The 72089-nt window shown below is 38.1% G+C and overlaps 1 long non-coding RNA gene and 2 other non-coding genes across 3 annotated transcripts; all 3 read right to left on the bottom strand.

The window, feature by feature from the left end:
- Window positions 1-29214: 29214 nt before the first annotated feature.
- Window positions 29215-29321, bottom strand: LOC127133168 (small nucleolar RNA R71). Its single transcript, XR_007807161.1, has one exon. It is a non-coding gene; the product is annotated as a small nucleolar RNA R71 (small nucleolar RNA).
- A 30560-nt stretch (window positions 29322-59881) lies between these two features.
- Window positions 59882-62254, bottom strand: LOC127128821 (uncharacterized). Its single transcript, XR_007806043.1, has 2 exons — window positions 62041-62254; window positions 59882-60341 (listed from the first exon to the last, which is right to left on the bottom strand). It is a non-coding gene; the product is annotated as an uncharacterized LOC127128821 (long non-coding RNA).
- On the bottom strand, window positions 61442-61527 carry LOC127134241 (small nucleolar RNA Z161/Z228). The gene has a single exon (XR_007807994.1). It is a non-coding gene; the product is annotated as a small nucleolar RNA Z161/Z228 (small nucleolar RNA).
- Window positions 62255-72089: the final 9835 nt, after the last annotated feature.

Below are 72089 nucleotides of genomic sequence, written 5' to 3'. Positions count from 1 at the left end.
TCACCCATTTTCCATTGGAAGCCTCAACATTGGGCTTGAAAGAGATAGGTTTGGCAGCAGGACCCCTTCGTTCTATATCATCCAGCCTCACCAAAGTTCTATTTGGATTGAAATACCTTCTTGGGTCAAAGGCCCTTCTAGGCTCAAAAGCCTGTCGATCCTTAGGGGTTCTCTGACAACTTTGGTCTTTTGCTCTCTTGACTTCCTCGAGGTTGTGGGCCGCTTATTTGTCGAACACGACACTACAACTAGGGCACAACATAACCTCTAGTCTTTTTCCTTGGCATCTATGGAGGAAATCCATCAGAGTCTCCTCCTCTTTGGGGAAGGCCACTTTATTATTCTCTTTTTGTCGACACTCATTGTCAACTTCCATGGAGGTTTCCTGGGAGATTTCGACCATGTTAACCTCCATGTCAGCATCTTCAGTGATGTCTAAATTCTGGAATTTCAGTTGAAGGATCTTAGTAGTCTTATCAATTTGTTTGAAACTATCAGCAGTTTCTTTGGTTACTATCATCAAGTTGGAATCCTCAGTAACTCCAGTGTCGAAACCATCAGTAGTTTCACTGGTGAAGCTTTCAGCGGCTTCCTGAGCAAAGTTTTTGGGGAATTCCTGGTCAAGGTGCTCATGGACCCTGACCATGACAGCTTTGTTGACGAAGTCTTTAGTAACTTCGACCATAGTAAGGATGTGACTGAAGTCATCAGTAACTTCGACCATATTGACTTCATATGGCTTTGTGTAATGGGCATTAGCCACTTGCTGGGGACCGGAGTCGGTCTTCATTTGGCTTCTGTGTTTGTCCCCAAACTTGAGTCTTCCTTCCTAGATAGCATTCTGAACATGATCCCTGAAAGAAAACATTGAGACATTTTATGACCCTGAAAATTATGGTACTTGCAAAACCCTATTTTCTTTCTTTGTTCCAAAGCAGGCATTTTAGCACCAGAAGGCACTATCATTTGGCCATCCTTAACTAACAAATCGAAGATCTCGTCACATTTTGTAACGTCGAAGGTGTAAGTTTTCTTAGGAAATTTATCATTCTTTTCTGGTTCGATAGGGTTTTTCCCATTCGATGGGCCAAGACCTTACAAGAGTAAGGTGACCCTTGTTTCAAATCAGCAAGGTCGGTCTCATTTTCGTTGAAATCTAAAGGCTCATTATTGGACACTTCATCATCATTATTGAATTTGACGTAGGCCACTCTTTTACTCTTATTTGCTCTAGCCTTTTCTTCCTTCAAGCGTTCTAACTGTCGAACCCTATCAGCCAGTTGGGTCATATCTCTCAAATATTGGGTGTCTAACTTTTTCCTGATAGAATAGTCAAGGCCCCCAACGGCCATTTCGACCAACTCATGCTCTGGTACCTACGTAAAGCACCTAGCCTTGAGCAAACAAAATCTATTTAGATAATCATCAATTGGCTCAGTAAATTTTCGTTTAATGCTGACCAATTCCTTCAGGCTTATCTTTGTTTGCCCCATGTAAAACTGCTCATAGAACATTATTTCTAATTGATTCCAAGTGTGGATCGAATTTTGTGGCAAGGTTGTAAACCACGTGAAGGTGTTCTTCGTGAGAGAACTTGGAAAGTACTTTATCCTAAGGTTTTCGTTGTTCAAAATGTATCTTGCTTCTATTATATACCTAGCCACATGTTCGACAGTGGATTCAGTGGTATCCCCAGAAAACTTAGTAAATTTGAGAATTTTCGTTCTAGGGGTGTATCTGTCTATATGATATATTCTAACAAAGGTGGTGTATAATTTGGCCTTCAAAGGCCAAAATTCACCTTATTTCGTGCCATAATCCTTTCAATCATAACTGCTAGATTGTTATCTGCTGCCATATTATCGTGTCGAATTTGCTTTATGACATCATCAGCATTTTGGTTTCTATTTACCATTACTATCATTGGCTCTCTCTCCTTGGGGATTTGTGGTTCAGCCCTAGGAGGTTCGATTCCTACTCCTTGATTTGCCATCTCTGGTGGCAGTTGGTTTTGTGGAATTTGGTTAACGGTAGGGTCTTCTTCGAAGGTTACCCCTTGGTTTTCCCTTATCCCGTCCCTTGGAGGGTGTCGATGGGGCTGTGGCACACCCAAGAAGTCAGTCGTTCGCGCCATCTGCGCTATCATCCATTGATTAGATTGTGCCGTATTTTGAATCAAGGGATTCACTACAGTGGTCAATGTTTGGGTAAGCATCTGGACCATATCATGATCGATTTTGTCTATCTGCTACCTCCACACTATTGCGGAATTATTGGTAAGGATAGACATTTGTGTTTGGTATCCCAAACCTAAAGATTGGTTATTTCGACCCACGTTAACCCCAGATCCTGACCCTTGTAATGGGGAGGTTATGTTAACCACTGGTTCTGTGAGTGTCGAAGCAACGTTATGCAAACTTGCCATTACTGAAATTGGCATTCCATAGGGTTGTTCTCGACCACCAAAAGGTATAGAAAAACCAGGGGGTACCAAAGGCCTGTTTGGGACATTCCCAATTTGTGGGGGTGTGTTAGGAGGTCCCCTTGACCCAATGCAAGTCAAAATGGGTTCAGTATGGGCAATCGAATGTGTAGGCATCGAACTTGCCATAGATGGTATTGGTTCAGACACGGGCATTGTGGTCATGTCTGTCCTTGTCGGAAAAGAAGGGGGTGGTACATTATTGTTTGGATTTTGAGGATTTTGGTTACTTGGCGCATTTGAATTCGCCATTCTCCTTGGTTTATCTTCGTTGGTTGTGGCTACTTTACCACTAATTAATAACATACAACGAATTTTCAAAAGGGAAAAATAATTAAAAGACCAGAAAAAATGAAGAAAAAATTACTTTCTCAAGTGTTAGCATTGTCCCACTGGACGTGCCAATTTGTTTACCGTGAAAATTGGTAAACAACCACTGATCTTCCAAATTACTAGATTTGGTTACTTACATAATCGATCAGATTGATTCTAGGACATGTGCTAACCGTTTTAGAAAGTGAATTCTAATGAACATAAACACTTCGACAGTGTTCACACCAGCAATGATTTGTTAAAAGATTTAATGAAAAATTAAAGTGAAAGAGAGTAAAAAGAATGATGTAAATCGAAAATAAATGGAAGTGAAGATAAATTTATGCGTAAAGTGTAATGCTGGAAATAAAGAACAAATTAAATTACTTCAAGTAAAACAATGGTGTACATCAAATGTACATTTCTCAATTTACTTTTTCTCTGCAGAAGAATACTTTGGGTAAAATTGACAGATTTTGTACACACTTGAACACACACACTGATCCTAACACTAAGACCTCTTATTTATACTAGTCGAAGTAACCGCTTCTAACGGCCTTTCCACCAAATCGAGACAAGTGGCGCTTTGCATGTACGTAACCATCCACTATGCTCCACGTGTATTTTCAACAGTTCGAATAAGAACAAAAAGTTCCCTCCTTTATTTGAATTTGAATCTCTCGTTGAACCACACCTGGTGGCGCCTCTGTCGAAAAAACACCTTAAACTACTTAGAAATATGTCTAAGTCCACGCAGCATTTTTACCCTTGTACCAAGGCATCTTCGACTAAAACTTCAAACGCACAATTTGTCGAAACATATTCACAAGAAACTTTATTCTCTTAATTTAAATGGGCGTCGAAATTGAAAACTAACACAATGAAAACAAAAAGTGAGGCTTGATATACAAAAGGGCAAACCAAACAGTATCAAAACTGTTATTAAATAAAACTCACAATCGAAATTCAAAAGAAGCCAAAAGTTAAGAAATACACGCAAAACTCTAAGTAATGTGCTCAAAGCCGATTTGTATGTATCGACAACAAATGAAACATCGTATGCAAATGTCATAACACGACAAAATACAATAAATGTATCGATAAAAATCTGACAATATAACGACATGAAAATATCGAATTCGCAGATTAAAAACCCGATTTACACAATGTGAACGACATAAAATAAACAACAACAACCCAAAAAAATATTTACAATACTCAACGAATCTAGAAAAATAAATAGTCGCAATCAGCTCAAAAAATGGAAATGCATACCGAATCAGCACGAAACTACAATCAAACCGCACCGAAACAAAATAGTACACCATGATAGCTCAGAAATGCAGCGACAATGTATATTGATATACAGGAAAAAAATCGACTGTATAACGACACATAAATTGTGTCAAACCCGCATATTCAATCCAGTATATACAAGGCAACACAATAAGCAAAAAAGAAAAGAAGCATACAACTACAATTTATTTACAATATGCAGAGTTATTACAACATCTGAAATCCAAACAACGCAATCGAAATGAGAATAAAAATCAAACAAAGCAATTAGCATAATACCAACACAACAGAATATTCGGAATTGACAGTTACCAAACGGTGATGAGGACAATTTTCTACTGACTTAGTATGCTTTATGTTACCAAAAGCTCTTTCGGATGCTGCTTTTCATTTGGCTTCTCTATGGCATCAAACTCTTGTACTGGTTCCCGTGGATATAGATCAGTGCAGAAATTGTCAATGAAGATTTAACTAATAAACTCCTTTCAAGAGCTAAAGCAGGCTTGGAGAGATTTGGACAAATGTTTTATTTGTGTTCGGTAGAATCTCACAAAAACTGCGCAATGTGACGGTGCATGCTACAGATCGTCACGTGGTTGCGTATCCATGAGAAGCCCTATATACAATGTCGTTTTGAAGATTTGACAGTGAAGTGTTGGTATATTAGTTGATATTTCGAAAGTGGTTTCGTGACTGTGAGAGTCTGAAGGTTGAAACGATTTAGGGTTGATGAAGAAGGGTAAGGTGATGTTGCTGCAGATCAGAGGTGATGTTGCTGCAGATCAATTTTACTTTTTATGTATTTAGAGGAAATGATGATCAATTTTACTTTTTATGTTACTACTATTGTTTTATATAATCAATTTTCTAAACATTTATTGCCCAATTATCATATCTTGTTTCAGTGAGTCTCTGTTTGTAACACAAAAGACAGGAACCTTGGTAATATGTTTAAAGCTAGTTTGTTGAAGGACTATCTAAGTTAATCAATTATCACAAGTTATTTATGTGAGTCTTTGTTTATATCACAAGTGCTTTATCATGTATGGCTGTTGGTTTTTATCTACTTTAAAATATGTGTCTTTACTGTTTTGTTTTTTTAGGCCACAAAAAAGAAAAGACTCTACTATGTGGACTCCAATGGATAAGAGTTTGAATGTTAAAGGTCAAGACAAAACTCGTAAGAAAATATTGCCAACCCTTTGGAATATTTTCACTAAAATTGACAAATATGAAGATGGCGTTGAAAGAGTTGCATGTAATTTTTGTAGTAATGATTTTTCCATCGGAAAAAATCCAAGGTCGGGCCAAAATTATGAAACTTCACATCTAAGTCATATATTTATTTGTAAAAGTTTTCAGTTGAGCCTTTGTAGTCTATATGAACCGTCTAGCCTAATCCTAATCAACCAAAACACATCTTGTGATTTACTTGGAGAAGTCATTCTTGCACAAGAAGGATGTTGTTGAGTTTGTTCATTCTTGTTTGACTTGTAAAAAGTCAAAGATTAAGCGTCAGAAGCTGTCAGGATTGATGCAACCGTTGAGTATTTTTGAGTAGAGACGGGACAACATTTTTATGGACTTTGTGACAGGTTTTTCAAAGATAACGAAGGGGAGTGGTTCTATTTGGGTAATTGTTGATAGACTGACTAAATCGACCCATTTCATTCTGATAAAGATCAGTTGCCAGTTGCAAAAGCTAGCAGAGGTTTACATTAGTGAGATTGTGAAGTTGCATGGTATTCCTTCAAGCATTGTATCAGATAGAGATATGAGGTTCACATCAAGGTTTTGGAAGATTTTGCAGGAAGCTTTGAGAACTAAGTTGAGATTGAGTTCTTCTTATCATCCGCAGACAGGATGGTAAGACAGAGAGGACTATCCAATCCCTAGAAGATTTATTGAGAGGTTATGTTCTAGAACAAGAGGGTAATTGGGATAACTACTTGTCATTAATCGAGTTTACCTATAACAAAAGTTTTCATTCTACTATTGGAATGCACCGTATGAGACTTTGTATGGGATGAGGTGTATGACTCCTTTGTGTTGGTATGAATCAGGTGAAAGTGTCGTGCTCGGACCAGAGGTCATTCAACAGACTATTGAGAAGATCATGATGATTTAGGAGAAGATGAAAGATTCGTAGAGTCGACAAAAGAGTTATCATGATAAGTGGATGAAGGCACTTGAGTTCTAAGAGGTGGATCATGTGTTTTTTAGAGTTACTCTGATAACTGGTATCGACAGAGCGTTGAAGTCTCGAAAGTTCACGTATCGTTTCGTTGGTCCATATCAGATTTTCCAGAGAGTAGGAAAGGTGACCTATAAAGTTGCATTACCACCGTCTCTTTCGAATCTTCATGACGTCTTTCATGTGTCACAACTTCGGAAGTATATTCCTAATTCGTCTCATGTGATCCAATTGAATGATGTGCAAGTTATAGAGAAATTTACTGTTGAGGCATACCATTGAGAAATGATGATCGAGAAGTGAAACACTTGAGAGGTAAAGAGATCATCTTGGTGAAGGCTGTATGGGGAGGACATGTTGGAGGAAGCATGCCCGTGGGAGCTCGAGAGTCAGATGAGAGAGTCTAATCTAGACCTTTTTCCTTTAGGTAATTTTTTAAGATGAAAATTATGTAAGTGGGGGAGTGTTGTGACACTCTGCATTCAATTAAATTATTTAATTGAGTTTAGTTGCATTTTATTTAATTATTTAAGTGATTTAGAATGTTTTTAATTATTTATTTTGGTGATAAGGTGTTATATGGCTATATGGAATTTGTTGATAATTTTGAGAGATTTATAGATAGTGGTAGGAATTGATTAGAATTATTAATTAATTTTATATGATTAAAATAATATAATAATAATAAAATAAATAAAAAATAGTGGAATTATTAGAATTGGGTGGAATCTAGAATTAATAGAAAGATGAGCTAAAGTGGTGATAATTAAAAAGGAGTTAGGGCTAAGGTGTAGCTATTAAATTAAAAAATTAGGTTTATTATTAAAAAGGGATTATTGGAGTTTATTTATGTCAGTACGTAGAAATTGTGAGAGTTGGAGAAAAATAGGAAAGCCTAGGAAACTCTTGAAGGAGGAGAACATTATAGCAAGGGATTTTGATTGTTTTGCTGCTGTAAGTTCGGGTAAGGGGTAAAACTACTCTAATAATGGATTTCAAATGCATGAAGGGTGGATAAGAATCCTCACCCTTCTCTAGGTTGTTTTCTCCATTGTCATGTGTTATGAGTTCTTCTTTATGATTATGTAAAATCCATGTTAATTTCCATGTTCAACGTACAAATTGTGCTTTGTTGTGTGCTGACTATTATGCATAATTTATTGATTTGAATTCTAGATATTGGTGTTGTCATTGTTGTGTTTTAGGTGTTTTGGACATAACCTTGATCCTTTAAAAAGTGATGATTTTGAGTGTTAATTGATATTTATGTGATGTTTAATGATTTTATAATATGTGGCTATTGATTTATGATCGATTTGGGTGGTTGGAAGTCAAAATATGAGCTTGGAATGAGCACCAATGGTGAAAATCGTTGTTGTCCCCCAAAATTTTCCCTTCACTTTTTCATCTTCCCATCCAACTACTTGATTTGAGGATCATTTACATGCACTCACAGCTCATTTACATGCATCATGCATACACTAGTGGATCACCATGGACTCAGGGACCTTGGCCTGTGAAGCTAGGACTTGGGTAAAGATCAAATTTCAAAAGCATGGTCTGGCCATCCATTAAAGCATAGGAGAGGTCAAAACCCTAAGTGCTTGAGGATGGAGGTATGGATTCAACAATGGGGTATCTAAGCAATCCTCGGGGATATTCAAAACCCTAATTCTTGATGATATGATGATGGACCCCATGTAGCTTCTTTGGGCTTTGCCTTGGCTATCAAAACCCTAATGAGGGCTTATACAATGGAGAACTTGTGTATGGAGCATCTGGCTTAATTCAAAGGGGTTTGTTTGAAGGGTAGGCCTCAAGGAAACCCCCATCAAGGAAGGTATGGTCTTAATGGGCTTTGTGGCTTGGCTTTCCATCTGGTGACATCCAAAACCCTATTTTCTTGATCTTGGATTCGAGAGACTTCTTTGTGTCATGCTTTAGACCATAAAAAACCCTAATTCGTTGGATGCACCTTGCCCTAGCCCTTATTGATCATGCTTAACCATACAACCACGGATGGTTAGCATCATACCCTAATTCTTGCTTCGATACCTTGTTCTATTCATTACGTTATTTGTGCTTGACTAAGGTTTGGTTTAGATATTACATTGCTTGTTTGTCTACTTATTCATGCATCCACAACTCATGTTATCATGTCACTTACTTCAAGGTTCTTTGTTTGCCATCCATAAGCATGGCATATTCAAGTTTCCTTTGGTTGTTTGGTTTACAAGTTTGGCCATCATTCTAGTACATGGCTTGTGTTTGCATTAATCCTTATTGTGAATGCCCCTTTCCATGGTTCATTGGTGATGGTTAGTGTCATTTCTAATCCATGATGAGTTCATACACATGCTTGGTTACTTTGGTACATTAAACTCACACATTCAAACTCATGGCCCATGGTTCATATTTCATTCAAACATGATTTTAGTAAGCAAATTAAAGCATTGTTCATTACATTCAAAAAAACACATTACAAGTGGATTCATGCATACGAATGTACATTCCATCATTTCACAAAAGAAAATAGCAAAAACACAATTTTGACCAAAGGTTGACTTTGGTCAACAGTTGACTTTTTGGTCAACTTTGACCAAAGTCAACACACTTGTTCTAAAGTCTTGAATTACAATTTCCAATCATGTAGTACATAACATTCATCCATGAAGATATGCACTGATAATAAACATGTCATTACATGTGTTCATACAAGGAAGGTCCTAATTTTATGCTTGCTACATCACAATCCTAATGACATACAATACAAGGCCTATTGAATCACTAGGGACCATACTTTGGTAAGGAAGCTCACACACCAAACAAACTAAGTTGCACCTCCCTTTTCAAACAAGGCATGGCGTGAACTCGGGTAGCCCCCACTTGGCCTACAATGTCAACAATATCAAGCAATGTTTCAAGGCCTGCATAACAGAAATCCTGCAACAACAACTGCAACAATTGCAATGGACTTCAAAGCCTACAATCTCCACAACATTAAGCAACATAAAATTGTTGCAACATTAGTGCATGCTAGCAGCAAAAAACCTGTAAACCTACAGCAAAACCCTGCAATGATCAAGGAAGAACCATGTCAAAACATGCCATGAAATGAAAGTCATACCACAAGCATACCAAGAAACATGAGCAAATTAGATCAAGTCAGAAGCAAAGAAATTTATTATGCAAACCATAATCCAATACCTAACAAACATCAATTCAAGGCAAACTCAAACCTGCAGTCATCATCTATATCAGAAGTGCAATGAAACAAGGAAGCATCAACAAGGAGCTAGCGGACAGAACAATACACAAGTTTGTTGCACCATGAGCCAATGTATATGGCCATGGGTCATCCCTTCCTACCATCCCACCTGCAGTTTACAATAGTAATGCATCACCAAGATACTCACTCATCCTGTAACACGAGCAACAACTGCAACATACCCACATCATGGACCAAAACCCTGTTGTAGTGCCAACAACACCATGCAATGTATAAACTACAACCAAACAATAGCAGATGAACAAAAACAGTTCACAACCAACTCAACAATGACTATCCAAAATAAGTCATCAAAGGAAGTACAAACAAATGGTTCAGAGCTCAACCAGTCAGCTTATGCATCATGAAATAGCTTAATGGAAATCCAAGGAATGGCCATTTGAAAAGCTTGCTGCAACTCTGGTACATCACCAAGGAAACAAAACATAGGCTTATCATTAGCTGAACATGGCTATGGCCAATAAAATCATGGCATCATGCAAGGTTGCAGCAAAGCCAAGTCAGTCATCAATGCAAGCACCTACCACAAGCCATAACCTGGTGTCATGCATCTATCAATCAAGCTTTGAACCAAGGTATAAACAGGTCATATACATGCATCATACCAAACCTGCATAAGGTATTCATGCATCCATGTTCATAACATTACAATCATCCAAGCATAGCAGTACCTGTCCATGGAAATGCAGAGTTCATAACTCAATTCACCAGGATAATAAACACCAAGCAATACAAGGGGTAAAGTCATGATGCCATACCATACCTACTTGAAACCTTTGGTTGTATGACAAACCTAATGAAGTCAGGATAGGTCGATGTGAGGTCCATAATCCAACCTCAAAACCTACATCAGAATAACACACTGTTTAAACAAGTCCCCATAATCCAATGCAGTTCAGCATAAGAGCAGAACAAGTATTTGCAATACAATAAAGACATAAACATACAACAGCATATATTGACCTGCAGGAAAACATCAACACCAGTTACAAAAAACCATCACCCATTAATAATCAGCTCCACCTGGTACAACAGCCAAGACCTACTCACATCATTACAAGTAAAACCTGCAGTGAAAAAACCAAGTCAGAACCATTCACCAAGCCATTTATCTACATGCATCCCAACACCAAGCAATGCATAACAGTTAACATTAACCAACAACATAACATTTCCTAAGCTAATTAATTAACAAAGTTGGCATTAAAGGGTGAACCTTCTCAGCAGGTCATCACTCATGTTAAGATCAATTCCACTTAAGTCCCAACCTGCAGTAACCAGTCAAAGAAAAACAAATTTAGGTTCACTCATCCTAACTAAGTAACTAACTAATTGCATTAACTAACTGCCAACTTAGTGACTTAACAGATTGAACTCACTGATTTCATCTTAACCAACTCCTAACTAATTCCATACCTGAATCCAAACCTATTCTAATCCAAACCTAACAACTATAAATCACTATCCCCTTCATCATTTTCAAGCCTTGGCAATCATTGCATTTAATTCCCTGCAAGCATTTCGAGTCTCTCTCTCTCACCCTCACCATGCGCACTATTCAAAGGCAATTGAAGCTCACCATTAGAGCTTTAATTCTGCTTATGCTCAATCTTGACTATGCTCACATTTTGCCACTCTCGGATATAGAAGAAGAAGAAGGAGAAATATTTGGAAGCCACGAGGAGGAAATTCGGAATCACGTACTTGAAAGTTCGTCGCCGACACCCGTCTTCTCCGGTAAGGCCTTTTAAAATCTTCACGCTTCTTTCTTTCTTTCGATACCAGCATGTAGGTTATGGTGAGAGATTTCAAAACCCTCATCTCCGGGGCTTTGAACCGTTGAGATTGGGTTTTAATTAGGAATTTTCATGTTAGGGTTCTTGGTTTGTTTGGTTTCAATTAGGGCTTTAGGTGGATAATTTTTTGAATTAGAGGGGAGAGTTGAATAGAGCGTGAAGCGTGGATCTTAATGGTAGCTCCAATTGACATTTTGGGGGGCACCGCCTCCGGGAGCGACGTCCGACGCGGTGGCTCATGGAGGCATCCGGTGAGTGTTGTGAGAGGGAAGGTTCAGTTCAGTTCAAATGTTTAGATTCATCCCCTGTTGGGCCTGAATGGGCCAAAGCTATTGGAACATCACATTTCCTATTCACACACCCCTGGAAGACTTATGCCATGTGGGCCTTGTGATTGAGCCCACACGCAAATTACCAATACACCTTCACATTTCCTGTTCGCACCCCCAATTCAAACATCTTCAATGGGCCACCAGAATTAGGCTCATGTAGCTGAATTCTGGTTCACACCCCAGTTTGGGGTTGACACCCCCTGCTGGCCTAAATCTCTATTTTTTGTTTTTTTATTATTATTTCTTGTTTTGCTTTTTATTATCTTTTAATTAGGAAACTAGGGTTAAAATACAATTTAGGTTTTAATTGAATTTTAGTTTTAAAATTTTAGAATGATTTAGAATTAGGATTAATTGGTTTTTAGTTAAACTTAGTTAATTCTCAATTTGTGTTAATAAATGATTTTTTGCAATTGGACCATTTTTCCCTTTTAGGGTTTACTTTGGTTTTAACCAGGAATACACACTCTTTTAGGAATAGAATTAACATAGAATTTTAATCCAAGTTTTTGACTAACTTTAACATGCTCCCCTAGGATTTTAATTTAATTTTTAATCAACATTAACATGATCCCCTAGGATAGTTTGATTAACTCTGACCATTAGATTAAGTTCTAACCTAGTTTCCTAAATCATTTCAAGCCCTCCGATTTAAATTGATCAAAAGTAATTTTGATCAATTAAATCCTTTGAACTTGTATAATCCCATAGTCTAAATTAAGTGGCAGAAAGACCCTTGGTCACTTAATAAGACTTTTATTCTAAGTTGTGGAGCTCGAAGCCTCAAGTCAAGATCTTCAATCAAGGCATCCTCAGTCATACCAAGCAACGGATTATACAAGATAAATCAAAGGTCAACACTTGGTAAACACGATTCAAATTATACGAAACGAGCCTTGAGTAATAGGGAATGATGAGACGGAGTCTCTCCTATCCTCATCTAGAGAGACTTTGCGTATGGGGTATAGGCCCCAAATATTCAAAGTGTTCGCCCTTATTCATAGACTTTAGTACAATACGAATCGATTAAACTACCAAGTCTCCTCCATACAAAGACAACATCAATACAAGGGTCAACAATGAAGATTCTTCACCAGCAACTTGTCAGTTAAAAGAAGTATCATGCGCTACGAGCCTTAAGTAATAAGGAATGACGAGACGGAGTTTCTCCTATCCTTGTCTAGAGAGCCTTTGCGTATAAGGCGTAGGCCCCAAATATTCAAAGTGTTCGCCCGTATTCATAGACTTTAGTGTGATTCCTATCAATCGACTGTCAAGTATCTTATCAATTAATCCTTCATTCTAATCATTTCTATTCAATCATTCAATCACATTCTTTTGCCTCTAATCATTCTTTGCTTTCAGCCCTAGTGGGATGAACTACGAAAGCTCTGATTTCCTTATTGCACTATAAGGATACGTAGGCAGGAGAATCCAGATTCTTCGCGAGCTACCCTATTTATCAATCAATCATTCTCCATTCATGCAATCAATACCATCTTTTTGAGATCAATCATACTTCTCCTTGGACTCCTTATCTATCCTTTTGGGACGATTTAACGACAGTCCACCTCATCAATCGAGAGTTGGTTGGGACTATGCCCAAACACTTAATTCAGTCTTTCTTTTTGGCTTTACCCTATAGTGGTGGTCTTACTAGCCCATGTACTAGTAAACGCCTACCTTGCTCTCTGATTCAGAGTCTATCTACTTCTTCGATCCAAAATACTATCCTTTGTTGATCTCGAACTGTTTGTTCCTCATCCAGTGATACATTATTCCTTGTACTATACAGTACTGCAATCATTCCTTGAATTTGTGTTTGTCTTGTGAGTCCCCGTTGCTTAGATAAATATCTTTATCCTTGTTTCATGGTAATTAACCTCTGAAATTGGGTTTGTCTTGTGAGTCCCCGTTAGAACACACTTTCTTTGGAATTCCATACACACCCTTTTTGGGACGCCTAACGTAAAGTCTTCATTTCTACCTAGAGTTTTTTGGGACTACGCCCAAACACTTAATTCCTTCCTTTTTTGGCTAATCACCTTGTAGTGGCGGTCCTACTAGTCCACGTATTGGTTAAAATTGTTTCCCTCTATGGTACAAACCCCATCTCTTTTAGGGATTCCAATACACTTTCACCTTTCGATTTCAAACAATATTTCTTCAGTCACTTATCACCAAATACCCAATTATGTGAATTTGGTCACTTCATCCCGTTCATTTCTACGATATATTCATATTCTACCTTCGTTCACTCCATGTGATATACCAGTTATCTTTGATCCAAGTACACTACCTCTTTGTGCTCCTTCTTGCGTCACCTTGTGAACCAAGAGATGTTTGAGACTGTGCCCAAACACTTATTTCTTTGTCTTTTTGGCTTTACCCTATAGTGGCGGTCTTACTAGCCCATGTACTGGTGATAGCCACCTTACTCTTGGGTTCATCTTTTCACCCTCGTTGGAGTTCAAAATGTTATCCTTTGGTTCAGACCATACCTTGATCACACTCCTTTTCATCTCCCGCCTCTAGTTCTATTAACTACGAAGCGTTGAATTCCTCATTGCACTATGAGGATACGTAGGCATAAGGGTCTTAATCCTCACCGAGCACTTTATCTGTTTCTTTTTACCTTTTCCCATTCTTTTGTGAGTAATCTTAGATATAACACACATTCGAGCGAGAACAATCAAAACGGTTCCCATGGAGTACCATGGATGTTTGGGGTTCTAATACATTCTCCTTGCATAACCGACTTCCTTACACATCATATCTCTTTCCCCCGGGTTTTATCAATGTTTTCCCATCCCTTTAGGTATAAATAAAGTTCGATGGCGTCTGTTGTATGTTTGAATGTGCGATACGTTTTGGTATATTTCCACTAGCTTCAACTGGAGACTTTGTTGGGGATGCTTCGCTACTTGGAGTACTTCCTAGTCGCTAAAAGGAGTCGAGCCTAGTTTAAGTTGTTTTCTCGCTAGTTTTTAGGTGTTTATCTTTATGCCTTACTCACTTTACATTATTCGTTATTTACTTTATTATTATATTCTTGCATCATGGATATTTGTATATGCGGTTGATTAGGTTGGGTTTATAACACATGAGAGAGAAGCTCTATACCCGAGCTTGAGTACATACACAGGATAGTAACGTGAATAGAGTCGTGTTTGACCTCCGTGGAGTTATTCCGTGATTATGGTTGACACAGGACGTCACACCTAGAGTAGATCCTTTTGGGAGCATCATTGTCCGACGAGTCATTTGTCTAAGGCAATGGTATCTAAAATTGGATCATTGACTCTAGGGACCTTTTAGGACCACTCTTAGAGGATAGTACATACCTGTGAGGGTAATATGGGTTTTTCTTGCCGGAAACCAAGATCCTTCATACATGTGATGTTGTGTATACGTCGAACCTTTCAACCCGCGACAAATACATTATACAGTTTTTCCAGAGCATGCCAGAATTCTGATTATATGATACCTTTCCATCATTGTATCGCATATCATTGCATCATTACATTAACCATTTCTTGTTACATTTGCATTTTTCAGGGGCCTACTGTGTCAATTGTTATTGTCAGTGCATTCATGGAAAAGACAAACCGAAGAAAAATCTATCAGTACAAATTAAGAGACTCCAAGGTCGATGAATTGAAGAAGCTCAGTGAATTTCTGGTTGAAGATTACCGAGTAACCTTCGTGAAAGCCTATGGCAACCTGTTGGGAGTCTTGTCTACTAAGGAAGATGCAGGGCTGATGTTCACATTTGCATATTTCTATGGTCCCACACTACATTGCTTCACGTTCCAGTACTTTCTTCTAGCCCCCACGCTAGAGGAGTTTTCTCACCTTCTACAGTTACCGATTAAAGACCAAGCACCCTACATGATTGAAGATAATTTCCCGGATTCTGCAGATATAGCTTAGGCCTTATGCATGAAGAAGGATTTGATCGAGTCCACTCTCCGAATTAAGGGTAACACGTAGGGCCTCCCGTCTAAGTTCCTATTCGAGAACGCCGCTGTGTTTGCTAACAGCGGAAGTTGGGATGCATTTTATGTCAGCTTCGCGCTACTCATTTATGGTTTGGTACTATTCCTGAGTGTTGAAGGTTTCGTTGACAAGACCTCCATCACCATATTCATCTCCCAGAACCCAGTTCCTACCTTACTAGCTGATGTATTCTTCTCTTTCCATTGGAGAAACATGAAGAAAGGGGGAACTATCAATTGTTACACTCCTTTGCTTCAGAAGTGGATCATGTCCCACTTACCGAAGAAAGGGCCATTTGTTGATAATGTGGATGCTCTGAAATGGTCACAAACGTTGATGTCATTAGATGCTAAAGACGTTGTCTGGTATAATCATGATTACTTAAGGGTAGAGATGATCTTCCGATATGGGGAATTTCCAAATGTTCAGCTCGTCAGAACAAAAGGGGGTTTGATCAACTATAACCCCGTTCTCTCATTGTGTTAGTTGGGGTATCAGGATTACTTAAGAACTGTTTTTAGCCGAATGGGTTGAAAATCAGGAGCTATTGAAGAAAGTGTGCAGAGCCTGGGGCAAGATACAGCGAGTTAGGAAGAAAGAACTGGGCAAACAACTTTGTATCGTAACATCACTGTATGCTAATTGGATGAAGTCAAGGGCCAAGATGGTCAAACTGTCGTACCCATGGGAACCTTCCATGTGTATCAATACCATCAAACCACCTGCCGCCGTCATTTCTGAAGTGGATCACCTTAAAGAAACCATCAAGAAGTTGGAGAAGGAGAACGTCGGTCTCCTTTCCATCCTAGGAAAGGTCACCTCAGAAAAAGATGCGCTAAAAGCCAGCCTCAGTCAGAAAAGAGAAAGGTTTAACAAAGTAGATACCGACATTCAGATTGAGCAAAACAAAAGAAAGAAGGTAGGAGATGCCTTGAAGGGAACTTTTGAGACCATTGCAAACAAGAAAAATGAATTAGCTAAAGTCCAATGTCGAGCATGCAAACAGAAGATTGACTACCAAGGCCATATCAAGACTCTACAAGGCCAATTGGAGAAATGTCAGAAAGAGTTTAAGGATGAGCAAACCCGTGCCAGGAAGCTGGAAGTAACTCTCTCATAACTCCAGAGTGACATCGACAAAAGGTTTGAAAAGATACGGTCATTGAATGGGCAGGCACATCAGAATTTGGAAGAAAGGAACTGGCTGAAAGAGGAAGCTAATCACTCCTTATTACGTAATATTCTAAGTTGTCATCTGCAAGTCCTCTTAGACCAAAAAGAGGCATTTGTGCAAGATATTCTAAATGGACCTAATCACTTCTTATTGCGCAATCTCATCAAGTATGCTCAGCATTGGACTGATAGGAATGCCGTCTTGGCCGAATTTGCTAATCAGTCACTCAAGGACCTTCCCGAATTACTGAAGAAAGCTTATGTTGTCATGTTCCCTCATAACACTTAGTGGACCATTTTCCATTTTGTATCAGTATGTAGGGTAGTTATGGGGAGGATCAAGTCTGACCTCCATGCCAGTTCATTAAAATGATCCCGAGTTGTAATAATTTGTATTGTTTGACTTTCAAATTAATAAAATAGATTTTGTTGAAATACTTCTGTTGTCTTATTCCTGCTCACTGTATGACTATATATGCACACTGACACACTGGCACCCTAGAAATATTTTTTCCTTATTCGCTAACATGCATTAATTACATTCATACATTCATTGCACATTGCTAACCAGAAAACAAAACGCTTACCGTCGCCATCTTTCCACAACAAAAACGAAGACTCGTCATCATTATTTCACCCGTGCAAACAAATCAACGATAATGGCTGATTTTGAATTTGACAACGCTATTGTCCATGAATCTCTCGCCCAAGTCCAGGACAGAATGGACCTCTTTCAAGGGAACATGGAGGCCATCTTGGAAATCCTCCAGACTCAGAGGACTTCTACCTCTGCTAACCCTATTGATGTCAATGTCACCCGTGATGCTGGGGTGACCAATCCTACTGTTGTTGTTGGTGCTACCTTCGAAACTCTAGTGGAAACTATAGTACCAACTACTGGGAACCGTCAGTTGGTCCCCGTTGATTTGATTAGGCTTGTTGCTTCCTACCCCTGGGTAATTCCCTAGAACTTTGCTGCTCACTTTTCCAATGGGGTGCTTTCTTCCCTCATCCGACTCTCACTGCCCCTACTGCTGCTGAAAACAATGTTTTCCCCTGGGGCGTGACCACTGTCAAGACTCATCCAGTTGATGTTGCCAACCTCAAGGACAATCAAGGTCAGGTTCCCATTGGAACTCCTGATGCTGAAGGCGAATACCGAGGCTCGTGCCTACACTTTCAGGTTCCTGCTCAAGCTGCTCAACCTATGAGTACAAATCAAGTTGCTCCGTTCAGTTACCTGGGGCAACTTCTGTGCCCATTCTGACTTATGCACCCACCAATCCTGCACTCCAGTATGTGCATACTGGGGCATCCCAGGCCCCTATTGCTCAGGCTAGAGGACAATATCCTCACATGGTGCATATTGCTCAAACAGCGCCTCCTGGTTTCTCCTATCCACCGCAAATGTTGTTTGCTCCACAGAATGTGCCTGTTTAGGCAATAGCTCCAGAAACGTCTCGACCAGCCAGTCAGGTCGCTCTCCCCGCTGTTGATCTGGCCAGGCCAATGGATTATCAACTGTTAGACGATAAAATAAGGGCTATTGAGGGTTTCTCAGCCTTTGGTATCGATGCTCGAGATCTTTACCTAGTTCCGAATGTGGTGTTTCCACAAAAGTTCAAGGTGCCAGACCTCCCGAAGTACAAAGGTCTAAGTTGCCCTCGTAGTCATATCACAATGTATTATAGAAAGATGGCGTCATACATTGACAATGGTTACTTGTTGATCCATTGCTTCCAAGACAATATATCTAGAGCTTCTCTAGACTGGTATATGGGTTTGGAACGCACCAAGATCCGGTCCTTGAGAGACCTATCTGAGGCATTTCTGAATCAGTACAAGTATAATCTTGATATGGATCCGACAAGGCTGCAGTTACAGAATCAAGCGCATAAATCCAATGAGACCTTTAAAGAGTATGCTCAGCGTTGGCGCGAGATGGCATCCGGGGTCAGGCCGGCTTTATCAGATAACGAACTTGTGGATATCTTCATGGGTACGCTATAAGGGTTGTCTTACAAAAAGATGATTGGGAGTTTGTCTACAAACTTTGCAGATATGGTAACTATCAATGAACGTGTATAGAATGGGCTGAAATCAGGGAAGATCCCAGATACCACCGCTCCACAAACGACGAACAAGAGGACACTTAGGGTTTCACAAAAATGAAGGAACGGGAGACAAATGCTGTGACAGAAAGTGTCCTCCCCCAATATCAGTTTCCGATGGCCCTCATATCGTACTATCCATATTTGTATGTCGCCGCTACTCAACATCAACAACCTCCATGTCAGTATCAACCAGCACCTGCTCAGAGAAATCTGAATCAACAATACAACCGTGACAACAAAGGACAAGGTCGAGGTCACAATAATAGGAACAATTTTGGTAATCGCCCCCAGATTGATAAAATTCTGGTACCGTATGCTAAACGGGTGCCCTATTTGATTCATGTAGGGGTTATTGTACCAAAAGAAATCCCTGCAGCATCTCCTCTGTTTCGTCTTAAACACGACCCTAATACCTCGTGCGCTTACCACGCCGAGTATATAGGGAACTCCACAGAGGACTGTTGGGCCCTCAAATACAAGGTCCAAGACTTGATTAATCGGGAGATCTTGTCTTTCTCCGAGGAGAAACCTAATGTGAAAACAAATCCCTTGCCAAATCATGGTGGTTCAGCAGTCAACGTCGTGATCGAAGAGGAAACAACATAATCCGTATTAAGGGCCGACGATGTAAAGACTCCGCTGTCAGTTGTGTTGAAGAGACTTGAATAGTTTGAGTTTCTAGTAGGTATACATGATTCTTACGCAGTATATGAGTATGATCCAGACAATTGCGACGAGTTAAGGAGTTGTGTGCAAGAGCTGATGGATCAGGGATTGATACAATTCTCCAAGACCAGGGCAGTAGAAGAAGGTGTAGTAATCGAACCAATAACTATTGTATATAGGAAAAAGAAGGTTGAAGATCCTCCCAAAAGGATTCAACCAATTCATTTCCCTTTTCCCAGTATGTTTCCGTATCAGAATACCAAGGCAGTGCCTTGGAATTATGAGACAACTACGTATTTGGGTGGAAAAGCAATTTGTATTCCTGACACCGAAATCATCATCATAACTGGAACAAGAGGCATGACCCGCAGTCGCCATGTATTCGCTCCAAAATACACTCCTAGGTTGTCTCCATCACCCACAGTTATCCCACCTAAAGAGAAGGTCATTCCTACTCCTACTCCATAGGCAGGGGCAACTGTACCGGCCACTCCGAACATGACGATTGTTCCAGCACCAACGAATGTTACTGCCAACAAAGCTGTGGAATCCGAAGTGTCTAAGGGTAAAGGGCCGATGGTTGAAAATGAGCAAGTTGAAGATCACAAGAAGAGCATCACTTTGAGGAAAGTTAGGAATTCCTCAAATTGATCAAGAAGAGTGACTTCAAGATCGTCGACCAGTTGAAACAGACTCCTTCCAAAATCTCCATTTTGTCTTTGTTGTTGAGTTCTGAGGCTCACCGTAAAGCATTGCTAAAATTTCTGAATACCGCTCATGTGATGCAAGATATCACGTGCTTGCTAATATCACTGCCAGTAGGTATTTAGGATTTAATGAAGTAGAACTACCTCCTGAGGGAAATGCCCATAATAAAGCACTACACATCTCATTCATGTGCACAGACTCTCTTCTATCTCGAGTCCTCGTTGATACTGGTTCTTCGCTTAATGTATTGCCGAAAGCTACATTAAGCCAATTACAGTTTAAAGGGCTCGAGATGAGGACTAGCACACTGATTGTCCGAGCTTTTGACGGTTTCCGAAGACAGGTTATTGGGGAAGTGAATCTGCCTATCTGTGTTAGACCTCACCAGTTCAGTATCACCTTCCAAGTCATGGATATTAACTCCGCCTACAGTTGTTTGTTGGGTAGACCGTGGATTCATGTTGTTGGGGCAGTCACTTCTACGTTGCACCAAAGACTGAAGTTCTTGATTGATGATAAACTGGTAATCGTGTGTGGTGAAGAAGACCTGTAGGTTAGCGAACTCTCGTCATTCAGATATGTTGAGACAGATGAAAGGATTATTGAGATTCCACTCCACTGTTTAGAATTTGAAGAAGTCAGTGCGGCTACCGCAAATCATGACCAATCATCCACCACCATTCTATCCTCAGTCAGAAGCACCAAACAGACATTGGAGAAAGGTCCACTTCCCGGTTGGGGTAATGTCGTTGACATGGCAGAAAAGTGCGACAAATTTGGTATCGGTTATCGCCCATCAATATGCAAAGCGAGCCCAAAGAAGAAGTAGTTCGACCCGATCAAATTCAGCAGCGCCGACTTTCAAAATGTTCATACTGTGGTAGTCATTGGGGAATCTAGTGGCAGCAAACCGGAGACTCCTAGCCTCATACACAGATGTCCTCCAGGGTTCAAGCTCCCCAAATGGAAGGCTTCCGTGATTCCCATACTGTACTCGGAAAAAACGTAATGCATTTTGTTTTCTCAATCCCTTGTCCCCTCCCGAGACAAGAGGATAACTTGTAAGAGCCTCCATGTTTAAAAGTATTATGTGAATAAATGAAAAGTACTTTTTGCATGCATAACTTGTGTTCCATTTTCTTTCAGTTATTTTTACTTTTTCACTAAAACAACGAAATGACAAAAGATTTTTTTCTTTTTTTTTCACTTCATTAAAAAGCATACTAAAATAAGCTCATCATATGTAGAGCAAATAAAACTATTGATTACAATATGGAAAGAATCAACTATAAATATGGATTTCCAATCAACCAAACTGAAGATGACAGTGAGGAAGATTATGAATTACCAGTTGAACTAGCACGACTCCTTGAGCACGAAGAGAAAGAGATTCAGCCATACAAAGAACTAGTGGATGCCATTAATTTGGGTTCTGAAATCGATAAAAAAGAAGTAAAAGTTGGGGCATCTCTTGCCAAGCATGTACACTCCAAGTTGGTAGAGTTATTGCACGAGTATGTTGATGTCTTCGCTTGGTATTATCAAGATATGCCAAGGTTAGACACCAACATCGTTGAACATCACTTGCCACTCAAGCCTGAATGTCCTCCCGTCAAGCAAAAACTCAGAAGGACCAGACCCAACATGGCACTCAAGATCAAAGAAGAGGTTAAGAAACAGTTTGATGTTGGCTTTTTGGCCATTTTTTATTATCCACAGTGTGTTGCTAATATCGTTCCAGTTCCAAAAAAAGATGGTAAAGTCAGAATGTGCGTAGATTACCAAGACCTCAATAAAGCGAGCCCAAAGGATGACTTTCCTTTGCCTCATATTGATGTTTTGGTTGATAATACAGCTCAGTTTTCCATCTTTTCCTTCATGGAAGGGTTCTCCGGGTATAATCAGATAAAGATTTCTCCAGAAGATAGGAAGAAGACAACTTTCATCACACCTTGGGGAACTTACTACTACAAAGTAATGTCGTTCGGCTTGAAGAATACAGGGGCAACATATCAACGTGCCATAGTAACCCTCTTTCACGATATGATTCATGAAGAGTTTGAGGTTTACGTGGACGACATGTTTTCCAAATCCATAACTGAGGAAGATCACTTGGTGAACCTGAGGAAATTGTTTGTCAGACTCCGAAAGTTTAAGTTGCGTGTGAATCCAGCTAAGTGCACTTTTGGGGTCCGATCTAGTAAGCTCTTGGGTTTCATAGTCAGACAGAACGGTATTGAGGTTGATCCCAATAAAGTTTGATCCATCCAAGAAATGCCATATCCCCGAACAGAAAAAGAAGTCTGAGGTTTCCTTGGTCGACTCAACTATGTCTCCAAATTCATATCACATTTAACAGCTACCTATTAACCGATATTCAAACTGTTGCGAAAGAATCAATCGATTGTGTGGAACACCGATTTCCAAGAGGAATTCGACAAAATAAAAAAGTACTTGCAAGAACCATCAATCATGATACCACAGGTTCCTGGTAGGACCCTCATTATCTACCTCACAGTACTTGATGAATCTATGGGTTGCGTTTTGGGTCAACATGATGACACAGGCAAGAAGGAACATGTTATTTACTATCTCAGCAAGAAATTCACTGAATGTGAGACTAGATACTCACATTTGGAGAAGACTTGTTGTGCTTTGACTTGGGTTGCTCGATGCCTGAGACAATATATGATTTGTCATACCACTTTATTGATATCCAAAATGGATCTGATAAAGTATATCTTTGAAAAACCTGTTATTATTGGTAGAATTGCCCGGTGGCAAATGTTGTTGACCGAGTATGATATTCAGTATGTGACCTAGAAAGCGATAAAGGGGAGTGTTATGTCTGACTACCTTGCTCACCTACCTGTCGAAGGTTATCAACCGTTGAAGTTTGACTTTCCAGAAGAAGACATCATGTTTATCAGAGAATTTATCATGCCAGGCTCCGAGATAAGCCCTAAGGAAGGCCCCGAACCAGGATCGTGATGGACGCTCGTGTTCGACGGTGGTTCCAATACTTGTGGCCATGGCATATGTGCTGTTATTACTTCTCCCACCGGTTTCCACCTTCCATTCACCGCTAGATTGTGTTTTGACTGCACCAACAATATGGCAGAATATGAGGCGTGTATCTACGATTTGGATGCGGCCATCGACTTAAGGATCAAGATTCTTGAGGTGTACGGTGATTCATCTCTGGTAATAAGTCAGGTAAAAGGTGATTGGGAGACTCGGAATAGCAAGTTGATACCATATAAAGAGCACATCAGAAAACTGGTACCCTATTTTGATGAAATCTCCTTCCATCATATTCCCAGGGAAGAGAATCAGTTAGCAGATGTTATAGCTATTTTGGAATCTATGTTCAAAGTCAAATGGAAGAATGAAGCACCAGCTATCCATATTGACCACTTAGATGAACCAGCGCACTGTCTAGCAATCGAGGTCGATCCTGATGATAAGCCATGGTTCTATGACATAAAGACATTTATGGAGAAACAATAATATCCCTAGGGTATGTCTATTACTGATAAGAAGGCTCTGAGAAGACTCTCTTCCAAGTTCTTCCTGAACGGTGATGTGTTATACAAACAAAATTATGATTTCATACCGCTCAGATGCATGGATAGACACGAATCTAGTACAATCATAAAAACCATACATGAGGGTTGCGAGGGTGTACATGTGAAAGGTCCTTCTATGGCCAAGAAGATTCTTCGGGATGGGTATTACTGGATGACAATGGAGGTTGAATGTTAAAACTTTGTCAGAAGATGTCTCAAATGTCAGATATATGGCGACAAGATATTTGTGCCACCAACTCCGTTGAATGTTTTGACTTCTCCATGGACTTTTTCTCTGTGGGGTATTGATATGATTGGGATGACAGATCCCTAAAGCTTCCAATGGTCATCGATTCGTTCTGGTCGCCATTGATTACTTCACGAAATGGGTCGAAGCAGCTTTATATGCCAATGTCACTCGACAGGTGGTTACACGGTTTATCAAGAAAGAGATACTCTTCCGCTATGGGATACCTAGCAAGATCATCATTGACAATGCCAGTAATCTCAACAACAATATGATGAAGGAGTTGTGCGAGGAATTTAAGATCGAGCACCATAACTCTTCAACATACCGACCCAAGACGAACGGCGCCATAGAAGAAACTAATAATAACATCAAAAGAATCACCCAGAAAATGGTCAAGACGTACAAGGACTGGCATGAGATGTTACCTTTTGCCCTGCATGGTTACAGAACCTCGTTCCTCACATCCACTGGGGAAACTCCATACTCGTTGGTATATGGGATAGAGGTTGTCCTACCAATTGAAGTCGAGATCCCTTTGTTGTACCCCGAAATTTGCCCTCCATTTTTTCATATTTCCACCCAACCACTTAACTTGGGGATCAATTTCATACATTAACAACTCATGCATAAGCATCATTCATTCCATTAGGGGATCACCATAGATTCAAATTTCTTGGCCTGTGGAGCTAGGGTTTGCATGTGTAATAACTTAAAAAGTGTGATTTGGATTTTCATCAAGGCATAGGGGATGTGAAACCCTGATTTCTTGATGGTGGAGGTATGGATTCAACAAGGGGCTACCTAAGAAATCCTCGGGGGTCTTCAAAACCCTAGCTCTTGATGGTATGATAATGGGATCCTTTTGAGTTTCAATAGGCTTTGTCTTAGCCATCAAAACCCTAATGAAGACTCATACATTGGAAGACTTGTTGTTGAAGCATATGGTTTGGTAGGCTTCATGGAAACCCTAATCAAGGAGGGAATGGTCTTGATGGACTTTGTGGCTTGACTTTCCTTTTTGGAGACATCCAAAACCCTAACTTCATCCACCTTTCACCCATTGACTGATTGGCACCACCTTGATCTTTGTCCTTTTATCTTGGTTCAAGCCTATAGTCCTATGGCTTCCATGTTTTTCTCCATCCTTGTCATCCCATCTGATCACCTAAAGTACAAGGTCCACTATTGGTTTATTTTCATCTGGTCATTGGTTTTAAATCCAATCTTAGTCTCAATTCTTGGTTGTTTTGTTCATGGATGGGTTTTTCTCTCCAAACCACTAAAGCCTATTGTATCACCATCCAAGAGTTAGTTATGTCCTTTGATTCATAGTTAAGCCTTAACCTTGTTTCATTAAGTGATGGCCTTGTTCATAAACCATTCCATTTACAAGTCATGACCATGTTCATTTCAATTCAAGCACATACAAATACCAAATCCATTGTAAAATAAAAACAACTTGAGAACCATTTAACTTCCAAATAACCATCTATAAACCATTACATTGATCATTACATGAAAAATTAAAAGTCTTGGCAACTTTTGACCAAATGTTGACTTTAGTCAACAGTTGACTTTTTGGTCAACTTTGACCAAAGTCAACCCAAATCCCTAATACCCTAAATTCTCATCCTAAAGCCCTAAATCCCATTTTAATCTCCAAAATTCCACCATGATCAATTGGTTTTCCATTTAGACATGTTGCTTCAAAATTCCAAATTGATGTCATGTTGTCTTGTTCAACCAACTTCCATGTGCACATGCAAAGCTAAGGAAAGAGACAAAACCAAGTTGAAACCAAGCAGAATCATGAGCAAAGTCATAATTGAATTGGTTTTATCACTTGTAGAATGCACATCAGCATTCCAACATAACAACATGTACAAGTTGCCATGCACATCCAGACATGAATCAGCAGCAAACATCATCCTACAGCAAGCCTACAAAACCCTGCAATTCCAACAGTTCAAATCAGAACAGGTTAATCTGCATGATATTTCGAGGCCAAATGCATAACACATCACACAACAAGGCCAAGAAAACTACTTGATTCCAACCTGTAGACATCAACTCCAACATCATAACATAGCAGGAAGATCAATAGAGTCACAAATATTGCATCATCTTGTAACCATCAAAGCTACACCTTATAAACCATCACAACAACCAAGAGGTAGCAGTAACCTTAATCAGCACAACTGCAAATGATACAAACCAAGCACTACCAATCCAAGCATCAGTTGTAGCCCACGAGCTATCTTCCAACAATGGAACAGAACCAACAAAAAGAACATCTAACAAATTACCAAAGCCATAACATGGATTCATTTCAGTTCATACCATTTGTTCCAAGCATTCATCAAAATAGGTCAACTATCAGCTATGATGCCTAACAAAGTTTGAGCAGGAGTTGCAACAAGGGAATAAGACCAAACAAACACCAATTTAAGGCAAATTCAAACCTACTGTAAATTCAGACCAGACTTGCAGGATCCTTGTATCTCACAAGCCAAACCATGACTAGACTGCATAGCTAATCCAAACAATGCCATTGGAAGGTTGACATCATATGCCATCAGTCATAATGACACAACAGCATCTCAAACCAATTGGTTCACCATGCCAATTTTCCATGATGCACCTGAAACCCAGTAGTTAGATGCATTACCTTGGCTCAGTGAACTTCCTGCTATGCAAAATTGCAGTAGGAGGGAGACTATAGCCAATACATGAACTCTCCACATCAAAATGTAGCAAGTCATTGCAACTAATGGAGAATGTACCAACACAGGATGAGAAATAACCTCTTCATACCAACACCAACAACATTGGACACATGATCACACTAAATTACACCGTGTTTTTGACTCGGATTTCACATGTTTATTAGGACTTTATTATCATTTTGTTTGTATTATGCTCTCTTTTCTCTTGTTTTCAGATATTTAGCACTTTCAGACTCTTTTGGAAGAAACGAAGCAAAAAGACCTAAAATTAGGGTTTTTCGGAGAAATTACACACATGGCGTTGCACATGGCGGCCGCTATAGGGGAAGCCATGAGTCATCAACCCTCAACTAGGAGGTAACCGCCACGTTCCCATGATCCACCCCATTTACACACATGGCAGGCGCCATGAAGGGATGGTGGGAGCCACCTTTGCAAATCACGTTCCCACTAAGTCCCACTAAGGAGAAGTTGGAGGGCACCATGGTCTTTACAAACTGCTGAAAATCTCTATAAATAGCTCATTCCATTTCGTTTTCTAATCATCCAACTTAGTTTTACAACACTAAGCATATATTTAGCATTTTTAGTAGCGATAATCCGTCACATCGGGGGGTTATCGCACCTTTGTGAGATTGAGTTGGGTCACTTCGAGTTGCTGTCGTCTTTAGCTTCAAGAGTCAGAGGTTTATTTTTTTACCATAATCGGAGCCTCCGTTTGGAGCAGGTTCTTATTTATCGCTTTTATTTTATTTATTTCCTACATCGCTTTTAATTTATTTATTTCCCGCATCGCTTTTATTTCATTTATTTCCCGCACTCACTTTTATTTTATTTATTTCCCGCATCGCTTTTACTTTATTTATTTCCCGCACTCGCTTTACTTTATTTATTTTTCGCACTCGCTTTATTTTATTTACTTTCCGCACTCGCTTTACTTTATTTATTTTACGCACTTTACTCGCTCTCTACGCCTCACATTCTAAAACAAACGTTTCATCATGATTAACACAGTTGTGTTTGTTTGTGTTACTATGTCTGGCTAAATCTTTTAAAGGTTAGAATGTAAGGATCGTGGTTAATGTAATGTTTCACATATTGAAATCTGTAGAAATACTTTAAAGGCTGTTTTGATTTTTAACTTGAGTTTTCTAAAACAAACTTGGTTAGTTTTAATTATTCGAGGAGTGCGAAAGCACCTTGGCTTAGTAACTAGGAATCTTTATCACTTTAAGGAAAAACTAATTTTGAAACTGTTTTCGAATGCGTTGATAGGTTTAAAATCAGGAAACCCCTTGGGTAAACTTTCCAAATCAAAATCACTTTTCAACTAAGTTTACGAGTCTCATTTCTTAAAAATAGGTTTACAACTTTAGCGTTCTGCACACCTTTTATAAGTGACAATAAAAGGCCTTAATTTAAGGGTAAACTCGGTTTTGAATACGCGAAAGCGACAATTCCTGTTAAATGGATTCTTTTCAAGAGTAGAAAATATTGCCTCATAAGTAGTTCTATTTAGACAATCGAAACATCACTTAGTTGACGTGAATTACATTCAACCTGTCTTTACCTGCATTTATTATTTACCGTTATTTTTCAAACCCAATATCTCTTTTATACCACCTTAGATAAACACCGTAACGATAGTATTCGATAGATTGACGATTGGTCTCTGTGGGATCGATATTCTTTTATATTACTTTGACGTTATTCGTGCACTTGCGAATCAACACGATCAAGTTTTTGGCGCCGTTGCCGGGAACCAACTTTGTCAAATTTCTACCCTGTTGTTACACCGTATAGACTAAGGCATTATTATCCGGTAAATGCGAAGAACCCATAGTACCAGAAATTTAGTAGATCCTTTAGCGGAACCCGAACGTTATACTCGTACACGCCTCTTACTCATCCGAATTAAGAAAGCTATGGTCGAGAATCGCGATAGGAGACCTCTTAAGGAATTCGCCTAACCCTCTGATGAGGAACCTAGTTCGAGTATAGTAAACCCCGTTATACCTGCTAACAATTTTGAACTAGAACCGTCTTTGTTGCAATTAGTGCAACAGAACCAATACACGGGTCTCGCTACTGAGAACCCGAATCAACATTTAAAAGTTTTTATCCAACTAGCCGACACCTTTAAATCTAACGGCGCTTCACCCGATGTGATTCATTTAAGATTATTTCCTTTCTCCCTCAGGGATAGAGCACGTTCATGGTTAGATTCACTTCCAGCTAATTCAATAACTACCTGGGAAGACCTTAGGAGAGTATTCCTTGCTAGATATTTTCCCCTAGTAAAATTGTTGTTCTTCGAAACCAAATAACTAGATTTGCTCAAAACCAAGGAGAATCGCTTTTCGAAGCTTGGGAGAGATATAAAGAGCTATTCAGAGTCTGCCCACACCATGGCCTAGAATAATGGTTGATCGTTCATACCTTCTACAATGGACTCCATTATAACACCAAGATGAGCATCGACGCTGCCGCAGGTGGCGCGTTGATGAACAAACCTTATCCAGAAGCTTGTGACCTAATTTAGGATATGGCCCAAAACCATTATCAATGGGGAACTGAACGAGCATCGATAGAGAAAAAGGAGACCCAAGGTGGAATACATGAGGTAAGCTCTCTAGACATGATGCAGGCGAAAATGGACGCTTTAGCCCTTAGGATCGAACATATGTCTACAAACACTAACACCGTAGCAGTAGTCCACACAGAGTGCAAACTCTGTGGATCTAAAGGACACGAATCGGCGGAGTGTAACCTTTTAAACGAACTAAATATCGACCAAGTGAATTACGCCCAAGGTAACCCATTTTCAAACACTTACAATCCTGGATGGAAGACTCATCCAAATTTCTCCTATAAACACCAGAACCCTATCCAAAATAATGCACCTCAAAGACCGCAAGGTTATCAAGCCCAAAAACCAAATCAACCTATGCAAGTTGTGCCCTAGAAGTCTAACCTTGAGAAGATCATGGAAAGCTTTATATCAGGCCAGACTCAGCCGAATAAAGAATTCCTAAACCAAAACATTCACGTAAATGAACTTATAACGCAATTAGGAACCAAGGTTGATCAGATAATCACTCACAACAAGATGCTTGAAACCCAGATCTCACAAGTAGCACAAAACCAAGCCCCAAAAACTACACCTGGAGGCCAATTTCCTGGACAACCTCAACCAAACCCTCGAGGGCAAGCTAACGCTATCTCGTTACGAAGTGGGACCGCTTACGAAGGGCCTCAGAACCCAGCAATGAGCGAGTCCAAAACTTCTAAAGAGAATATGCCTACCAACATAGAAGAGGAACCGGAGGAATCTGAGAAACATACCAACCAAGAAGGTGAAGCCAAGGATAAAACTTACAAACCACCACCCCCGTACAAACCACCAATCCCGTATCCGCAAATACTTAAACAAACCAAAGTTAACAACCAATATCAAAAATTTATAAAAGTGATAGAAAATCTTCATGTAGAGATTCCTTTTACCGAAGCTATCACCCAAATTCCGTCTTACGCCAAATTTCTCAAAGACATCTTGACTAACAAGCGTAGGCTCGACGATCCAAAACCCTTGGAATGCAATTTTATTTCCGAGGATAAACTTGCTAAGAAGGAGAAAGACTCTGGTAATTTTTCTATACCTTTCATTTTAGGAAGTCATGTGATCGACAAAGCTTTCCTAGATTTAGGCGCTAGTGTAAGTTTAATGCCCTTAGCTGTTTGTAAGAGGTTAAACCTAGGAGAATTACAACCAACTAAGATGTCCCTACAATTAGCCGATAGGTCTGTTAAGTATCCTGTAGGCATTTTAGAACACATCCCAATTAGGATCGGTCAACTTTATATCCCAACAGACTTTGTGGTCATGGATATCAAAGAAGACGAAGATATCCCTATCCTTTTAGGTAGACCATTCTTATCAACAGCCGGAGCTATAATAGATGTCAAAAGAGGGATTTTAACCTTCGAAGTAGGGGACGAAAACATCGAGTTCATTCTTTCAAAATTCATGATGGCACCAATTCTAGGAGACGCATGTGTTGGTGTAAGCCCTAGAGGCCAATACCTTTGGTACTTGTATCGAATTATTTATTAATAATAAAAGGCTTTTTCTTTATTATGTTTGTTTAATAAAGTCCCTGGAATAGATAGTCCGTTTAATGTATCAAGTATGACTTAATCATGAGATCACATTAAACATAAGGACATTATTCTTAAAGTATTTGTAGTCGAGCTTTAATGTGAAGTGGGATAACATTAAAGCATTAAGACTATTATGTTTGTAGACTGATGATCACATCTCATGGATCATGGATAAAGAGTTATCAAGTCTTAAACATAGGTATGAATATTAAGAGTAATATTTATACCGGATTGACCCGCTATGAGAATACTATATAGAAAGTTATGCAAAGTGTCATAAGTTATTCTCATGGTGATAATGGTGTATACCACTCTTCGACCTGAAACCACTATGGACCCTAGATGTAGAGTCAAGTGCTTTATTGCTGATCCAACGTTGTCCGTAACTGGATAACCATAAAGACAGTTGATGGGTACTCCACAAAGCATGCTGAGGGACATGAGTGTCCTAGATGGAATTTGCCCATCCTGCGTAACAAGATAAATGTCTATGGGCCCAATATTGAACTGGACAAGGATGACACGGTCTATACTTTGTGTTCAATATAAACATAAGGGAAAAAGGGTAATTATACACATAATTATTATCACAGAAGGATTTGTCAGATCACATGACATTTTCGTGACTTGGGTAGCAGTGATGTGTTGCTAGATACCGCTCACTGTTTATTATGTTAAATGCGTGATTTAATATAATTGTCAACATCGCGAAAACCTACAGGGTCACACACAAAGGACGGATTGATGAGAGATAGAGTAACTAAGGAACATCGTAAGGTACGGTGTTCTTAAGTAGAATACGAAATATGGTAAGGTACCAAATACTTAAGTGATTTTGGCATATTATGAGATATGGGCCAAAATACACTTAAGTGGGCTTTTTAGCTTGAAGCCCACACATGTGGTTCTATAAATAGAACCCTTGGGTAGAAGCATTGTAACTCTAATTGGAATTTCGTTTCCCTCTCTCTCTCACTCAAAGCCTTCATTCGAGCAGCTAGCACTGAGATTGAAGGAATCCGTTCGTGTGGACTGAGTAGAGACGTTGTCATCGTTCAACGTTCGTGATCGCCACAAGAGGTAACGATTCTATCACTGATCATGCCCATTCGTAAGGATCACTAAATGGAGAATTTTTTAAATTCCACTGCGCCTTGGATGGCAATTCTCCTTCAATGGTATCAGAGCCACTTACGAAACCATGAATCTGATAACTGTTTTTGTTCTGTATTAATATGATTAAAGACAGAATGAATCAAAGATTAAATTGAGATCGATCAAGTTATATATATATGATATATGTAATCCTGATGCAAAATACATTATATATGATATAGTGTTCTCGTTTCGTTCATTCAAACACTCAATGGTTTTTTTCCTTTGAGCGATTAATTGTCGTTTGCTTCTTGATCCGACATTAGTATGGTGAAGCAATGACGTGTTGATCAAGCATACTGAATCAACAATCGAGATTTGTTTGACGGTCTAAAATTGGTGCATCAGGGTTAGTGACGGCACAAGGGTTGTGTTGTCAGAGAGTTATGCGATTGGGGTTATGACTGCACAAGAGTTATGCTTTCTAAACACTTTTTGGAACAGTGTTAATCGGTTAACACATATGGTTAACCGGTTAATGCAATACGAAATAAGATTTTAAGTTTTTCAAACAGTGTTAACCGGTTAACGCATTTTGTTAACCGGTTAACGCAAGACGGAATACAGTTTTCCAACAGATTTTCAAATAGTGTTAACCGGTTAACGTATTTGGTTAACCGGTTAACGCAAGACAAAAAGAAAATTTTGAACAGATTTCAAACAGTGTTAACCGGTTAACGCATATGGTTAACCGGTTAACGCAAGGCAAAATTCACCCGTTCGGCTAACTCTGCGTAGTGTGATCGGTCGTCGAAATTTAATTTGGTTTTAATTAATTAAAAGAATTAAAATTGATAATAATAATAATGTGTTTATTATTGTCTTGTGGTGATCGGTTATGGCCTAAGTTTTCCTTTATTTTGTTTTGGGTTTTTAAAATATGACCTGCGTGTCGTGCCTCTCTTTTAATCTCTCAATGTAACTTCTTTTCTCATCTCACTCCCTCGTATGTAAAACGAGTTTCTTTATCTAATGTAATGACATGAAGAAAGCAAAGAATTCAATGCCAAAGGAGGACAACCTTGAAGATCGTGCTTGGGGAAGCTTAGATCGTTATTAAGTTAGCTTAGGTTCTCTCATTGGCTTGGGAGAACAACTGCGCTAGGGGCCATAACTGTTTCATTATGTATGTATGTATGTTGATGCATGTGAGAGACGGTTTATATGATAAACAAGTCGGTGAGATCAGAAAAATTGCAATTCCTTCAAATTAAATATTAAGTTTATGCTTTCCAAGTTTTAACACTCATCAAGACTAGTATCGGATAATGTAGGTTTCGCCTACGCGAGGTGCATGTTCTATATTAGTAAGGTGCGATGGGATAATGGTAATATCCAACTGTTAAAACAATGGGTCAAACTTAACTAAACAAATTATAATAATATTATATATGTTTGCTTTCCAAGTTTTAGCACTCATCAAGACTAGTATCGGACAATGTAGGTTTCGCCTACGCGAGGTGCATTTTCTATATTGGTAAGGTGCGATGGGATAATTGTAATATCCAACTGCTAAAACGATGGGTTAAACTTAATTATAATAATATTATATATGTTTAGAAGCAAGAGTTGGGAATGATCCATATGATGGATTGGAATAAGGAGTTATTCACCCAACTGAAATTTTTGAGAGTTGTATGAGATACAATTGGAAGGAGTTCCTACCTAAATAACCTAGTTTTGTGTAATCCGCCTATGCGGACTTAGAACGAAGTGAAATATGGATCTCGACCCACTAGAAAATCTTCCAACGGGATTTTCCGAATCAAATGATGAGGGTCATTTGTTTTGAGTAAAATAGTGGGAGCATATTTAATTAAAGGCCTAATTAAATATGTCAATGATACTTATATTTTCATTAATCCTTATGTAGATTACCATGACAACAAACACCTCTAACAACATTTTGCGATCAATCCTTGATAAGGAAAAATTGTCTGGGACAAATTTTCTGTATTGGCACCGAAACCTGAGGATTATCCTCAAACATGATAAAAAGCTGTATGTCTTGGAGAAACTTGTTCCTGAAGAGGAACCTCCTAGTTCTGCACCTAAGGCAGAAAGAGATGCTTATAAGAAGCATGTCGATGATGCCAATGAAACTGCTTGTCTCATGATAGCTACCATGAACTCAGAATTGCAAAAGCAACATGAGAACATGGCAGCGTTCGATATGATCGAACACCTTAAAATGCTCTATCAAGAGCAAGCAAGGCATGAAAGGTTTGAAGTTTCAAAAGCCCTTTTTCAAGGCAAGTTAGCTGAGGGAGCCCCTGTAGGTCCCCATGTGCTCAAAATGATTGGGTATGTGGAAAACCTTGAGAGATTGGGTTTTCCCCTCGGGAAGGAACTTGCGACTGATTTGATCTTGCAATCGTTGCCAAATAGATTCAGTCAATTTGTCCTAAATTTCAATATGAATGATATGGACAAATCTCTTCCTGAACTGCTAGAAATGTTAAGAACTGTTGAGCAGAATTTGAAGTCAAAAGGGAAGTCCATTCTGATGATCGGAAATGGAAAGAGACAGAACAAAAGGCCCACCAAGCAGGGTGATAAAGGGAAAGGCAAGGAAGTTGCCAAACCCAAACCCACTACTGCTGCTTTGAAGCCTAGTGGAGGCATAGCAAAAGAAGGCACCTGCTTCCATTGCGGTAAGACCGGACACTGGAAGAGAAACTGCCCAAAGTACCTGGAAGATAAGAAGATTGGAGTAGAGACTTCAACTTCAGGTATTTTTGTTATTAATTTATCTACTTATGCATCATGGGTATTAGATACTGGATGCGGTTCTCACATTTGTACAAATGTGCAGGGACTAAAAAGGAGTAGAGATTTGGCAAAAGGTGAAGTCGACCTACGAGTTGGCAATGGAGCAAAGGTTGTTGCTTTAGCCGTAGGAACTTATGTATTGACTTTACCTAGTGGTTTAATAATTCAGTTAGAGAACTGTTATTATGTACCTGCAATTAGCAGGAATATTATTTTCGTTTCTTGTTTGGACAAGTTTGGTTTTTCATTTATAATAAAGAATAATTGTTGCTCAATTTATTTGAATGATATATTTTATGCTTCTGCACAAATGAACAATGGACTATATGTCCTTGATCTTGAAATACCTATTTATAACATTAATACTAAAAGGATGAAAACTAATGAGTTAAATCCAACCTACCTTTGGCATTGTCGATTAGGCCACATAAATGAGAAACGCATTTCCAAACTCCATATAGATGGATTGTTGGACTCTTTTGATTATGAATCATATGAGACATGCAGATCTTGTTTAATTGGAAATATGACAAAGTCTCCATTCACAGGAAAAGGTGAAAGAGCTAATGATCTTTTGGCCCTCATACATACTGATGTATATGGACCACTGAACATACCAGCCAGAGGAGGTTTTCAGTATTTCATCACATTTACTGATGATTTCAGTAGATATGGTTATGTGTATTTAATGAAACACAAATCAGAGTCCTTTGAAAAGTTCAAGGAATTCAAGAATGAAGTACAAAACCAACTAGGTAAGAATATTAAAACTCTTCAATCAGATCGAGGTGGTGAGTATTTAAGCCTAGAGTTTGATGACCATCTGAAAGAGTGTGGGATCCTATCCCAACTTACTCCTCCTGGAACACCCCAATGGAATGGTGTATCTGAGAGAAGAAATCGAACCCTGTTAGACATGGTCTGATCCATGATGAGTCACGTCGATCTTCCAAACTCCTTTTGGGGACATGCACTATTGACAGCAGCTTACACACTTAACCGTGTTCCATCCAAAAAGGTTGAGAAGACACCATATGAGATATGGAGTGGTAAGAAACCACATATATCTTACATGAAGATTTGGGGTTGCGAAGTTTATGTGAAACAACAAATTTCAACTAAGCTTGAGCCCAAATCTGACAAATGCTTATTTGTGAGGTATCCTAAAGAAACAAGAGGGTATCACTTCTACAATCCTTCTGAGGGCAAAGTGTTTGTCGCTCGAACTGGAGTTTTCCTAGAAAAGGATTTTATTTCCAAAGGAATCAGTGGGAGGAAAGTAGAGCTTGAAGAAATTCAAGAATCACAAGGCATTGATACACCTATGGATGAATAAGAGCAAGAAACACAAATAGTTGTGTAAGAGCAACCTGCTCAAGTAGAACAAGACCAGCGTAGGTCAGGCAGGATACGTCACCTGCCTAAGATATATGGATATCTGATCAAGGTGATGTATTACTCATGGATTCATCAAAAACGAAGATGAGCCTTGTGTCTACAAGAAGGTTAGTGGGAGCATGATCGTTTTCCTGGTATTATATGTAGATGACATATTACTCATTGGAAACGATGTCCCTACCCTGCAACAAGTAAAGTCTTGGTTGGGGAAATTCTTTTCTATGAAGGACCTAGGTGAAGCAACCTATATATTAGGAATCAGAATCTATAGAGATAGATCACAAAAACTGCTTGGCTTAAGTCAGAGTACATACATAGACAAAGTGCTAAGACGCTTTAATATGCATGATTCCAAGAAAGGATTCATACCTATGCAACATGGCCTGTGTCTATCAAAAACACAATCCCCTTCAACTAAGGAAGAAAGGGATCGCATGAATAAGATTCCATATGCATCTGCAATAGGATCTATCATGTATGCCATGTTATGTACTCGACCAGATGTCTCATATGCTTTAAGTGCAACGAGTAGGTACCAATCTGATCCTGGTGATGCCCATTGGGTAGCTGTCAAGAATATCCTTAAGTACTTGAGAAGGACTAAGGACTCATTCTTGATATATGGAGGTCAGGAAGAGTTGGTTGTAATTGGATACACCAATGCCAGCTTCCAGACAGATAAGGATGACTTTAGATCGCAATCTGGTTATGTGTTTTGCTTAAACGGTGGCGCTGTGAGCTGGAAAAGTTCAAAGCAAGATACAGTTGCTGATTCTACAACCGAGGCCGAGTATATTGTTGCCTCAAGTGCAGCAAAGGAAGCTGTTTGGATCAAAATGTTCATTAGTGAACTTGGCATAGTCCCTAGCATTATGGATCCCATTGGTCTCTATTGTGATAACAATGGTGCTATCGCACAAGCTAAGGAGCCTAGATCTCACCAACGATCCAAACACATACTTAGGCGTTATCACCTCATTCGAGAGATAATAGATAGAGGAGATGTGAAAATATGTAGAGTACCTACACTTGACAATACCGCTGACCCACTGACAAAGCCTCTTGCGCAGCAGAAGCATGATGGACATACTAGATCAATGGGCATTATGGGTATGCCTGATTGGCTCTAGTGCTAGTGGGAGATTGTTGGTGTAAGCCCTAGAGGCCAATACTTTTGGTACTTGTATCGAATTATTTATTAATAATAAAAGGCTTTTTCTTTATTATGTTTGTTTAATAAAGTCCCTGGAATAGATAGTCCGTTTAATGTATCAAGTATGACTTAATCATGAGATCACATTAAACATAAGGACACTATTCTTAAAGTATCCGTAGTCGAGCTTTATTGTGAAGTGGGATAACATTAAAGCATTAAGACTATTATGTTTGTAGACTAATGATCACATCTCATGGATCATGGATAAAGAGTTATCAAGTCTTAAACATAGGTATGAATATTAAGAGTAATATTTATACCGGAATGACCCGCTATGAGAATACTATATAGAAAGTTATGCAAAGTGTCATAAGTTATCCTCATGGTGATAATGGTGTATACCACTCTTCGACCTGAAACCACTGTGGACCCTAGATGTAGAGTCAAGTGCTTTATTGCTGATCCAACATTGTCCGTAACTGGATAACCATAAAGACAGTTGATGGGTACTCCACAAAGCATGTTGAGGGACATGAGTGTCCTAGATGGAATTTGCCCATCCTGTGTAACAGGATAAATGTCTATGGGCTCAATATTGAACTGGACAAGGATGACACGGTCTATACTTTGTGTTCAATATAGACATAAGGGCAAAAGGGTAATTATACACATAATTATTATCACAGAAGGATTTGTCGGATCACATGACATTTTCGTGACTTGGGTAGCAGTGATGTGTTGCTAGATACTGCTCACTGTTTATTATGTTAAATGCGTGATTTAATATAATTGCCAATGTCGCGAAAACCTACAGGGTCACACACAAAGGACGGATTGATGAGAGATAGAGTAACTAAGGAACATCGTAAGGTACGGTGTTCTTAAGTAGAATACGAAATATGGTAAGGTACCAAATACTTAAGTGATTTTGGCATATTATGAGATATGGGCCAAAATACACTTAAGTGGGCTTTTTAGCTTGAAGCCCACACATGTGGTTCTATAAATAGAACCCTTGGGTAGAAGCATTGTAACTCTAATTGGAATTTCGTTTCCCTCTCTCTCACACTCAAAGCCTTCATTCGTAGCAGCTAGCACTGAGATTGAAGGAATTCGTTCGTGTGGACTGAGTAGAGACGTTGTCATCGTTCAACGTTCGTGATCGCCACAAGAGGTAACGATTTTATCACTGATCATGCCCATTCGTAAGGATCACTAAATGGAGAATTTTTTAAATTCCGCTGCGCCTTGGATAGGAAGCTCAATAAGGCAACTAGTTGCTGACCATCTTTCCATATTAGAGCATTTAAAGCCAGATCATTTACCTATAAATGATGACTTCACCTATGACAGACTAGTAGCTAAGATAGATACCGCTCCCCTTGAACCTGGTAGAGACAACCTTGGGACGATTTCAGAAATTAGCAGAGTACCATGGTACGCCGATTTTGTGAACTATCTAGCCGTTGATATCATACCACCTGACCTCAACTATCAATAGAAGAAGAAGTTCTTTAAAGATATAAGACACTTCTATTGGGACGAACCACTCCTTTTCAAAAGAGGAACTAATAACATATTTCGACGTTGCGTCCCAGAAGAAGAAGTCAGAAACATCATAGAGCATTGTCATTCTTCACCCTATGGTGGACATTCAAGCACATCCAAGTCATACCCTAAGATCCTTCAAGCTGGTCTTTATTGGCCGACATTATGGCGTGATGTCCATGCTTATATTGTCCGATGTGACCGATGCCAGCGCGCTGGAAACATCTCAAGACGTGACGAAATGCCTTTGAAGAACATCAAAGAAGTAGAATTATTTGACGTTTGGGGTATTGATTTCATGGGACCTTTTCCATCTTCATTGGGAAACAAGTACATTTTGGTAGCCATTGACTATGTGTCCAGATGGATAGAAGCTATAGCCGCACCCACCAACGACACAAGTGTAGTCATCAAGATGTTCAAGAATAATATCTTTCCCAGATTTGGAGTTCCACGACTTGTCATAAGCGATGGTGGATCACATTTTATATCCAGAATATTTAATAAACTCCTAAGGAAATATGGAGTGAAACATATAGTAGCAACACCATATCACCCCTAGACTAATGGTCAAGTGGAAGTATCCAACAGAGAGATTAAGCAGATATTGGAGAAAACTGTATCGATTTCTAGAAAAGATTGGTCTGAAAAGCTAACAGAAGCACTGTGGGCTTACAGAACTGCTTACAAGACCCCCATTGGAACTACACCGTACTAGTTGGTCTACGGGAAGTCATGCCACTTACCTTTTGAACTCAAGCACAAGGCATATTGGGCCATAAAGACCCTAAATTTAGATTACCTAGCATCTGGCAAGAAGCGAATCCTTGATATTCACAAATTGCAGGAACTTCGCCAAAACGCTTATGAGAATGTTGTTATATACAAGGACAGAACCAAAGCTTGGCACGACAAGAGGATCGTGAAAAAGTAATTTAATATAGGAGACTCTGTTCTTCTCTTCAATTCGAGATTACGTCTTTTTCCAGGTAAGTTGCGTTCGAGATGGACATGCCCCTTTGAGGTGTCCAAAATCCTAAAATTTGGAGCAGTTGAAATCCGGAACAACTCCTGTAATCCATTTGTGGTAAACGGAAAAAGATTGAAGCAATACCAAGGAGGTGACATACCCACAGAATGTCGTGACCAGACTCTGACCGACCCTCCAGTTCCTACCTCTAACATATAAAGTTTGAATCGTCAAGCTAACGACGTTAAACAAGCGCTGCATGGGAGGCAACCCATGACTTCTTTTCCTTTACTTTTACTCTTTTTAATTTATATTTATATTTGTTTTATATATATGTATATCTATGTGGAGACTAACAGTTACAATATTTGTGATTTCAGGTGTCCTCTGTTTCTAATCTAACTTTTCAGGAATGGAGAATATCGATACTATGCCAGTAATATTCCGTGACCCAGTTCAAGAGCAGCGTTACGCCATGCTTTCACAGCGCCCGATGCTGCCTACCAGATATCCCGACTCGAGCTGCATGGAGGCATTAGGAATTGAGCCCAGTGTCAGGCACTTGTGCAACCAGTTACAGTGGGATGAATATACAGATGTTATGCACGTGACTTACAAGAACCTGACTTTGGAGTTCCTGAGCTCGCTTACCTACGAGCCTTATGTTGGTCACGCTAGTGATGGAGGATACATTAACTTCAGATTGTTTGAGGCAGAATACACCTTCAACCACAAGCATTTCGGCGAATTGCTTGGTTTCCAGACTGCCTATGATGCTTCGTCCGAGCTCCCCATGAGCTACTTTCTGAGTCGAGACGTCGAGAAGTTTTTGAGCGATATCACATGTGGAGGAAGTCATGACCCTTCAACCCAGATCTCCAACAAGATTCATAACCCTGCTTTCCGATACTTCCAGATGATCATTTCCCACACCTTCCTGGAGAAGAGTGACCCTGATACGCATGTGAGTGCTGAAGAGATCTTCGTCATGTACTGTACCACTCAGTCACGCCCGCTAGACTGTGGAGCTTTCTTGATTGAGCGCCTATACCTTAATGCTCGCTCTGCTGCGAGCCCCATACATGTTGGAAGCACGGTGACTCACATAGCCTGAGCCCTGGGACTCGATAGGAGACTATCTCACCTGATGCCTTATTGCAGCTACACCTTGATAGATGTTGATTTCAGTCTGACCGTGGCCTGATGAGGAGATCTTCTTTCCATCCTGGTCAATACAGGTTGTTAATTGAGGGTGAGACCATTCACTACTTCACTTTACCTGACCCTCAGGTGACTTGCGTTATTGATCAGGCCAATTGGGCCTACACCATAGAAGGGCAGGGAGAGACAGTAGATGTGCCGAAGATTGCACCGATCAGAATCAAAGTCCGTACCAACAATCCTAATCTCCAGACTCCGAGCATCCAGTCTGAATTGGTTAAGCTTCGCATGGAGATAGCCGAGCTTCTCCAGGAGCTTGCTGAAGTTGCCCTGCAGGTCGAGGTAGCAGTTGCCTCACACGACACCGAGACTGATATGCTGCATGATGAGATCGCCGATCTCCGATGCCAGATCACAGAGCTTCGAGGATACGAAGTCGAGGAGACTTCACTGTATCCCGAGCATTGATGCCATCATGGACCGAGAAATACCATTTGAATTTCCCTATTTTTCCGTTACTTATTATTCATGCCTATTTTTATCGTTTCCTATGACATTATGCTTGCTTTATTTTTCCTAAGATCTCTGGACTCGTGAATTACTATTGACTCTTAATTATTTTTATTTTTCTTAATTATTATGTTTTTTATGTCCTTTATCTTATTTTGTTTTGTTTTACTTTACTATTTTATTTTTGTTTTATCTTATTTTGTTTTGTTTTATCTTATTTTGTTTTGTTTTATTTAATTTTGTTTTACTCTATTTTGTTTTATTTTGTTTTATTTTATCAAGCATAAAATCAAAAACAAAAAAAAAAACAGCATTCGTGGATACCTATATACACCCCCCATTACAAAAATGAAGACGATAGAATTGAGGCTCAAGAAGAAAACAACACAGCCGACCCAAACCAAACCCGAAGACATGGCAGGCGCCATAAACTCCATGGCGGGCGCCATGACGTAACGGTCAGATTTGCCTTTTCCACTATTTATACCTTCTTCAACCTCTCCAAACATATTCTCTTCTTCTCCAAACTCCACCAAATTCATAAAAATTTCCAAGCTTCTCATTTTCACTACAAACCAACAATTCTCCAATCTCACTTCTCCAACTCTCCACCAAAAATCCATTAAATTCCATTTTCTCTTTTCTTTTTTATAAATACTCATTTTTCTCAATAACCACCATTAATGGCTGAAATGGAGTTTAACAACATCACTCTTCATGGAGGAAAGCCTGGTGAGTGACAAAACAAGATTTTGCAAAGATTGCAAACTCGGGAGATCCTCGCTACCAGGTATGTCGACGAAGACTGTTTGTACACTCTAGGCACATATCATAGTGTTTTCCACATGCTAGATAATTTAGGATTACACGACATTTTTGCTAGTAAAGCGCCCACCTACGATAGGCTCACTAGGGAATTTTTAATTTCCCTAATTTACGTTGTCCATCCTGACACTGCTAGCACGGTAGGTACCGTATATTTTAGAATGTTTAATGTAGAATACGAGTACACTACCGATGCTTTAGCGGGTTTGCTCAGAATGCCTTATGGTGATGGTGTTATTTGTGAGACGCCCATAGATATTGAATGGGCACTCGAGGCATTTACTTTTTGGAACCGATTATCTAATGTGAATGTCACTTCCTTTGAAGGAATTTTGGCTTCAAATATCCATAACCCAGCCATACGTATTTTTAGATACCTTTTGGAATGTACTATATTTAGCCGGGAAAATTCTAGCAAAGTAAATGCCCGAGAATTGCTATTTTTACAGGGTTGCCTCACTAGTCGCAGGATCAATCTTGTTCCTTTCATGTTGGCCCATATGTATGTCATCCTTAACAAAGGAGGAACCATCTCTTTTGGTGGTTTAATTACCTCTATTGCTATAGCGTTGAATTTACACGCTGAGTTAGCCACCTTAGAACCACTCCCTCACCGCACCATTAACTTAAAGTTTTTGAAAGATATGAAATTATGCAAGGTGCGGCGAGAAGGTGGTTTCTACCTCATGATACATGGTGCAGTTGTACCCAGTGTTGTCCTACCTTGCTCTCAGCATACGGATGTGCGACATGCGAGGAACTAGACATACGATCTTAATGCTCCACCCTTTACCGGTCCTTTGCCACCTAACATTCCTATAGATGATGGGCAAGAGACCGATGATGAGTATGACCGGCGCGACCAGTCACCAGCTCATGATATTCCTACTGCATCACCTGCACACACGACACCTTCTTTCTCTAACCCTTTTGTAGGTATCACTCCCGGTTTCTACATCACCGAGGAGATGTGGCGCGAGCACCTGGCTCGTGAGGAAAGGCGTGACACCCTCCTGAACACCATAAACCAACAACTGTCAGATAGTATGAGTTTTATGGTAGCTTCCCAGCAGCGTAGTGAGCGAGCACATCGGACTGTAACTGAGTCTTTGCTTGCGATCACTAATGAGCAGCAACGCATGTGATAGTCTAATGAGCGTCACTTTGCTCTCATCGAGGCCACCCAAAGATCTCTCCTAGGTCGCTCTCAACAGCTGCAGGAAGGACTTAGTACTCGAACCAGACGTCGTCGACCCAGGCATCCTGGCCAGGGCGGTGACGGTACTGGTGCTCACCCCTCTTCTCTCTCTCTCTCTCTCTCTCTCTCTCTCTCTCTCTCTTCCAGGTTACTCATACCCTATCTCATATCGAAACATTGAGGACAATGTTCGATTTAAGTGTGGGAGGAGATTTTATCGCTTTTCATCTTTCCTTTATTTTTTATCGCTTTCCTTTACTTTTAGTATGTTTTGTTTATTTTAGTTGCTTATTTTTCCTTTCAATAAAGTAACATGTGTCTGACGAGTCATCAGTGTAAGTGTACCCTTATTTCCCCCATTTCCTTAACCTTACCAAAAAAAATTTAGCCAAGAAAACAGTACATCTTGAACATTCAGGCTATAAGACAAGTTTGTAATAGGATGTAAAAGACTTGGGAAAAAATTTTCTAAAAAATCGGCATTGTCTTAACACCTTAGGCTTCATGATTATAAGAGTCGATCCCGATACCCCATATGATGTAGCCTCAGTTTTTGTTCCAAATAAGTCCTTAAGTAGTTTATCCTAGCAGTCAGCTCCGGCTTAAGCATGCTCTACGTAGGGGACCGATGAAAATAAGTGAATGATCATAAAAATTCCTGCTTTGTTCCCAAATCGGATGAAAATCCGGGTTAGGTGACTCTCACACGGTCATTTAACCCAGCAAAATAAAAACTATGCGGAACATGTAGGAGAAAAATAAAAAAATAAATAATAATAAGCCTATTTCTTTGTTGGTTCAGAGGTATCTGGTGCTGAACTTGGTAGGGTGGATTACGATCCAATCCCCCACAACTGCAAATTGGGTTGAATAAAGGGGTTACACCAACTTATGTACCGAAGCCCCATGCTTAGAAAAAAAATAATAAGCTTATTTGCTTGTTGGTTCAGAGGTATCTGGTGCTGAACTTGGTAGGGTGGATTACGATCCAAACCCCAGTGACTGCAAATTAGGTTGAGTAAAAGGGTTACACCAACTTATGTATCAGATCCCCTTGCTTAAGATCATAATCACTAATTGGTCACTTTACTATGAGTATGTACGGATAACGGGCTTAATGTGATTGCACTTGAATTAAAAGGACTTTAAGAAAACAAAAAGAAGGCTTAGGTATGGTGGGGTAATGTGGATTGATTTGTATAGGAACGAAGCCTACGACCGCAATTGCGGGAAGTGTCACTACAATACCCTTAGTTCGATTCGTTAGTACCTATTGATACATTCCTTGAACGAACTCGTAAGTTTTTTTGCCTCGAATAAACTCTAGTTGATAATGATTTTCTTGCATAAACTATAAAGAGTTTTGCTTGAGGACAAGCAAAGGTTTAAGTGTGGGAGAATTTGATCACATTGAATTACACCGTATTTTTGACTCGGATTTCACATGTTTATTAGGACTTTATTATCATTTTGTTTGTATATGCTCTCTTTTCTCTTGTTTTCAGATATTTAGCACTTTCAGACTCTTTTGGAAGAAACGAAGCAAAAAGACCTAAAATTAGGGTTTTTCAGTGAAATTACACACATGGCGTTGCACATGGCGGCCGCTATAGGGGAAGCCATAAGTCATCAGCCCTCAACTAGGAGGTAACCGCCACGTTCCCATGATCCACCCCATTTACACACATGGCGAACGCCATGAAGGGATGGCGGGCGCCACCTTTGTAAATCGTGTTCCCACTAAGGAGAAGTTTGAGGGCACTATGGTCTTTACAAACTGTTGAAAATCTCTATAAATAGCTCATTCCATTTCGTTTTCTAATCATCCAACTTAGTTTTACAACACTAAGCATATATTTATCATTTGTAATAGCGATAATCCGTCACATCGGAGGGTTATCGCACCTTTGTGAGATTGAGTTGGGTCACTTCGAGTTGCTGTCGTCTTTAGCTTCAAGAGTCGGAGGTTTATTTTTGTACCAGAATCGAAGCCTCCGTTTGGAGCAGGTTCTTATTTATCGCTTTTATTTTATTTATTTCCCACATCGCTTTTAATTTATTTATTTCCCGCATCGCTTTTATTTCATTTATTTCCCGCACTCGCTTTTATTTTATTTATTTCCCGCATCGCTTTTACTTTATTTATTTCCCGCACTCGCTTTACTTTATTTATTTTTCGCACTCGCTTTATTTTATTTACTTTCCGCACTCGCTTTACTTTATTTATTTTATGCACTTTACTCGCTCTTTACGCCTCACATTCTAAAACAAACTTTTCATCATGATTAACACCGTTGTATTTGTTTGTGTTACTATGTCTGGCTAAATCTTTTAAAGGTTAGAATGTAAAGATCGCGGTTAAAGTAGTGTTTCACATATTGAAATCTGTAGAAATACTTTAAAGGCTGTTTTGATTTTTAACTTGAGTTTTCTAAAACAAACTTGGTTAGTTTTAATTATTCGAGGAGTGCGAAATCACCCTGGCTTAGTAACTAGGAATCTTTATCACTTTAAGGAAAAACTAATTTTGAAACTGTTTTCGGACACGTTGATAGGTTTAAAATCAGGAAACCCCTTGGGTAAAATTTCCAAATCAAAATCACTTTTCAACTAAGTTTACGAGTCTCATTTCTTAAAAATAGGTTTACAACTTTAGCGTTCTGCGCACCTTTTATAAGTGACAATAAAAGGCCTTAATTTAAGGGTAAACTCGGTTCTGAATACGCGAAAGCGACAGTTCCTGTTAAATGGATTCTTTTCAAGAGTAGAAAATATTGTCTCATAAGTAGTTCTATTTAGACAATTGAAACATCACTTAGCTGACGTGAATTACATTCAACCTGTCTTTACCTGCATTTATTATTTACCGTTATTTTGCAAACCCAATATCTCTTTTATACTGCCTTAGATAAACACCGTAACGATAGTAATCGATAGATTGACGATTGGTCTCTGTGGGATCGATATTATTTTATATTACTTTGAAGTTATTCGTGCACTTACGAATCAACACGATCAACACAAGAAAGCAACGACTGAGTACAGTAGGCAGGCAACATTAAAACTCCTACTGATATTGGTGGCCTCTTTGATGCTTTGGATTTTCCCCTCCAACATCTTCACCAGGGAGACATTTATCATACTGCTATGCAATGGCTAAGAGCTCCTAACAACAAGCCACTAACAGGATCAGTATACATAACATGTGCAAACCCTGTAGAGATTTCCCCATCAAGTCACAACAAAGAACTATCCTGCAGCACCAAGAGGAACTTATCCTAAGCAGTACCTTACATGAACTGTCATCTGTGTCAATAGCAGCAAAAGGCATTAGGAGCTTAACTGAAATTCACTAACATAACTTGGCATTGATATTAGTAACTAGACAATTTAATGTCGAGCTAAAAGTCACATCTAAAAGAAAAGATCAATCTATGGTAGAATTTGAATAATGGCACTTAAGTCAACTAACATCATCACATAAAACATAGCAAACCATGTCCAAACCCTGCAGCAAAACTTAGTTGAATACCTTGGTTTAGAAAGCAAGCATGTGTTTGGGCTTGTAAGGCATAAAAATGAACTAACATAACATTGCATAAGCTAATGAGTGAACCAAGTTGGCATTAGAGGGTGAACTTGCTCAGCAGGTCATCACTCATGTTAAGATCATCTCCACTTGAAGCCCACCTGCATTTTCCAGTCAAAGAAAAACAAGTTCAGGTTCACTCATCCAATAATTAACTAACAAACCCAATCACTTAACAAGTTCTAGATCATTAACTAACTCCCCAACTCGGTGAGTTAACTGCAAACTCACTGAGTTTATTCCAACTAATTCCTAAGATAATTCCTAACCTCTTAATAACTAACTCCAAACCTATCCTAATCCGAAGCTAACCACTATAAATCACCATCTCCTCCAGCATTTTGAAGCCTTGGCAATCATCACCCTCAATCCTCTGAAAGCATTTCGAATCTCTCTCTCTCACCCTCATCACACGCACTCTAATTCTAATCATTCAATCACATTCTTTTTCCTCCAATCATTCTTGCTTTCAGCCATAGTAGGCTAAACTACGAAAGCTCTAATTTCCTTATTGCACTATAAGGATACGTAGGCAGGAGAATCCAGTTTCTTCGCGGGCTATCTTATTTTTCAATCTACCTTATTTATCAATCAATCATTCTTAATTCATTTAATCAAGACCATCTTTTTAAGATCAATCATACTTCTCCTTGGACTCCTTGATATCATTTTAGGACGATCTAGCGACCATCCACCTCATCAATCGAGAGTTATATGAGACTGTGCCCAAACACTTAATTCAGTCTTTCTTTTTTACTTCACCCTATAGTGGCGGTCTTACTAGCCCACGTACTGGTAATAGCCACCTTACTCTTGGGTTCATCTTTTCACCCTTGTTGGAGTTCAAAACATTATTCTTTGGTTCATACCATACCTCGATCAAAATTTCTTTTCACCTCCCACTTCTAGTTCCTTGAGCTACGAAGCTCTGAATTCCTCATTGCATTATGAGGATACGTAGGCATGAGGGCCCTAATCCTCACCGAGCAGTCTATCTATTTCTTTCCTTTCCCCTCATTCTTTTGAGAATAATCTTTAGATATAACATCTATTTGAGCGGAAACAATCAAAACGGTTCCCATGGAGTACCATGGATGTTAGGGGTGCTAATACCTTCCCCTTGTATAACCGACTTCCTTACCCAGCATATCTCTTTCCTTCGGGTTTTATCGATGTTTTCCCATCCCTTAGGGGATAAATAAAGTTCGATGGAGACTTTATTGTATGTTCGAGCGTGTGATACGTTCGGGTATATTTCCGCTAGCTTCACCCTTCACTCAGAGTCATCATGGAGATTGACCTCGATGAAGCTGAATGGGTTCAATCACGGTATGACTAGCTGAATTTGATTGAAGAAAAGCGTTTGAAGGTTGTCTGTCATGGTCAGTTGTATCAAAGACGTCTCAAACGAGCTTTTGATAAGAAAGTTCTTCCTCGTGAGTACCGCATTGGAGAACTCGTACTCGAAAGGTATTCTGCTATTCACTCAGACCCTCAGGGCAAATGGACTCTCAACTATGAAGGACCTTACATCATCAAGAAGGCCTTCTCATGAGGGTCTCTAATCCTCACTACAATGGATGGGGAATATTTTCCATCGCCAGTGAATGCAGACATAGTCAAAAAATATTATGCCTAAAAAGAAAGGATAAAAGCCCGCTAGATTAATCCTCACAAAATTGATCTAGGAAAAAATGGTTATCCTGATGGACCAAACATGATTTGTCCATGCAAAAGTTAGGGATCAAATATAAATCTTGCTAAGTCGAAAACCCAAAAGGGAGGCTTAGGCAAAAAGGAGCATCCCGGTGGATGAAAAGAATAAAAAAATGTCCAGGAAAAAGTTAGGGACAAAGGCATTGACTATGGCCCTTGAGCCCATTACGTTACAAGCTAGATATCAGGTGGTCAATGGTCAATCCAATCATCGTCATCCGAAGCAAGGTCTCGAAATTCAGATTCTACAGTCGATAACGGCCAATGTTGTAATCAATGGAAAATACAAAAAAATATTTTTCCCATTGTTATTTCATTTATTTTTCAATTTTTGCGACATCCTCCTTAAGGATGCTTGCATCTTTGTACAAAGCATATGTATAGTCCTATATCAATAAAATTCAGTTTCTTTTACCATTTGTTCTTCTGCGGTTTGTTTGCAAAATAATTGATTTATCTTATTCACATAATGCCTTAAAATTTTGGAGAATAATAAAAGATACACTAAAGGGAAACATTATGCATTACTGTAAAATCCCGATGAACTTAAAAGATGACTGGTAACTCGAAAATTGTTTTGCTTGAACACCTGTGACATCTAAATGACTGCCCTGTTGGTTTTTGTATCCCGATATTTCCCAGCAGATAAATGGATCCTCGACAGCAGTGTTAACACCTGGATTTCACAATATTAACCTTTTGATAATCGATGACGGGTCGGAGTTTCCACCATTGCAAAGAACCATACCCCATAAAGAAAATCTATTTAACATGCATGTATCATGAAAATAAAGCATACATCATGCAACACGTATATCATGCTCTCTGCATAATATTAAAAACCTACATCAACAGTGTGACCACCTGTTTAAGAAATTTTTTGGATACGTCGGTATTTAATCCTCTTCCACCTCGAATACCTGAAAAGCTTCCGCAATTCTTGTATTCAGGTTCAAGAAGATTAAATAGGGACAGTTGTTGTACCCCGAAATTTGCCCTTCACTTTTTCATCTTCCCATCCAACTACTTAACTTGAGGATCATTTGCATACACTCACAGCTCATTCACATGCATCATGCATACACTAGTGGATCACCATGGACTCGGGGACCTTGGCATGTGAAGCTAGGGCTTGGGTAAAGATCAAATTTCAAAAGCATGGTCTAACCATCCATTAAAGCATAGGAGAGGTCAAAACCCTAAGTGCTTGAGGGTGGAGGTATAGATTCAACAAGAGGGTATCTAAGCAATCCTTAGGGGTCTTCAAAACCCTAATTCATGATGATATGATAATGGACCCCAAGGAGCTTCTCTGGGCTTTGCCTTGGCTATCAAAACCCTAATGAGGGCTCATACATTGGAAAAATTGCGTGTGGAGCATATGTCTTAATTCAAAGGGGTTTGTTTGAAGGGTAGGCCTCAAGGAAACCCCCATCAAGGAAGGTATGGTCTTAATGGGCTTTGTGGCTTGGCTTTCCATCTAGTTACATCCAAACCCCTATTTTCTTGATCTTGGATTCAAGAGACTTCTTTTTCGTATGCTTTAGACCATAAAAAACCATAATTCATGGGATGCACCTTGCCCTAGCCCTTATTGATCATGCTTAACCATTCAATCACTTATGGTTAGCATCATGCCCTAATTCTTGCTTCGAGGCCTTGTTCTATTCGTTACGTTATTTGTGCTTGACTAAGGTTTGGTTTAGATATTACATTGCTTGTTTGTCTACTTATTCATGAATCCAGAGCTCATGTTATCATGTCACTTACCTCAAGGTTCCTTGCTTGCCATCCATAAGCATGGCATAGTCAAGTTTCCTTTGGTTGTTTGGTTTACAAGTTTGCCCATCATTCTAGTACATGGCTTGTGTTTGCATTAATCCTTGTTGTGAAGGCCTTTTTCCATGGTTCATTGGCGATGGTTATTGTCATTTCTAATCCATGATGAGTTCATACACATGCTTGATTACTTGGTCTTAAACTCACTCATTCAAACTCAGGGCACATGGTTCATATTTCATTCAAACGTGATTTTAGTAAGCAAATTAAAGCATTGTTATTACATTCAAAAAACATGTTACAAGTGGATTCATGCATACGAATGTCCATTCCATCATTTCACAAAAGAAAATAGCAAAAACACAATTTTAACCAAAGGTTGACTTTGGTCAATAATTGACTTTTTGGTCAACACTGACCAAAGTCAACACACTTGTTCTAAAGTCTTGAATTACAATTTCCAATCATGTAGTACATAACATTCATCCATGAAGATATGCATTGATAATAAACATGTCATTACATGTGTTCATACAAGGAAGGTCCTAATTCTATGCTTGCCACATAACACTCCTAATGACATGCAATACAAGGCCTATTGAATCACTAGGGACCATACTTTGGTAAGGCAACTCACACACCAAACAAACTAAGTTGCACCTCTCTTTTCAAACAAGGCATAGCATGAACTCGGGCAGCCCCGACTTGGCCTACAATGTCAACAACATCAAGCAATGTGTCAAGGCCTGCATAACAGAAATCCTGCAACAACAATTGCATCAATTGCAATGGACTTCAAAGCCTACAATCTCCACAACATCAAGCAACATAAAACTGATGCAACATTAATACATGCTAGCAGCAAAAAACCTGTAAACCTGCAGCAAAACTCTGCAATAACCAAGGAAGAACCATGTCAAAACATTCCATGAAATGAAAGTCATACCACAAGCATACCAAGAAACATGAGCAAATAAGACCAAGTCAGAAGCAAAGCTACTTATTATGCAAACCATAATCTAATACCTAACAAACATCAATTCAAGGCAAACTCAAACCTGTAGTCATCATCCATATCAGAAGTGCAATGAAACAAGGAAGCATCAATAAGGAGCTAGCAGCCAAAACAATACACAAGTCTGCTGCACCATGAGCCAATGTATATGGCCATGGGACATCCCTTCCTACCATCCCACCTGCAGTTTACAACAGTAATGCATCACCAAGATACTCATTCATCCTGTAACACGAGCAACAACTGCAACATACCTACATCATGGACCAAAACCTGGTTGCAGTGCCAACATAAACACCCTACAATTTATCAATTACAACCAAACAATAGCAGATGAACAAAACCAGTTCACAACCAATTCAACAATGACTATCTAAAATAAGTCATCAAAGGCAGTACAAACAAATGGTTCAAAGCTCAACCAGTCAGCTTATGCATCATGAAATAGCTTGATGGAAATCCAAGGAATGGCCATTTGAAAAGCCTGCTGCAACTCTGGTATATCACCAAGGCAACAAAACATGGGCTTATCATTATCTAAACATGGCTATGGCCAAGAAAATCATGGCATCATGCAAGGTTGCAGCCAAGCCAAGTCAGTCAGCAATGCAAGCACCTACCACAAGCCATAACCTGATGTCATACAAATATTAATCAAGCTTTGAACCAAGGTATAAATAGGTCATATACATGCATCATACCAAACCTGCATAAGGTATTCATGCATCCATGTTCATAACATTACAATCATCCAAGCATAGCAGTATTTGTCCATGGAAATGCAGAGTTCACAACTCAATTCACCAGGATAATAAACGCAACGCAATACATGGGGTGAAGTCATGATTCCGTACCATACCTACTTGAAACCTTTGGTTGTATGACAAACCTAATGAAATCAGGATAGGTCCATGTGAGGTCCACAATCCAACCTCAAAACCTGCATCAGAAAAGCACATTGTTTAAAGAAGTCCCCATAGTCCCATGCAGTTCAGGATAAGAGCAGAACGAGTATTTGCAATACAATAAAGACATAAACACACAGTAACATATAGCGACCTACCGGAAGACATCAACACCAGTTACAGAAAAACATCTCCCATTAACAAGCAGCTCCACCTGGTACAACAGCCAAGACCTACTCACATCATTACAAGTAAAACCTACAGTGAAAAAACCAAGTCCGGACCATTCACAAAGCCATTGATCCACCTGCATCCCAACACCAAGCAATGCATAATAGTTAACATTAACCAACAACATAACATTTCCTAAGCTAATTAATTAACCAAGTTGGCATTAAAGGGTGAACCTGCTCAGCAGGTCATCACTCATGTTAAGATCAATTCCACTTAAGTCCCAACCTGCAGTAACCAGTCGAAGAAAAAAAAATCAGGTTCACTCATCCTAACTAAGTAACTAACTAATTGCATTAACTAACTGCCAACTCAGTGAGTTAACAGATTGAACTCACCGAGTTCATCTTAACCAACTCCTAACTAATTCCAGACCTGAATACAAACCTATTCTAATCCAAACTTAACCACTATAAATCACCATCTCCTTCATCATTTTTAATCCTTGGCAATCATTGCATTCAATTCCCTACAAGCATTTTGAATCTCTCTCTCACCCTCACCACACGCACTATTCAAAGGCAATTGAAGCTCACCATTAGAGCTTAATTCCCGCTTGTACTCAACCTTCACTAAGCTCTCATTCTGTCACTCTCGGATCTAGAAGAAGAAAGAAGAAGAAGAAGAAGAAGAGAAGAAAAGAAGAAGAAGAAGAAGAGAGAAGAAGAAGAAGAAGAAGAGAAGAAGAAAAGAAGAAGAAGAAGAAGAAGAAGAAGAAGAAAAGAAGAAGAAGAAGAAGAAGAAGAAGAAGAAGAAGAAAAGAAGAGAGAAGAAGAAGAAGAAGAAGAAGAAGAAGAAGAAGAAGAAGAAGAAGAAGAAGAGAAGAAGAAAAGAAGAAGAGAAGAAGAAGAAGAAGAAGAAGAAGAAGAAGAAAGAAGAAGAAGAAGAAGAAGAAGAAGAAGAAGAAGAAAAGAAGAGACGAAGAGAAGAAGAAGAAGAAGAAGAAGAGAAGAGAAGAAGAAGACGAGAAAAGAAGAAGAAAGAAGAAAGAAGAGAAGAAGAAGAAGGAAGAAGAAGAAGGAAGAAGAAGAAGAAGAAGAAGAAGAAGAAGAAGAAGAAGAAGAAGAAGAAGAAGAAGAAGAAGAGAAGAAGAAGAAGAAGAAGAGAAAAGAAGAAAGAAGAAGAAGAAAAAAGAAGAAGAAGAAGAGAAGAAAAAGAAGAAGAAGAAGAAGAAGAAGAAGAGAAGAAGAAGAAGAAGAAGAAAGAAGAAGAAGAGAAGAAGAAGAGAAGAAGGAAGAAAAGAAGAAGAAGAAGAAGAGAAGAAGAAGAAGAAGAGAAGAAAGAAGAAGAAGAAAAGAGAAGAGAAGAAGAAGAGAAAAGAAGAAGAAGAAGAAAAAGAAGCAGAAGAAAAAAAAGAAGAAGAAGAAGAAGAGAGACAAGAAGAAGAAGAAGAAGAAGAAAGAAGAAGAAGAAGAAGAAGAAGGGAGAAGAAAGAAGAAGAAGAAGAAGAAGAGAAGAAGAAGAAGAAGAAGAAGAAGAAAAGAAGAAGAAGCAGAAGAAGAAGAAGAGAAGAAGAAGAAGAAGAAGAGAGAAGAAGAAGAAGAAGAAGAAGAAGAAGAAGAGAAGAAAAGAAGAAGGAAGAAGAAGAAGAAGAAGAAGAAGAGAAGAAGAAGAAGAAGAAGAAGAAGAAGAAGAAAGAAGAAGAAGAAGAAGAAAAAAGAAGAAGAAGAAGAGAAGAAGAAGAAGAAAAGAAGAAGAAGAAGAAAAAAGAAGAAGAAAAGAAGAAGAAGAAAAGAAGAAAAGAAGAAGAAGAAGAGAAAGAAGAAGAAGAAGAAGAGAGAGAAGAAGAAGAAGAAGACGAGAAGAAGAAGAAGAAGAAGAAGAAGAAGAAAAGAAGAAGAAGAAGAGACGAAGAAGAAGAAGAAGAAGAGAAACAGAAGAAGAGAAGCAGAAGAAGAACTAAGGAAGAAGAAGGAGAAGAAGACAAGAAAGAAGAAAAGAAGACAGAAGAAGAAAGAAGAAGAAAGAGAAGAAGAAGAAAGACGAAGAAGAAAAGACAGAGAAGAAGAAGAGAACGAAGAAGAAGAAGAAGCAGAAGAAGAAGAAGAAGAAGAAAAGAGAGAAGAAGAAGAAGAAGAAGAAGAAGAAGAGCAGAAAAGAAGAAGAAGAAGAAGAAGACGAAGAAGAAGCAGAAGAAGAAGAAAAGAGAAAGAAAAAAAGAAAGGAAGAAGAAGAAGAAAAGAAGAAGACGAAGAGAAGAAGAGAAGAAGAAGAAGAAGAAAGAAGAAGAAGAAGAAGAAGACGAAAAGAAGAGAAGAAGAAGAAGAAGAAGAAGAAGAAGAGAAGAAGAAGAAGAAAAGAAGAAGAAGAAGAAGAAGAAGAAAAGAAGAAGAAGAAGAGAGAAGAAGAAAAGAAGAAGAAGCAAGAAGAAGAAGAAGAAGAAGAGAAAGAAGAAGAAGAAGAAGAAGAAGAAGAAGAAGAGAGAAGAAGAAGAAGAAGAAGAAGAAGAAGAAGAAGAAGAAAGAAAAAGAAAGAAGAAGAAGAAGAAGGAAGAAGAAGAAGAAGAAGAGAAGAGAAGAAGAAGAAGAAGAAGAAGAAAAGAAGAAGAAAGAAGAGAAGGACAAAGACGAGAAGAAGAAGAAGAAGAAGAAGAAGAAGGAAGAAGAAAAAGAAGAAGAAGAAAAGAAGAAGAAGAAGAAGAAGAAGAAGAAGAAGAAGAAGAAGAAGAAGAAGAAGAAGAAGAAGAAGAAGAAGAAGAAGAAGAAGAAGAAGAAGGAAGAAGAAGGGAAGAAGAAGAAGAAAGAAGAAGAAGAAGAAGAAGAAGAAGAAAGAAGAAGAAGAAGAAAGAAGAAGAAGAAGAAGAAGAAGAAGAAGAAGAAGAAGAAGAAGAAGAAGAAGAAGAAGATATTTTGTATATATTATTTATCTTTGTTAAAATTGCTATTTTGGTAATATTTTTCTATGTAGAATTATCATATTTTGCAGTACTTTCCTAGGATGATAGCTAAGAAATGCCTTCGACGATATCAAAAGGAGATAAAATTAGTTGATGTTGAAGCTGGTAAGACCTTCAAATGTGCCGTTCACACGTAAAAATAAGTCTAACATATATGAGAAGTATATGGCGCAAGGATGATATGAATATGTTGCAAGGAAAAAAGTACGCGGTGGAGATGCGTTAGTTTTAAAAATGGGAAGTTTTTCCCCTTACCTATATGCTACATTGAAGAGAGAGATTGATAGATTTGGTGTTTTTTTTAGGAAGTAGTCTTTGACATGTTGGGATCTATTATGTTTTTATGTTTACAAAAGACAAGTGAATAGAATCTTTTATGGATATATAATTCAATTTATTTTGCAGATGATTTGGGTGTTTTTTTTGCTAAAAGTATGACTTTATGTATGACAATTAGTATTAGTCAGTATTTATGAATGTAGTACAGTTATGGAAATTTTAGCATCGTATTATATATTATTGAGTTTATATATTCAGTTACTTCAGTTAGACATGCAGTGATATATTCATAATTCAAAGGTGTGATTTATTCATCATGCAAAAACTGAAATAATATGTAGTATGATAATTTGGTAACATAATGCATTTTGTAAAGTCTGAGTCATCTGGACTATGCAGTATGTAGAATGCAGAGTTTGAAATATTATGCAGATGCGTTAATATTAAATATTATACAGTTTGGAATGATGAGTATAAAGGTTCATTTTGTTGGTATAAATTCACTAATAAGGTTGAATTTTCTTGTGTATATTTTCTAATAAGCCTTTGTAAAAAAAATTGAGACTGTTAAATTATATCAGTGATATAAAACTGAATTGTTTAAGACATCCAATTGATTAAAAACTGATGTGCTTAATATATTACAGTATAAGAAAATGTATTGAAGTATAAAACGCTTCACCAAGTTATGAAAAATGAAATAATTGCTTGCATTGAACATCTATATAGTAGAGGTAAATCGGATATGCCATTAACTTATTAATGCATAAATTTGTCACAGATAAGATTGTATTCTTGCATATTATGAGTATAATACAAAACATATTCCGATGCAATAATGTGATTAATGAGAGAGTTTATTTGATACAATGATGTGTTGGAAAATATTACAATTGAATGACATCGCAACTATTTACTATTTGGTACAACATTGCAAGTATCAAAATAAATCTTCACCATAATTGCTGAATTTGTTTCCCAATATTCTCAAGCAAAGTGACATGGTACGTATTCCAATGATTTACCTTGTCATTACTTCTGCACATGAAATCTAACACAATACACAACAAATTAACCATCATATATAGAAAGGTGATGCTTGACATATAGTGATTATGTTAGTCAAAGTATCAAACTGAGACCCATTGAAAATCAGATTGTCAATGACTTCTTTCTCTATCAAGCTTTGTAGATCAAAACTCATATGTTAAACATAGTTCTTTTTATTTTTCTATTTAGCATAACATTTACTACTATGATTCAATGAAATGGAAATATTTCTCTATTTACAGTGTATCTTCAAAGGGGATGGCGGAAATCATGGAAATAAGTTGTGGGACTAACACGGAGGTGAATCAACCACAACCTCGAAATGCATGTGACATTGCTGATATGTTTCCTGAAATAAACAAGGCTGGAGATAATACATTGGATGGGCAAGGACATCAGCATAACGACGTTGAAAACATTGATCAACAGGTAAATATAGTACATGATAATCCAACCCAACAAACCGTGAATGTCGCAGAATTAGCATCTGATTTGTTATGGGAGAAAAGGATCACAAAGGCCTCGAAGGATTGAAAAAATGGCATGGTGATTTCTAAACCCAGTGTATCTTTCATGGAATTTCCTCTTGACATACTAATCATTTTTTGTGATTTATTGGCCTTAATATTATAAATTGACAAAACCTTTTAAGTATGTAGCATTTTTCAACTGACATTGTTAGGAGGGGACTCCATGTGGACCAGACTGAACACATCCTGGTGAACGAAGAACCCATGAGATTCTGGGACTGTGACATTTTAAAGGCCAACAAACCAAACATAGAGAAATACCTTTCCTCTAGTTGGTATGAGTATGTTGCATCAAATAAATTTAAGGTTGGCGATATTCTGCATTTTCACTACCGATATCATCCATAGATGTTGTACGTGAGGATTATCAAACTATCTTGAAGGATGAACTTCTGATGAAATGAATGATGGCTTACACCACTTTGTCTGTGTTTTGGATAAATATAAAAGTTTAGGTTAGTACTTTTTGAAATATGGTGTGTTATGGTTGTGTTATTTTGACTCTAAAAGTTTATGTTAATAGTTTTTGGAAAATTGTGTGTTGTGTGTTGTGGTTGTGTTTGTGTCTTTTTAAGTATAACTTTAAGTTAATGTTTGTGTTTCCCGATTATGTAATATAAGTATCGTGAATGAAAGATTGTTGTGTGATGTCTTCTTTTTTAAATCAAGTTATTGATAATTAAGTCCATTTAATTGCAAATAGTCATCATTATTATAAAAATATTAATATATGGTGTTATCAACCAAAATACAATTGACCGCATGATTTGTGCAATAAGAAAATTGCACTGATTTTAAAAGAGTACCAATTAATAACTATGAAAAATAAAAAATACTTAATTATTATAAAATTATCAAAGTCTGTAGCTAATTTCCAATTCCATTCATCCTATTGAATATGTGTTTAGAACGAGCCCAATGTAATTTGCAGAAGTTTCTTCATTTCATGATCAAATAAATCCACTTGAATGACCTATCAGAACAGACAACACAAACAGAATTTATTGGGTTCATCCAAATTAATGATGTCAATCGTTAACATATACAAATTAAACAGTAAAAGACTCTAACCATAATGATCGTTATAAAGAGTGGAAGAGTTTACATCCATGGTAAAATGAATTTTGTAACTTACACTTTATACGTTTTCAAACACTTCTTTGAAAACAACATTGGTCGTGGACTGCAATGCTTGATTTTCTCTGTCGTGGATTAGTATTTTGAGACCCTTTTTGATTTTTACTTTGGATATTGCAACATACAGTTGACCATGGCTAAAAACACTATGTGGCAAATATAATAAAACATAGTCCAAAGATTGACCATGAGCTTTGTTAATTGTCATGGCATATGATACAGTAATTGGAAACTGTCTTCTAGTTAGCTTAAACAACCATGAAGACTGTGTGGGAGAAATTTCCATTCTTGGAATATAAATTAAACCCCCGATATTCTTTCCAGATATAATCTTCGTCTTTATCACATGACTCGCCAATCTTGTAACAATAAGTCTTGTTCCATTACAAAGTCCCTCTGACTGATCAATATTTTTTATAAGCATTATCAATGTGCCAATTTTCAATTTAATTCTATGATTAGGAAGACTTGAGGTTATAAGTGTGTTAAGAAACTTTGTCGTCAAAACGTCGAAAGCTTCATTTCCATCTATATCATAATTGTCCACTGTATCTGAGCTGAGATACTCATTTTCTTCTCCTATGTTATAGAATAACAAAGGTTAATACAACTGTATATCATATAAACGATATGTACATATCTATAAAAGTATGAAGCATGTAAAGATATTAAAACCTGGTATCAAACCTAAAACATAATAGTTCCTGCTAAAATTGCTCGACACTATAAGAAATCTTCCTTATGGTAGTTTTGTTCAAAGTTAGGATATGTGTGTTGAACTACGGATTGGATGGGATCGTTAAAATGAGTGACTAAGAATTATGAGGGTATGGAAATGTCTACATAGCCATCATTAGGTTCAACCAATTTTCCATCTCTAACTTTCAATATCAAATGTCAAAACTGTTCCAATTCATAATCACTTGATTTCGTGCTGGATTTTTGAACTCTCATGTTCTTCGTAAGCCTTAGAACCTTGCAATGATCCTATATGTATGAAGAATTAAGAGCGGCATGAATTATATCAGAACAGCTAACCCCGGCTACAACTGGAAGAATTTGCCGAAAATCACTACTGAAAACAACAACCTTTCCTCCAAATATTTTATTTGAAAATTTTGATTCAGTCATAATATCTTTGAGTGTTTTATCCAATGTTAGAAGCTCAACACGGTCACTTTTTTGTTATATGCCACATGTAGATGATTTCAAGGTTGATATTGGAATTTTGAACATTGAATGTATTGTTCGACCTCCGGGAAGCAATAACGATGTTATTCCGCATGAAGCAACTGTCAAGCAAATCTGCTTTTGCGAACATGTAAGACGCTAAAATCTGCCACATATATTTCTTCCTGGTCCCTCCATACCCATATAAAAAAAAGCTCAACTCTTTGATTCTCCACAGCATTGATGATTGATCTAAACACATCTCTTTCCTCATCTAAATTTATCTATATTTATGACAATGTTATTTTAATACTATTATATCAATGTATAATATCTTTTTATTATTTAATACATAAATATAAATCAAAATATTGGACAAAAACTCAACAAATTTAAGTAAAGATTGATATTATTAAAGGCATGTGTCAAATTTATAATACATGTTAGACATTGGTATAGATTATTAATTTCAGAATGTTGCTCGGCTAAATCATAGTCACGTTGTTTGTATATGAGCTTGTACCCCAACTATTCAAGCACATATCCTATTAGTTTAGGCAATCCAAAATAGTACGATAAATTTCTACGATTCTTTTGAAGATTATTTTCAATTTCAATCAATGTTAAGTTTGTAATTTTTTCATTAGATAAACTCAATCCTGTAAACTATATCGATTACAATTTTCATAATATATCTACATATAATAGCATAATTAGACTATTAAATTCATTAATGCATATCTACACTCAACAAACACTTGCAAGGAACAGTGATTAAATACCAACTTATTAAATTTTCGTAGTACTTAATAAATCAGTAATATGAATAAAAAGATTAAATACCCAATGTAAGTATACTCAGTATGATCATAATCCTTTGTATCTAAAATGATTAAATACGCAATGTCAGTATACTCACTATTCATTCATATTACGTATTATTTATTTATTAAGTACTACGACAATTTAATAAGTGCGTATTTTACTCTAAGTCCTATGATTAAACATATATCACAAACACACAAGTACCACATATTGCATAAAAGTTAAAATCACAATTCATTACATTCACAATTTTAGTTGTTCATAAAACTTCACGTTATCCAACAAAACTATAATTAGCTCATAGTAAGCATAGCTACAACTAAGAATTGAAAATTCAAATGTCACAATCTTTTAAAACATGAGACGTTTAGTGTAGTGACTCATATCGTCATTTTGGCAGAGGCATAATTGGATACGAGAAAGGAAAAATACAGGTGAATGTAGTCTATGATTCGTCCTCAATGACAAAAAAAAATGCTTTATGATATAGAATAGTGACACCTGCTAGCTAGGGAAGAAATATATAAGCTAATATGTGTTGTATATGTATCTCTACTGTAACCATCAGAATCATAGGATTATTACATCAATGTGAACTCAGACGACCGTCGTGAGATAATGAAAATCCATATCATCATATGGCATATACTATCCAATCTAGTATCATTGTACTAAAAAAAATAGGAAAGAAAAAAATGCTACATGAAAATAGAAAATCTGAATGCAATCCAAAAGAATTGCAATGCGTTCAGATGAAACATTTTGTACAAGAGTGTGCCTTGAAACCCGATTTCATCGATGTTCTTATGCTAGAAGGAGAGCGAGATAATTTGCAATATAACCGATGTGGAACTCAATAGGGATACATTTTATTATACTATTAAGCCTTCGTCTTAATATAACTGTTTAGTTACGCTTTTGAATCTACAATCATGCACACATCACAAACAGAATATATATATATATATACTACAGAAACAGCATGTTAGGTTATAGCAGAAACACCAAATGAATAACACACAATAAATAACGAATGAATTCGGAGAATAACTTGATCAATGGATTATGTAAAATGGGACAAAAAAGAGGACTCCTCGTGTGTGTCTCGTTTTACATGATCCATTGATCTAGATTCAATCACTCGTTTCACCCACTCACCTTCTTCAATTACCTACTTACGCATCCAATTATGATGAAAAATTGAATCTGAAGCAGTGTTCTTCTGGTAGATCGAGATCTGGTCTTGTTGGTGGTTGATGTGGCGAAGATTCAGAGATCTGAATCGGTTTTGTTTGATAGGTTTAGTTTAGGTTTTCAAGCGCCGATAACTATAACAGAGATCTGAATCGGTTTTGTTTAGGTTTTCACAAGCGCGGATAACTATAAAGAGAATGTGGGTGCAATTTATAGCGATGGTGTATTTTTTTCATCACAATTTCTAACCGCTCGATTAATCCAACAGCTTACATTTCTGCTATCGACATCATACTGCTATTTATTGGCTTTTAATTTCATTTATCATTCATTATTAATTAGTTTTATATCATCTGTTTTAAATTAGACTTAGTATACTGCCTGATTCTAAATTTATAAAATAAATCAATTTATATTTAAAGTTAATTATAGTTTTCTTCTCTTACTTTACGTTATTCATAGAAATATTAAAAAATAAAGTAAAAAATAAAAACCAAAATTGTAATTAAATTCAATATTAATTTAAGAAAATGAAAACATGATAGTTTATAGTTTGATTTTACTTTAGGTTTTTTTATTTGAATTGAACGGTACTGAAATATACCAACAACTAAGAGATTGCTTGGCCTCACTTTTTTTCTACTTCTCTACATTTTTAAGGAGAAGACATGGCAAACAATATTAAAATTCAGTTCTTAATAAAAAAAAGCTTTTTTTCAAATGAAAAATAATTAATGAAATGAGCTTTTAGAAAAAGGTGTTGATATCAATTTAAAATTAACTTATACGGTGGTTAATATTTTGGTCCATGTATCAAAACTTCCAACTACATTTTTTTTTCATATTCTTAATATTATTTTTCTTATTTTATACTTTATATAAAGACCATGTGAGCAAACAATGTTACCCAATTATGCTCCCGCCACTCTATTCCTTTGCGCCGAAACTTCATTCTGCAAGTGTGAGGTATCATTCATCTTGTTCCACCAATATTTGCTTATATATATTTATTTATTTTAGAAGTAATTTATATTCAGGAGTGTATTAATTGTTTTTTGTTAAGCATAACTTATTAGTGTAGGTTAGTATCTTAATTTATTTGCCATTATTATTTGTTTAAATAAATAAGTGCAGTTGTCAATAAAGTAGTAATGTGTAATCATTTACGATAATTGTATGAAGAGTACTGAAAGTTTGTTATTTCAATTCTCTCTCTTCTCTTATCTTCATCTTTTTCATCTTATGCACCAACAATTGGTATCAGAGTCTAGTTCAGATCCACAGGGAAACACGAGTGAATGATGAGGTGTTGTGTGATTGATTTCGTTTCTTGAATTCATGTTGAATTTTTCATCGGAATCGTAAGAAAATCACATTTGTTGATTCTGCGGGAGATCTGAGTGAATTGCACAAGGTTGAAGATAAATGAAAACGGTAATTTGAGTAGTAAGCTTCCAGTGCTCGATGGCAAGAACTGGACTCGGTGGATGATTCAGATGCGTGTGTTGTTTGACGCTCAAGATGTTCTTGATCTCGTCAACAACGGTTACATTCTGATTGCACTTCTGGCAAATGCAACGGATGCATATAGGAATGATCAGTGTGATCTGAGGAAGAAGAATCAGAAGGCGTTGTTCTACATCCATCAATGTGTGGATGCGAACATGTTTGAGAAAATTGTTGATTCGACGACGGCGAAGACTGCATGGGATACACGGGTATGGTGCTACAGCGGTGATACATCAGTGAAGAGGGTGAAACTTCAGTCTCTGCGTAAGAAGTGTGAGAATCTCAACATGAAAAATAATAAGAAGGTACCTGACTACATCTCTAGAGTGGTTCTGATCATAAATGACATGAAGTTGTGTGGAGAAACTCTCTCTGAAGAAAAGATCATTGAGAAGGTACTTAGATCTCTTACTCCTCAGTTTTATTATATTGTTGTAGCAATTGAACATTCTAAGGATCTTAACACCATGAGAATTGAAGAGCTAGAAAGCAGTCTAAAGGAACAAGAATTGCATCTGACTGAGAGAAACTCTAAAATTGAGATAGAGCAGCAGGCTCTGAAAGCATCTCCTGGTAAGAAATATCATAAGCAGTCTTGGTCAAAAGCCGGAAAGAAATTTAATGGTGTTCAGAAGTCAGAAACCTCAATTTCTGAAACGCAGAAGAGTGCTCATAAGGGGAAGAAGAAGTATGACAAGAGGAAAGTCCAATGTTACTGTTGTAAGAAGTTTGGCCACTTTGTTGTTGATTGTTGGTCAAACAAGGAAAGAAAGTCAGAAGAAGCAAACATAGCCAAAGGAGATTTTGATGGTGAATTTGTCCTATTAATGGCTTTTGAGTCTGATAGTGCGTTTGTGGAAGACTGGTGGTACATGGACACTGGTTATTCAAATCACCTTACTGAAAATAAGAAATGGTTGGTTGAGTTTGACTCTGGTAAGAGGACCAAGATCAGATGTGTTGATGATAAGTATATGAATGTTGAAGGAATGGGAAATGTGAGAGTAGTTTTGAATAATGGTAAAATTGCATTGATTTAGGGCGTGTGGTATGTTCCTGGCATGAAAAGCAACCTGATTAGTGTAGGTTAATTAATTGAGAAAGGATTTTCAGTTACCATGAAGGAAAATATTTTGAAGTTGTATGATTGTAATCAGAAGTTGATTATGAAGTCAGAACAGAGAATGAATAGAACATTCAAAATGAATATTAAAACTGCAGACTCTGAACGCCTTAGTGCAACAAGTGTTGTGAAGGAAAGGGAGATGTGACACAAAAGATTTGGTCATATGAACTTCAGAAGCTTAGGGCATCTGAATTCAAAGAAGTTGGTACATGGAATTCCTACAATTAAGAAGCCAAAGAAGTCATGCAATGTGTGCATGAGAGGGAAGCAACCAAGACAGCCATCTGCATTTGAAATGCCTCCAAGAGCAAAGCATGCTCTGGGTGTGGTGCATTCTGATATGTGTGGACCATTTATAATACCTTCACTTTAAGGGAATAAATACTTTATGTCATTTGTTGATGAGTTCACAAGGATGATGTGGGTATCCCTTATAAAGTTCAAACACGAGGTGTTTGCTGAATTTAAGAAATTCAAAATCAAGGTTGAGAATAAGAGTGGTCAGAAGATGAAAGTTAACAAAATTGATGGTGGAGGTGAGTAGAACTCTACATAGTTCATAAAGTTATATGAGGAGAATGGAATTAAGCATGAGGTGTCTTCTCCATACACTCCTCAACACAATGGTATTGCTAAAAGAAGAAACCAAACTTTGCTTGATATGACAAGGAACATGTCGAAGGAGAAAAAGTTGCCTCACACCTTGTGGGGAGAAGCTGTTGCCACTGCAGCATATGTGCTCAACAGGTGTCCAACCAAAAAAGATAAAGTAAATTGTTCCTTTAGGGATGTGGACTGGAGATACGCAAAGTGTGAGCCATCTAAAGGTGTTTGGTTCTATTTGTTACAAATATATTCTAGATGCTAAGAGAAGGAAGTTGGATGACAGAAGTAGAGTTATGTTGCTTGTAGGGTACCATACTATAGGTGGTTATAAGCTCTACTGTCCAGTCACTAACAAGGTTGAATTTAGCAGAGATGTCATTGTGAAAGAATCATAAGTGTGGGATTGGAACAAGTCTCAATCTAACTCTGGTGAGTTAACTGTTGGTGTAAGCCCTAGAGGCCAATACTTTTGGTACTTGTATCGAATTATTTATTAATAATAAAAGGCATTTTCTTTATTATGGTTGATTAATAAAGTCCCTAGAATAGATAGTCCGTTTAATGTATTAAGTGTGACTTAATCATGAGAACACATTAAACATAAGGGTATTGTTCTTAAAGTATCCGTAGTTGAGCTTTAATGTGAAGTGGGATAACATTAAAGCATTAAGACTATTATGTTTGTAGACTGATGATCACATCTCATGGATTATGGATAAAGAGTTATCAAGTCTTAAACATAGGTATGAATATTAGGAGTAATATTTATACCGGATTGACCCGCTATGAGAATACTATATAGAAAGTTATGCAAAGTGTCATAAGTTATTCTCATGGTGATAATAGTGTATACCACTCTTCGACCTGAAACCACTATGGATCCTAGATGTAGAGTCGAGTGCTTTGTTGCTGATCCAACGTTGTCCGTAACTGGATAACCATAAAGACAGTTGATGGGTACTCCACGAAGCATGCTGAGGGACATGAGTGTCCTAGATGGAATTTGTCAATCCTGCGTAACAGGATAAGTGTCTATGGGCCCAATATTGAACTGGACAAGGGTGACACGGTCTATACCTTGTGTTCAATATAGACATAAGGGCAAAGGGGTAATTATACACATAATTATTATCACAGGAGGTTTTGTCAGATCACATGACATTTTCGTGACTTGGGTAGCAGTGATGTGTTGCTAGATACCGCTCATTGTTTATTATGTTAAATGCGTGATTTAATATAATTGCCAACGCCGCAAAAACCTATAGGGTCACACACAAAGGACGGATTGATGAGAGATAGAATAACTAAGGAACACCGTAAGGTACGGTGCACTTAAGTGGGAGACGAAATATGGTAAGGTACCAAATACTTAAGTGATTTTGGGCACATTATAAGATATAGGCCAAAATACACTTAAGTGGGCTTTTTTAGCTTGAAGCCCACACAAGTGGTTCTATAAATAGAACCCCTTGGGTAGAAGCATTGTCACTCCAATCCACTCAGACAGAAATTCAAGTAGAGACTTGGAATTTTATTTCCCTCTTTCTCTCACTCAAAGCCTTCATTCATAACAGCTAGCACTGCGATTGAAGGAATTCGTTCGTGTGGACTGAGTAGAGACGTTGTCATCGTTCAACGTTCGTGATCGCCCCGTGGATCTGTATCAAAGGTTTTGATCATTATCAGAGATCTGCACCAAAGGTTTGAATCGCCACAAGAGGTAACGATTCTATCACTGATCATGCCCATTCGTAAGGATCACTAAATGGAGAAATTTTTAAATTCCGCTGCGCCTTGGATGGCTATTCTCCAACAGTGGTATCAGAGTCTGGTTACGAAACCATGAATCTGATAACTATTTTTGTTCTGTAATAATATGATTAAAGACAGAATGAATCAAAGGTTAAATTGAGATCGATCAAGTTACATATATGTGATATATGTAATCCTGATGCAAAATACATTATATATGATATAGTGTTCTCGTTTCGTTCATTCAAACCCTCGATGATTGTTTTCCTTTGAGCGATCAATGGTCGTTTGCTTCTTGATCCGACATTAGTATGGTGAAGCAATGACGTGTTGATCAATCATACTGAATTAACAATCGAGATGTGTTTGACGGTCTAAAATTGGTGCATCAGGGTTAGTGACGGCACAAGGGTTGTGTTGTCAGAGAGTTATGCGATTGGGGTTTGACTGCACAAGAGTTGTGCGTTCTAAACACTTTTCCGAATAGTGTTAACCGGTTAACGAGAAACTGAACACAGCCTTCTAAACATTTTTGGAACAGTGTTAACCGGTTAACGCATATGGTTAACCGGTTAACGGAATGCGAAATAATTTTTTTTTGAGATTTTCAAACAGTGTTAACCGGTTAATGCATTTGGTTAACCGGTTAACGCAAGGCGGAAAACAGTTTTCCAAGACATTTTCAAATAGTGTTAACCGGTTAACGCATATGGTTAACCGGTTAACGCAAGGCAGAAAAGAATTTTCTAAAAGGTTAACGCAAGGAAAAATTCACCCGTTCGGCTAGAAAAAGTGCTTTGAAGTATCAAGTGTTGATACGAAAAACGACGTCAATTTTAAATGAATTGTTCATTAAAATTTTCGAGCAAGGGCGCTGCCCCCTTGACCCCTGTCCGCTGAACGGTCAGCGGAACCACCGTCCGCTGACCGGGCAGCGGAACACCCGTTCCCGCTGTCCGGGCAGCGGACCCCCGGCTAACTCTGCGTAGTGTGATCGATCGTCGAAATTTAATTTGATTTTAATTAATTAAAGGAATTAATAATAATAATAAAGTGTTTATTATTGTCTTGTGGTGATCGGTTATGGCCTTAGTTTTCCTTTGTTTTATTTTGGGTTTTTAAAATACGACCTGCGTGTCGTGCCTCTCTCTTAATCTCCCAAATGTAACTTCTTTTCTCATCTCACTCCCTCGTATGTAAAACGAGTTTCTTTCATGTAATGTAATGATATGAAGAAAGCAAAGAAGTCAGTGCCAAAGGAGGACAACCTTGAAGATCTTGCTTGGAGAAGCTTAGATCGTTGTAGGTTAGCTTAGGTTCTCTCATTGGCTTGGGAGAACAATTGCGCTAGGGGCCATAACTGTTTCATTATGTATGTATGTATGTTGATGCATGTGAATGTATGTTGATGCATGTGAGAGACGGTTTATATGATAAACAAGTCGGTGAGATCAAAAAAATTGCAATTCCCTCAAATTAAATATTAAGTTTATGCTTTCCAAGTTTTAACACTCATCAAGACTAGTAATGGATAATGTAGGTTTCGCCTACGCGAGGTGCATGATCTATATATTAGTAAGGTGCGATGGGATAATTGTAATATCCAACTGTTAAAACAATGGGTCAAACTTAACTAAACAAATTATGAGAATATTATATATGTTTGCTTTCCAAGTTTTAGCACTCATCAAGACTGGTATCGAATAATGTAGGTTTCGCCTACGCGAGGTGCATGTTTTGTATTAGTTAAGGTGCGATGGGATAATTGTAATATCCAACTGCTAAAACGATGAGTCAAACTTGATTATAATTTTCTTATATATATGTTTAGAAGCAAGAGTTGAGAATAATCCATATGATGGATTGGAATAAGGAGTTATTCACCCAACTGAAATTTTCGAGAGTTGTATGAGATACAATTGGAAGGAGTTCCTACCTAAATAACCTAGTTTTGTGTAATCCGCCTACGCGGACTTAGAACGAAGTGAAATATGGATCTCGACCCACTAGAAAATCTTCCAACGGGATTTTCCGAATCAGATGATGAGGGTCATTTGTTTTGAGTAAAATAGTGGGAGCATATTTAATTAAAGGCCTAATTGAATATGTCAATGATACTTATATTTTCATTAATCCTTATGTAGATTACCATGACAGCAAAAACCTCTAACAACATCCTGCGATCAATCCTTGATAAGGAAAAATTGTCTGGGACAAATTTTCTGGATTGGCACCGAAACCTGAGGATTGTCCTCAAACATTATAAAAAGTTGTATGTCTTGGAGACACCTGTTCCTGAAGAGGAACCTCCTAGTTCTGCACCTAAGGCAGAAAGAGATGCTTATAAGAAGCATGTTGATGATGCCAATGAAACTGCTTGTCTCATGCTAGCTACCATGAACTCAGAATTGCAAAAGCAACATGAGAACATGTCAGCGTTCGATATGATCGAACACCTGAAGTTGCTCTATCAAGAGCAAGCAAGGCATGAGAGGTTTGAAGTTTCAAAAGCCCTTTTTCAAAGCAAGTTAGCTGAGGGAGCCCCTGTAGGTCCCCATGTACTCAAGATGATTGGGTATGTGGAAAACCTTGAGAGATTGGGTTTTCCCCTCGAAAAGGAACTTGCAACTGATTTGATCTTGCAATCGTTGCCAGATAGTTTCAGTCAATTTGTATTACTCATGGATCAAGATGAGCCTGTGACCTACTCATGGAATCTTCGCCTTGATGAAACAGTAAAACTGTATGGATTCATCAAGAACGAAGATGAGCCTTGTGTCTACAAGAAGGTTAGTTGGAGCATGATCGTATTCCTGGTATTATATGTAGATGACATATTACTCATTGGAATCGATATCCCTACCCTGCAACAAGTAAAGTCTTGGTTGGGGAAATGCTTTTCTATGAAGGACCTGGGTGAAGCAGCCTATCAGAATCTATAGAGATAGATCATGAAATGCTTGGCCTAAGTCAGAGTACATAGACAAAGTGCTGAGACGCTTTAATATGAATGATTCCAATTTGGTTATGTGTTTTGCTTAAATGGTGGCACTGTGAGCCTGAAAAGTTCAACGCAAGATGCAGTTGCTGATTCTACAACTGAGGCAGAGTATATTGCTGCCTTAAGTGCAGCAAAGGAAGCTATTTGGATCAATAAACTTGGCATAGTCCCTAGCATTGTGGATCCCATTGGTATCTATTATGATAACAATGGTGTTATCGCACAAGCTAAGGAGCCTAGATCTCACCAACGATCCAAACACATACTTAGGCGTTGTGCGAAAATATGTAAAGTACCTACACTTGACAATATAGTTGACCTACTGACAAAGCCTCTTGCGCAGCAGAAGCATGATGGCCATACTAGATCAATGGGCATACGGGGTATGTCTGATTGGCTCTAGTGCTAGTGGGAGATTGTTGGTGTAAGCCCTAGAGGCCAATACTTTTGGTACTTGTATCGAATTATTTATTAATAATAAAAGGCATTTTCTTTATTATGGTTGATTAATAAAGTCTCTAGAATAGATAGTCCGTTTAATGTATTAAGTGTGACTTAATCATGAGAACACATTAAACATAAGGGCATTGTTCTTAAAGTATCTGTAGTCGAGCTTTAATGTGAAGTGGGATAACATTAAAGCATTATGACTATTATGTTTGTAGACTGATGATCACATCTCATGGATCATGGATAAAGAGTTATCAAGTCTTAAACATAGGTATGAATATTAGGAGTAATATTTATACCGGATTGACCCGCTATGAGAATACTACATAGAAAGTTATGCAAAGTGTCATAAGTTATTCTCATGGTGATAATAGTGTATACCACTCTTCGACCTGAAACCACTATGGATCCTAGATGTAGAGTCGAGTGCTTTGTTGCTGATCCAACGTTGTCCGTAACTGGATAACCATAAGGACAATTGATGGGTACTCCACGAAGCATGCTGAGGGACATGAGTGTCCTAGATGGAATTTGCCAATCCTGCGTAACAGGATAAATGTCTATGGGCCCAATATTGAACTGGACAAGGGTGACACGGTCTATACCTTGTGTTCAATATAGACATAAGGGCAAAGGGGTAATTATACACATAATTATTATCACAAGAGGTTTTGTCAGATCACATGACATTTTCGTGACTTGGGTAGCAGTGATGTGTTACTAGATACCGCTCACTGTTTATTATGTTAAATGCGTAATTTAATATAATTGCCAACGCCGCGAAAACCTATAGGGTCACACACAAAGGACGGATTGATGAGAGATAGAATAACTAAGGAACACCGTAAGGTACGGTGCACTTAAGTGGGAGACGAAATATGGTAAGGTACCAAATACTTAAGTGATTTTGGGCACATTATAAGATATGGGCCAAAATACACTTAAGTGGGCTTTTTTAGCTTAAAGCCCACACAAGTGGTTCTATAAATAGAACCCCTTGGGTAGAAGCATTGTCACTCCAATCCACTCAGACAGAAATTCAAGTAGAGACTTGGAATTTTGTTTCCCTCTTTCTCTCACTCAAAGCCTTCATTCATAACAGCTAGCACTGCGATTGAAGGAATCCGTTCGTGTGGACTGAGTAGAGACGTTGTCATCGTTCAACGTTCGTGATCGCCCCGTGGATCTGTATCAAAGGTTTTGATCATTATCAGAGATTTGCACCAAAGGTTTGAATCGCCACAAGAGGTAACGATTCTATCACCGATCATGCCTATTCGTAAGGATCACTAAATGGAGAAATTTTTAAATTCCGCTGCGCCTTGGATGGCTATTCTCCAACATTAACTTCTGAAGATACTTCAGAATCCAAAGGTTATGAAGATAAGTCAGAATCAGAAGGTGACTATAAAAGAGAATTTGCTTCTGAAAGGGATTCTGCCTCTGAAGATGAGTCAGAGTCTAATGGTGATTCTGAGTCAAGAGATAAGTCAGAGTCTGATAATGACTTTGAAGGCGAGTCTGATTCTGAAAGTGACTGAAGGTGAATTTGATTCTGAAGGAGACTCT

The sequence above is a fragment of the Lathyrus oleraceus genome, chromosome 3 (assembly GCF_024323335.1).
Source record: "Lathyrus oleraceus cultivar Zhongwan6 chromosome 3, CAAS_Psat_ZW6_1.0, whole genome shotgun sequence".
Taxonomy (NCBI): Eukaryota; Viridiplantae; Streptophyta; class Magnoliopsida; order Fabales; family Fabaceae; genus Lathyrus; species Lathyrus oleraceus.
The sequence above is the reverse complement of the archived record's forward strand: the minus strand, read 5'-3'. Positions and strand labels throughout refer to the sequence as shown.